The 72,089-nt window shown below is 30.4% G+C and overlaps 5 protein-coding genes across 6 annotated transcripts; all 5 read right to left on the bottom strand.

The window, feature by feature from the left end:
* Positions 1-9,036: 9,036 nt before the first annotated feature.
* LOC113870315 (bidirectional sugar transporter SWEET3-like) lies at positions 9,037-11,238 on the bottom strand. The gene is made up of 6 exons (XM_027506909.1): positions 11,202-11,238; positions 11,079-11,115; positions 10,779-10,992; positions 10,284-10,436; positions 9,358-9,477; positions 9,037-9,258 (listed from the first exon to the last, which is right to left on the bottom strand). Exons 1-6 carry the CDS (start codon positions 11,236-11,238, stop codon positions 9,037-9,039), a joined length of 783 nt encoding a protein of 260 aa, XP_027362710.1.
* An 11,246-nt stretch (positions 11,239-22,484) lies between these two features.
* LOC113870316 (putative clathrin assembly protein At1g25240) lies at positions 22,485-23,723 on the bottom strand. The gene has a single exon (XM_027506910.1). The coding sequence runs from the start codon at positions 23,721-23,723 to the stop codon at positions 22,485-22,487; it is 1,239 nt and encodes a 412-aa protein (XP_027362711.1).
* Positions 23,724-27,060: 3,337 nt separating this feature from the next.
* On the bottom strand, positions 27,061-30,047 carry LOC113869544 (pentatricopeptide repeat-containing protein At5g13770, chloroplastic). Its single transcript, XM_027505917.1, has 2 exons — positions 28,098-30,047; positions 27,061-27,247 (listed from the first exon to the last, which is right to left on the bottom strand). Exon 1 carries the CDS (start codon positions 29,970-29,972, stop codon positions 28,149-28,151), a length of 1,824 nt encoding a protein of 607 aa, XP_027361718.1. The 5' UTR covers positions 29,973-30,047; the 3' UTR covers positions 27,061-27,247; positions 28,098-28,148.
* Positions 30,048-32,960: 2,913 nt separating this feature from the next.
* LOC113868519 (tobamovirus multiplication protein 3-like) lies at positions 32,961-51,184 on the bottom strand. 2 transcript variants are annotated; one of them, XM_027504168.1, is made up of 11 exons: positions 50,823-51,184; positions 50,635-50,725; positions 50,464-50,516; positions 50,227-50,319; positions 50,021-50,092; positions 46,580-46,652; positions 46,439-46,484; positions 38,433-38,496; positions 34,384-34,437; positions 34,222-34,299; positions 32,961-33,479 (listed from the first exon to the last, which is right to left on the bottom strand). In XM_027504168.1, exons 1-11 carry the CDS (start codon positions 50,991-50,993, stop codon positions 33,387-33,389), a joined length of 888 nt encoding a protein of 295 aa, XP_027359969.1. In that variant the 5' UTR covers positions 50,994-51,184; the 3' UTR covers positions 32,961-33,386. The 2 variants fall into 2 exon arrangements, with proteins under 2 accessions (XP_027359969.1, XP_027359970.1); XM_027504169.1 differs by having other exon boundaries at positions 32,968-33,479; positions 50,669-50,725; positions 50,823-50,860.
* Positions 51,185-61,222: 10,038 nt separating this feature from the next.
* Positions 61,223-65,180, bottom strand: LOC113870317 (protein SRG1-like). The gene is made up of 4 exons (XM_027506911.1): positions 64,935-65,180; positions 63,817-64,064; positions 61,748-62,069; positions 61,223-61,489 (listed from the first exon to the last, which is right to left on the bottom strand). Exons 1-4 carry the CDS (start codon positions 65,178-65,180, stop codon positions 61,223-61,225), a joined length of 1,083 nt encoding a protein of 360 aa, XP_027362712.1.
* Positions 65,181-72,089: the final 6,909 nt, after the last annotated feature.

Below are 72,089 nucleotides of genomic sequence, written 5' to 3' on the forward strand. Positions count from 1 at the left end.
AAATTCAATGCATAATTGTAGAATAAAGTTCAAGTATATATATATATATATATATATGCGGGCATGGGACGGGGTGGGTACTTAGATACCCATACCCGCACCCATCCCCATTAAAATTTGCGGATTTTTACCCACACCCATGCCCGTACCAGTATAGCGGGTAAATACCTTACCCATTGTGGGTAAATTTTGCGGGTGCCCATCGAGTACTTTACCCATTACCATCCTTAGCCTATTCATCAAGTGGTGGACATCAACAATGCCTTTTTACATGAAAATCTTCAAGAAAATGTATATATGACTCAACTACTAGGCTTTATTTCATCTGACAAACACAAAGTATGCAAACTGCTTAAAGCTCATTATGGCTTGAAACTGGCCCCTAAGTCTTGGTTTCATAAATTTAGGATGACTTTGAGGTCCTTAGGATTTAATTCAACCAAGAGTGATACTTCTCTTTTCATGAGATTTACACCTACCTTTAAAACCTATGTGCTAGTGTATGTTGTTTCTCAAAGTAGTACTGAGGCTGAGTATAGAGGATTGGCTGCTATCACTGCTGATATTTTATGGCTGTAGAATTTGCTCAGAGAGTTGCATGTTCTAGTTGCATTGCCAAGAATTTATTGTGTTAATTTAGGTGTTGTCCACCTTGTTGCGAATCCTGTCATGCATTCTCGCACAAAGTATTTTGAGTTGATTTCCATTTTGTTCATGATAAAGTCTTGTCGCGAGAGCTTATTGTTTTCATCTACCTGCTGAATTTCAAGTTGCTGATATTCTCACTCAAGCTATTTCAAATCCTCAATTTACAATATTCAAATCCAAACTTAAAGTTTCATCAGCTTCCACCATGAGTTTGAAGGAGGTGTAAAGGAAAGTTGTCAAGCAGTTAGTTAGTTATTGTTTTGTTACAATTTGTTAATGCTGATATAGTTTATTAGTTTTATCTCTGTGATAAATACCCCTCTTATAATCTTTTAAAAATTTAATAAAAAATCATTCTAATCTCTTTTTCTTATGATCACAAACTCTAATATTCTAAATTCTCTAAACATATTCTAATATGCCTAATCCAAAACAATTAGAAATAATATAGCATTACATGCAATATCATGCATTTGAAATACATTATAACTTAAAAATGATCTTTGAATCACCTCATTACATAACTTCAAATTACATCAAGCTCATGGTTCTACAAGAAAATCATAATTGAATTATATATATATATATATATATATATATATATATATATAAAAGCCTAGGTAGCAAGGAATCAATGTAGTGTATTAATTACACATATATAGATGTGAATTCTTTATCATTAATACAGAGACATTGCAGTTTCTTACTACTAATGGATGGGAATTAATGTACAAATTTACGTATGGTACAAAGTGGTATTTTATTAATTGGCGAGTAATAAATTATTCTCAAATCTTAACTTCTTGGAAATTAGATATATTTCTGTTAACTATAAAAGGAGAATAACCGGATTTGTCATTTGTGTTATAAAATTTTAGCTTGCTGTGTGTTTTTTAAGTAAGGAGTGTGTGATTAATTCTTGGATTAGATTTTGTGGAATGATTATATCCATGCTAATTTTTAAATGCTTTGGGCCCAGAAGGGAATATTGAAATTCCAATTTATGGTTGTGTTCACCCATAATATAAAGCTAAGTGCTACTATGTCCTTATGTAAGAAAAAGGAAAAGGGAAAAGGGAAACGGCTCCTCTTTAGAAATAATTGATGTATTATGTTAAAAAAAAGTTTAAATGAAAGAGGTAATTTATAATTTTATAATCTCTTTTTAATTTATTTAAATTTGTTTTCTATTATAATCTTAAGAACTAACTGTGTGTAGCCTCTTACAAAGGTGACAGACTATATACACAAGTAAATAGCAGCGAATGATCCTCATTCAATGGCAGCAGCATACCAGATTTGGATTCAAATTAACATTATAATTGGAGCTTATTAGTATGTTGTGATTTCGTCCCTAAAAGAAAATAAATCAAATAAGTCCTTAACATTGAATTCTAAATGAATATTAAAGATTATAAATATTAAAATTAATATGAACTTTATAATTAAGGAAAAAAACTTGACTTTTATTACGTTTAAAATTAATTTCATTTAATATTTAAAACATTAAATACATATTTCCCTTATACATTCTCGTGGGATCCGTATCAATTAAACTAATTTAGAAGATTTTTTCTGGGAGATTCTTAGGTCCTCCCAAAATTTTCATAAGTAAGGAAAAACAATTCTTTTTAAAAAGTTGTATAATATTAAGATGCACTATGAACTGTTTGATTGAAAAATTATTTAATCTAATAGATAATAATATTTTGGATAAAATAGTAATATAAAAAGATAATTTTGTAATTTACTATTTAATCGTCATCTTCTCCATTTAACTCCACACCCTTGCATATGTCTTTTTATTTCTCTATTATTCTGCAAATTCAAGTAACCAAGAGACTAATGACAAATCAAAATGAGTCTTTTCATTTCTCCACTATTCTACAAGTCTAAATTATTAACCATCATTCCAAAGAATCAAGAAAATATAATCATTCCACTGTAAGGGAAGATTGGATTCATATATACACATTAGTTTTTGTATATTTTTATACATATAAAAAAATTCTTTTTTTTTTATATCTTCACTTTAATTTTTCTTCCAACTTCATAAATTTCTTGTTTTTTTTTTTTTTTTTTAATTTGAGAGGGGGTTTTTGAATAATTCTAACACAAATTTTACTTTTAAACTTTATGATATTCACTTTTTAATGGTTATTTGATTATGGGTATTTGATTTTTGTTAGAAGAAAATTTGTGTTAGAATTATTCAAATATAGTTTTATCTTAAACTTTTGATCGAAGCGTTGACAGGTATAGACAAGAACTGGTCTACGGGTTTGTAAGTTACAGCACTTCTAAGTGTAAATATATATTCCCTTCTCATTTTAAAGGTGAATGGGATAAGGATGGTGCTTGTCCAAAAACTAAGCCTAACAGAAATGAAGAGAAACAACTTGAAGGAATGAAGGAGGAGATGAGAAAGATTGAGGTTGGAGAAGTGGAAGATGCAAAGACAAAAACCAATGAATTTGGAAGGTTAAAGTTGAAAGCATTGGATGCAATCAAATTAGCATTGTTGAGACCAGGTCACCCCCTATATGAATCCTTTTCCATTTGCTAATGGACATGCAGAGCTAGTGCAGAATGATTGTGTTCATTGGTGCTTGTCAGGACCTATTGACACATGGAATGAGATATTTTTAGAGATGATGAACAAGTGGGGGATTACAGAGTAAAGACTGAGGTATTTCTCATATCTTGTAATTCATTAGTATATTTTAATGTTTACATCACAGATGATTGAGTTGAGAAATGATTGGTTTTTAATTATTCTGTTTAGCCGTACGTTTAGGTTTTTCTTTCAAAATGAACAAGGAAATATGTATATTGCTACTATTTTATTTTCTTTATATTGTGTTAACAACTTAGAACTCTGATTAATTAATAATAATGGAGAAAGTTTGATGGATACACTTTTTACTTTTTCCAAGTACAAATATTATCAATAAACTTTGATTGATGTTTTACCATCTAAAAGTAAAACATGAATCAGAATAAATAAAGCACCAACACCTAAATTTATCATATACTTTGTTTCAGTTATAATAATAAAATATTATTTTCTTTCTTCATTTTGTATATACTATTTTGACATAATAGTGTATTTAACAAATGTTCTTAAATAAATTAAAGATTTTTTTTCATAATAGAAATAATAACATCTCTTATAAGTTAATCTTAATCATAGGTTATTATTATTATAAACAGAACATTAATAATCTAGATAAATCAATATATATATGATAATATTTATTGGATAAATATTAATAAATTTTATTTATTAATTTGCATATATAAATAGTGCATGTGTAGATGTGGTTATTGAACGAACTTAAACTAAATTTTTTTTATAGTTAATATTACCTTATATTATTAATAGAAATATCTAAAATAAATAATAAAAATTCTTTGACTTGAGATTATCTTTGTAATCAACAAGTCATTTGTTATATTCTAATTCTGCACACATGTTGCTTTAGAGCACCAACTGAGTAAATATTGAATATAATTAAATACTAGAATTAATAATAATTCAACAAGGAATCTATCAACTTTAAGCAATGAGTTTGAACTCTATTAAAATTAATATTTGACCAAAGTAACTAAATAAAAGAAGAAATAAATTTTATTAAGTCATTTATAATAAGTTAACCTGTTACACTAATGACAAATCATACCTTAAAAATAGAAGGAAATAATATATTATTTTTGTACGAGTAAATTAAAGATTATTAATTTATCACCACTAGTATTGAACCCACAGGTCACATACTAACGAGTGTTCTAATCTGTATACAGAAAGAATTTATTATTTGATAATTAAGATTGTAGAATTTATTTTATCAAATAAATAATATTTTTATAGTGAAATATTATTATATTCTTTGCTAACATGAAGAATATTAATAATAAGACATCAATACATTATTGTTTGATTACATATTAAAAGTTAATTGTTGAAAGTAAACTCTATCTGTTAGTTCAATCAATCAACTTAGATAACAAGATATTGATAAAACAATAAAACACAAAACTATCTGTTGTAAGACAGTTGAGTAAAAATCGTCACGAATTGAAAAAAAAAAACGTCACTAAGAATTGATAAAACCGTCACCAAAAGTTTGATAACATATTAAAATTTAATTGTTAAAAATATATCTATCTGCCAGTTGAATTGACTTAAATAATTAGTTATTGATAAATTGAGAAAACACAAAACTAATTGTTATAAAAAAGATAGTGGAGTAAAACAGTCGCAAAGTATTGGTAAACACCTTTCAAAGAATTGATAAAACCGTCGCCAAGAATTGGTAAAATTGTCACCAAAGATTTGGTAAGAGCGTTGCAAATATATTACACGAATGAAAAATACATTAAACAAAAGGTTTGATAACATATTAAAATTTAATTGTTGAAAATATATTTAAATTGACTTAAATAATTAGTTATTGATAAAATGAGAGAACACAAAACTAACTGTTATAAAAAATATAGTGGAGTAAAACAGCCGCAAAGTATTGTTAAAAACTTTCACAAATAATTGATAAAACTGTCGCTAAGAATTGATAAAATCATCACCAAGAATTTGACAAGAGCGTTGCAAATATATTATTATATATTTTAAGCAAATATATTATACAAATGAAAAATACAAAAACAAAAGGTTTGATAACATATTAAAATTTAATTGTTGAAAATATATCTATCTTTATGTTGAATTGACTTAAATAATTAGTTATTGATAAAATGAGAAAACACAAAACTAACTGTTATAAAAAGATAGTGGAGTAAATAGTCGCAAAGTATTGTTAAAAACTTTCACGAAGAATTGATAAAACCGTCGCCAAGAATTGATAAAACCGTCACCAAGAATTTGATAAGAGTGTTTGCAAATATATTATTATATATTTTAAGCAAATATGTTACACGAATGAAAAATACAAAAACAAAAGAATTCTCATTCCCTCATATTATGCTAGTGATTGTTTCATAGTAATTAGACTTGGTGTAGATACACATAGAATCTTCAATTGAAGAAAATTTTAAATTTTAATAAATCATCAACTGTTGCATAATTTAAATTTTTTTTTCATCTCATTTAATATATTTTGGTACAAAATAAATCTTATCTTTCTTCTGTGTTGGCAGTGTTCCACTGTAATTAAAAACAAAAAAAAAATGTAAGAAAAAGAAAATAAATTTAATAAAAAAATTGAATAAAACATTACCTCAATAAAATGTTGGACACTGAGAGTGAAAAAAGCATATGTAGTATGGACAAAAAAATCTCATTCATGTTTTGTTGGCTCTACACTAGGATAGAAGATAATTAAAAAAATATTACAGTTTGTAAATAAAAAAAGTTTGAGAATTGAAGATAGAGTAAGTTATACATAAATCTTTATAATTTATTGGAAAATTGTAAGCAATATAAATTACACATTAATATTGTATAAATTTGTATAAATAAGTAAAACTTAAGAAAATTTAACATATAAAATTAATTTCATTTAATGAAAAGAATAAATATATTTGAATTAATTAAAAAATATAATTACTTAATAAAATAATTAAAACTTTCTTTGATAAATTTATACTATATAAGACTCAAGGTAACACAAGAATCTTAACGATTTAAAACATATAAAGGTAAAAACGTTACACAATAATACTACAAATTATTACATTAATATAATTAAAATATTTAAGATGATAAATTTTAATAAAATAAAAAATAAAAAAAATTAATTTTAGAAGTAAAAAAATATTATTTTATTCATTTATTTTTATTCATAGTGTATAAATATAAGGTAACTTTAATACACATAAGTTTTGACAATTTATAACACATATAAATAGTGTTGCTACACAATGATGTTATTAACTGTTGTATTAGTAAATATTTTTAATTTAATATAATTAATTGATTAATAAAATATTTAATAAAGCATTTTTAGTTAATTAATAAAATAGTTACTCAATTAATCAAAATTATGACGTAATAAATTATTTAAAATAAAACTTAAAATAACGTAAATATACATAAGTCTTATCAATTTATAATATACGATAATAAAAAAGTTACACATCATATTATAAGTTAATGTAAATACTTTATTTATTTATTGCTATGTAATTTTGAAATAAAATATAATTTATTAATCATAAAATAAAAAAATGACACACAAATTTATATCAAATTATATTCATTTTATATATAAGCAAAACAATAGTCACAATAGCACTAATAAATAAATGAGATAGGCATATGATTAAACAATATGACAATAATAAAAATATCATAGAAATTATAATAAAATTTTTAACTTTTAATATTATTTTTATCTATCTTATTTAATTAATTTTTATTACTTTATTATTATTTACGCTAATAAAAATATTTAGATTTATGAATCTAAAAATCATAAAAATACTAAAGTAAAGAGAATAAAATTAAAATAAAATAAATAGACTTAGTATATTTATATAAAAGAAACATTGCGATGATAATAATAATAATAATAAAAAAAAAACCATTGTAAAAAATATACAACCATTCATAATGTTTTATTATTATATACTGTTATTAAAATAAAATTAAAACTTAGAAATAAAAAGAGAATGTTATGTATTACTTGTACCTTTGGAACTGAACCTGAGAGAATATGGGTTTCGGAATTTTAAAATATGTCAATATAGAAAAGATAGCCTCGACTATTATTTTGAATATCTACCTGTTGCCAATTATTTTCCAGTGGTGGGACCTTTTAAGATAAGAGAAGAAAACTTTAATAAATTCTTCTCCTTTTCTTCCTCAAAACGTTAATCTTCTTACAAAAGAAGGAATAATCTCAGATGTAATGTGTCTATGTTAAAGAGTGGTCATTGAATCAATTGCAATTCAAAACTAAAAAAAAAAACAGTTTTGATTCGCTTGGGTTTCCTCTTGTGTCTCTTTGATCATCACAAATGAGATTCTTGTAATGAATCTCTATGAAGAATTATACAGCGGAAGATGCTATTATAGATATGGAAAAAAATCTGGATAGAAAGTATTTTGATTGGATGGGAATAAATGTAGAAATACTAAATCGTTCCATATCGAGTACGAAATTTTTTTTCGTTTCAGAATTTTTGATATTTTCTAATGCATATAAATATCAAAATAACCCGCGGATCATACCAATCAAATCACTTTTTTTCCATTTTAATATAAATATAAATCAAAATGTTAGTGAAAATCAAAATAACATTACTGAAAAGAAAAGAATAATAAAATATGCCTGCTCACACGAATCAAATTAATAATCGTAAAAAGAAAAAAAAGAAAAAGTTGAGAAAAAAAGTTGACTTTATTATAAAATTTTTATAGTACAAATATAAAGATCTTTACATATTGATAAACAATAATACATTATAAATTTAACATTTAAATTAAATATTATAAAAATTAATTTTTATTAATATAATAATTCATAATTAAATGAACACACTAAAATTTAATTATACTGCATTTAGTTAAATCTGTTTATTTATTTATTAATTCTATATACTTGTGCTATGCATGATTGTAATGAAATTTTTTACAGTTCCTCATCAAATGCGGATGATAAACACGCTGTGTAAATTTTCATTAAAATAAATATTAGTTAAATTACTAACACAATTAACAATTTGTTCAGTAATTTCAACAAGTGACAATTATCAATATAGAATCTGATCAAAGTTGCTATTTATCAGAAATGTCAAATAGTGGGCTTATGTGTGTGATAGTCAAACCACTTTGATTATGTCCAAATTTGCGAAAGAGAGTTTATCAACTAATATAATGGCGAGATAAGATACGCTATTGTCAACAGTAGGTCTTAGTGAGCATGGTGATGATTTGGCTAGTTTGACCAAGGTCAATGATTTGATGTCAAATCAATTGACAATAAAAAATTAACACAAATTATGAAAATACAGTAAATAATCGAGTTTAAATTTAAATATATTTATTTTCATTATACTAATTCACTTAAAATAAATTATATTTAACTCTATTTTTTTTTTTACTTGCGAGATAGAGGAGAAAAATAAAGTATGAGAACATAATTTTCATTTTACAAGAAACTTACATAAAAAGACTTGAATAACCAAAGTTCACTGAAATGATAAAATATAAAATCACTTAATTAAAATATAAAGATTTAGTTTAAAATACAAATAAAAATAAAAATAAAAAATAAACTAACCTAAATTAAATTTGCTTCTAATCTTCATAAGCTTCCATTGGAACACAAAAATTCAGGCTAAGTTCTTCTTAAACACCTTCAATAAAAAATTCAACCTTATACGTGTCTTACTGTACATGTAACAATAAAATTGTCTTTCTTCTTCTTTCTACATTATTAAGTTAATGGTTGAAAACCTATTGCACATTGGTGCATAGAGGGTTCTCCTTTGTACTTCAAATTCCGGCCTCCTCTTTTGCAAGTTCACTTCCTTTGTGTTACAATTTTCCAAGTCTCCCCTGTTTAGTTCTTCAAAAACACTCACGTTCCGATATCTAATGTTGAGCACCACCTGAAGGATGCCCAAGTAAATCCCAATCGCATTTGGTCCCTGTTCAAGTCAGAGAAATACAATATTAATATTAAAAGTAAATATGAATAAAGACTTAGAGAAAATAAAAGACTTAATGTAAGAAATTATGATACAAACCGCTACGAATATGTCACGAATGACAAGTCCATAAATGAGCCAGAGTCCACTAGCCAAGAATGAGCACATGGACAACGTTAGCGGCATGAATTCCACACTCTTCGTTTCCATACCTTTCTTCTGTAGCAATCACAAGTACATTCAACTTTTTTTTTCAGACAAATTTTTTATAAACTATGATGTCACATCTTTTAAATCTTTAATTTTTTTTAATTTGCGCCTAAGTTTTTCCTTTTGAACTTTTAAGGTTATTAATTCACGTTCTATTTCCATTATAAACTTTTCAAAAATTTAAATATTGTAAATAAAAAAATTAACAAAAGACCAGCTTTTTATAATTAAAGAGGCTTTATGAGCTAAAAGTATACAGAGAACCAAAAATTTATATTATTTAAATTAGAAATACCAAAACTATAATTAAATTGAGATTTTCATAAATGAGAATAAAGAATAGAGGAAAAGAAAGAAATGAAAAAGAAATTCTTATTTGATTAGTAAAAGGAAAAATAGTATTAGTATTATCGTATCTTCATGTGTATAAATAAAAGAGGAAAAAATATCAAACAAAACTTTAAAACTAATTTATAAGTATACTTTTGAAAAATCATAAATCACGTTTTCTTTCTTTTAAATCTACTAATATTGTTGGGAGATAAAAATGAGGGAAAAAAATGTAATCCCCTCGTTATTTTCTTTCATTTTTTTTAATCAAAATTTTAAATAAACAAGATAAAAAATTTGAAGAAAAAAGAATCTCTATTTCTCCCTTTGAAATTCCTGAAACCAATACATCTCCAATTTTGAAGTATTCTTACATAACGATCACCAAGACTATCATTACACTGTACAGCAAAACTGCCCAATTCCTCTTTTTTGGTTTTGCTTCTCTTATTTAACAGCAAGAATTTTTCAATGGAAAAACGCACCAGGGGATATCCGTACATTGCTGCCGAAGCAACCAAGCCAATGCTACCCACAAATAGCTTTCGATGACCATAATCGTGAATGCCTAAAGCTGAGATTGCAACAATTATGCAGAACACAAGCAGAACTGGAATTGTAGTCATGGCTACCTTCACCTGCAATAACATTCATTCATGCATCTAAGCAACCCTGTCATGAATCCGAAAGCTTTAGTTGTGTTCTCAAATCAAATTTTTAGTTAATATTTCATGTAATTGCGCTTTAAGTATAACGAATTGAGGAACAAATTGTTAATTACTTAAGTTAGAATAACGAGCAGCATTAAATACGGGAGAGAGAACTGAATCCTCCAAGTGATTCTATCCAGTAAAAAGTATTTGTGTTTCAGGTTTAGACCCAAAAAGGTCACAGTGACTCAAAACAATTTTAAATTAAAGCATGGAGAGAAGAACTTAACCTTAAAAAGGAAGTAAAATACAGTAATGTATACAAGTTACCTTTCCTCTGGCTGAAGCATGCCAAGAATAAACGAGAATATAAGATAAGTGAAAAAGGATCCCAACTCCATTAACTATGATGAGAGGCAAATTTTCCCAGTTGTGGCTTACAACGGGCAATCCGTACCAAGTAAAAAGGAGACAGTTCAGGAGCCCAGTGATAGAAAGAAGGCAAAAAAATTCCTGTGTACTTTCCTTTCTTTTAAAGGCAACCCTGCAATTTAAAAGCACTTCAACGCTTGATTATGATTTGTAAAGGAAAGAAGAAGATGAAAGAATAATGGGTTATGCATAACATACAATGGGGCGGCATAAAGGGCGATTGTGGCACCAATGCCTGAAAGGAAAACATTGATGGATGAGTCATGTTTTTGTTGAAGACAGTAATGAATAATGCAAATGCAATCTAGAACGAACAAGTACCAAAAGCAGCAATTGCCAGGCGAAGGGTCTCTGACATCTTTTAGGTGTCTGCTCTCGCTGCTTAGAAGAGATGAAAATTGTGTACTAGTAAGCTCTATTTAATGCCACTTTATGTAACGGATCCTGGCCCTGTTATCGTACAAATAAAGAGATCCGCTTTGATGGAGAAAAATGAATGGTAAAGAGTTGTTAGATAAGAATATTACTGAGTTTCCATTCAAAACATTACGATGAAAAAGAGGAATAATAGAAGATGCGTCTTATCAAAGCAAAAAGGAAAATGGCCTAAAAATTGCTTTTTCTGAAGTCAGTGTGTCGCTTCAAGTGTTTTGGGAAGTTCTTGGGAAGCATCCAAATCCAAATCTATTGAATTAAGAAAAGAATGATACAACTTGTATTTAGCATAAAGAAAATGTGGTCACGTTGGAGGTTATAACGCCACGTTTTAAGTTTTAAAATTTACCTCCCTTAATAATATTTTATAAAATGTAAAATTAATCAATCTAATTGTTAATTTAAAATTTTCTATCAATTAAATTAATCATATAAATTTTATATAAAATAAAATTAATAAATATTTTATCACATTATTTTATTAAATAAATATTAAATTTTAAATAATATATTTATAAATATCTAAATCACGTAAAATTTATATACATCTAGTACCAATCTTATAAAATTTAATGTCTAAGATTTGGTTTGCATGATAATAAATATAATAATACATAATTTAATATTTAAATCAATGAATTCAGAATGTCTATAAAATGTTGTTAAATAAAGTAGGTTAACAAAACTTAATCTTAAAATAAGTAAATTCATATATATATATATATATATATATATAAGAGAGAGAGTTGAGATCAAATTACTTTAAGAGTGGCTTTGATAAGAAATTTTTTGCTTGATAATTCTTTATAAATTGAATTTTATCAATACAATTGTTGAATAAAGTTATGTTCATGTTCATAAATATATAATTTTATGATCAATATTTACTTGTATTTTAAATATATATTATAAATTAAAATAAAATTATTTGATGAATTGTAAATTTTAAATTTATATAATTTTTCTTAAACTAATAGGTTAAAGTAGAACTTTTAATTCAATAGTTTAATTAACAAAATTTAATATTTATAAAAACTTATTCAGCAAAGTAACTCTTGTCAGAATTACTCTTAGAGCAACTTGATGTATCTGTCTATCTTTGTACATATATAAGGATCAAGTTATAACTCTAATTAATCCATGCTTATTTCACTTAATAATTCTTTATAAATATTAATGTTAAATAATGTAATATTAACTTGTTGATCAAACATACTATGTTTTAAATAAATTATATTGTTATAAACATGTAATTTTAAATTTAATATTTACACGTAATTTTTTAAAATATATTATATGTTAAAATAAATTTATTTAATGAAGTGTCAATTAATTTTTTATTAATATAAATTTACCTGTTATAGTTAATTATCAAGTAACATAATCCCTTGTGTTTTTTGTGAATGGGATAAATTTACATTATTTATAATTATTAGGGTCTAATTCCTTAGTTTGATACATGGAGGAATAATTTGCAACACAATGAAGGTAACATGAATTATTTTTTTTAACAATTTTATTAATCTTAACTCTTAAAGGCAATTTTAGTATCTAAAATAGCAATTTATTATTTAAAAAATAATATTTAAAATTAAATATATTTTTAACCCCTCAAATTCTTAAATTTTAATTTTAATATCTTATTTTCTAAATACAAAGTTTTAGTCCCTCTTTTCATAGAACAATCTATGTTTTGCCTTTCTTGTAAACTAATATATGGAATTATTAGATTTAGATTGAATTGTCAAACTCCAAGGTTTAAACTGCATAGATAGATGAATTTATTTTTCATATTGTAAGCCTATGTTTATCTCACACATTAAGGTTTCATATACACTTGAATATAATACATAACCATATATGTTCATTTTATGTATGGATAATTTCTTATCAATTCTTTCACTTCCATAAATGCAGACCTTTTCTAAGTAATGGTGGAGAGATCAGAGTGAAGTTGTTTAAGATGTAGTTAAGAAATTCGTTAGTTTGGTCAACTAGAGTTCATGTAAATTACATTTTTTATTAAAATATTTGCTCCTTTCTTTCCTTAATATTTCTCTAATTTCATGGAGTTTCCCAATTAAAAAGAATCACATTGTCTATCCTTGATATATAGCATTGAAGTTCTAGGTTCTAGACTAAGTTCATTAGTTAATTGTATAATAAGACATGCCTTATCTTTCTTCGCATGATCATTTTGTGATATATGATCATCAATGCGTTGTACTTGTTTTATTTTACAAATTTTAGCTTCATACTTCATCTTATCTATTTTTTTAGAACTCTATTCTTACAAAATTAAATATCCTTTGATATAGGTGTTGGAGGTTGGAGCTTATTCATGATCAAAGTTTCGAATCGTGGTCTTCTTGATGCCTGCACAATGAACAACTGCAGTGCAATATTAAATAGTCATAGAAATGAGAGGTTGGTTGGCCTATGAAGAGCTGCTGCATCATCATAGGCTTAAGACCTGAATTTTAAACTGGTTAAGAAACAAAACTGATTCTAAATTGGTTCTATTAAACCAGTTAATAAAAAACCTGAATCAAACCATTTCATAAACTTTTAAAAATATAAAGACACTGTTAATACAAAATTTCAAGTTAAGAAAACTTAAAAATATAGGATTAGAAGAGTTTTAGAGAATTTATAAAGTCTCTTCCTTTTATTTAAAAACTTCAAATATAACTAAATATCACAACTCTTCTCATTTCTTTCCTCCAAAGATAAGCTCTCAAACAAAACCTCAAGGAGGTGAGTAAAATATTAAACATTTATTTGGAAAATTATTTTTTGACAATATTAATTGTTTTTATGAGATAAGGAAATAGGAAGAGATTAAAAAATATACACAAATTAGAATTTAAAAGCGATATTTTACTTAGTTTTAATTCTTGAATGTTTTGCTTTATATAATTTAGTTTTTATCAGTTTTTTTCTTAAATTAGTTGATCCTCACAAGCATTGATATATATATATATATATATATATATATATGCATATATAATTTAGTTTTGTAATATGTTAATTTTACCTGCTTTTCAATCATAATATTAATTTTAGGGATTAAATTTCATATTTACTCAAAAAAATAAAAATTCAGTTGAGGAAGAAGAAATAAAATTTCTCCAACAAAAAAAAAAACAATTAAAGTGAGTTTTAGCATAAATCACTTTAAAACTGGTGTAAATAAATAAGTTATAAATAGATAAAAATTTGTTCATATAAATAAAAAATTATCGGTAATTGGAAAAAATTATTATGTGTATATATATATATATATATATATATTAATGTTAAGAGAAAAAATATTCGATTTATAAATTAATAAAGTTTAAAAATTAATTATACTACACTTAACGTTCAGGATTTCTAATTACATGAAGATAAAGTTTAAATATCGATTTAAAAGAAATTAATGAAAATTTATAAAGGTTCTTTACGAAAAAAAAAATTTAAAGATTAAATATTCTTTTGTGAAGAGAAAAAGTTAAATGTGAAACGAGAGCAGGTAGCATTAGGAGCCACACACTCAGAGTGCTTTTGTACACGTACTCTCATCACTTGTTCAAAGATAAATAAGAGTGCTTTTATAAATTTTTATTAAATTACGTTATTTTTTTTTATCAAACATTTATTTATAAAATGAAATCATAATTTAATTTTTAATTTAAAATTTTTCTCTTTAATTTAATTTATTAAAATAAACATTATTATATAGTTTGTGTTGTACCGGCCAAGAGACACATAGTTGATTTTCAGTTAAAATAAAAGTCACAGAAATACTAACTAACAGCTTATATTAATTTTTTAAACTCCGTTATGTTGGACCAACTGAAAACTAAACAGAACCTTATTCTTTTAGGTGCGCTCTTTACCATTAAGCATGTTCTTGCTAGGAACTTTCGCAATGGTTTACAATAATTCATTCCACGTAGGGATTTAAACATAAGACGTTGAATTTACTCCATGAAAGTTGTTAATATTCAATTTTTTCTATGGTCATACTTTTATTTAATAAAATTTAAATTTAAAATAATTAATCTAACAAATTTATATACAAGTTCATTTTTACTATAAACTTCAGTCGTCTAGATAAAATTAATTTTAAAATTAATATAAAATGAGAGATAATATTTTATAAATATGATCTATTCAAATATACTAAATAATTTTAAATGATGTAAAAATAAAAAATAAATACAATTAAAATAGATAATATTTTTTTAGGATAAAATAAAATACACTTAAAAATGATAGAAATATTTTTTGATAAAAAGTTAAAAAAGAAAAATAAAATTTATCTAATAATTTCATAATAAAAAATTAAATATCGTAAATAAATAAATAATACATTTGAATGATGTATAAAAATTAGTTTTATAAAGAGTAATCTTTATTACGATGAAGTTTGTTTTCTTTGTGCAAAATCAAGACATTTTAATTACTCCTAAATTACTAGAGCTACTAAACTCATGGGAATAAGTGCTCTCATGAATCCTCCTCCTATTCCTATGTCCTTCTTTCATATGGGTGTTAAGGCTCCATAGCCTTCATGTATATTAGAGGATTTCACTGTAAAAGGACTTGCTCAAATTGAGTTGGAAGGCGGAAGTTAACTTTATCCCAACGTCCTAATAACCAATTTAGTGATAGCCAAACTTTGTGTTAGACGAGGGCTTTAGTTATCAAGCTTTTGAGAAAATACATGGGCACAATAAAAAATTAAAGCAACATGGAAACTAATAGTTTTAATATTGTGGTTATCAATAATGAATTCTATATGTAGATGTTAGATTATCTTTGACCATTATTTGGAGATACTAATTGGAGCCAAAGTTTTTATTTTTATAGAAGTAAAGGTGTAGAAAGTTCTTGTTTGCATTAGAATTTTTGGACTAAATTTTATTTATTATGATGAAAACTTTTTACCTACTATGACTTCAATAGTGGGTACTTTTAATAAGGTTAATACTAGAACAATGAATGTTGAGAGAGGAAGATTTACTTTAATTTGTGTTGAAATTGATCCCAATCTTCTTGTTGTTGATAAAGTTTGGTCACATAATCATTGATACAATGTAAAGTGTAATGGTCTACATATTATTTGTTTCAACTACAGTTGTTATGGACATCACTCTTACTTTTATTCAACCAAGACTACTTCACAAAAAAAATGATGAAACAATTAACCCTAGTGTCAACTAGGGTAATGGAAATCATGATGCAAAATTTGCTAATCCTAATCCAGTAAATGCTAATCATAAGAATATAAATTTGGAAACAGTTTCTGAGGAATTAGGGGTCGCCCAATGAACCTGGTCATCACAACTAATAACACACATGTTCAAGAGCCTTCACATATTGAGTTCATGACTAGAAAAATGGTAAATGTCAATTCAAAAAAGAAACATCATCATACTGATGTCAATATATCTCAAAAACCTAAAATCCTAGCTATCCAAAATTCTAAACCTTCCACTCACTTGCATGCAACAACTTCTCAATAAAAGCAAAAAGGAAACAAATATGCTTTTGTAGAAGAACATGGAGTGAATTCACCTCAAAAGCTATGTTAAAGACAAATAATCTTAAGATGAAACTCCCATACTCTAATGCTAAGGTTTAGGTGTAGCTTGTACTCTTTCTCTGTCATCCCAATCTTAATGGATTACAAAAGTCTTAGTGTATTGGCCTAGAACATTTAGGTGCAAAGAGTTGTACTAACTGAAGATATATAAAGAAAATGATTCATAGACATAATCTTTTCTTATGTATTTTGGTTGAAATTCCCTACTCTTTTCATAAAGTGAGTAAGAGGTGACAACAAATTAGTTATAAAGGTAGAATATGGGTGTTGAAGGAGATAACTTATAATCTTAACCTTATTGTAGTGTTGAATATGAAAGAGGTTGAATATGCCATGTTACAAGCGAAAAGCAAATAGTGTTGATTTGAGGCATAAGTGAGTGTCCAAGACTTACAGGGAACCAAGTATGATTAACTTGTGTCTTAAGTAGTGGAAACTTTGGTAGCCCATTTTGGTAGGCACTAGAGCATACCAGGATGGATGGAAGTGTGGATTGTTGGTAGTGACCATAAAATGGAAATTGTGCACTTTTGTTTTGTCTTCTTCGGCAAATGGAAAATATGTACTTATGACACTAGTCGGATTGTAGATACAAAACTCTCAATCTCAACCTAATTTTATAATATTGAATAATTAATCAATTACTCTATAGAAAATTACCAAACAAAGACCTTGAAGTGATTGATTGATTGTCGTGAGATTATGTGATTGTTTAGATGAGATTTGTTTCATTTAAGTATAAGTATCTCCTTGTATAATTGATTATGAATGTTTGTGCTTTGTGCTTTCCTTTTTTTTGTGATGTGTCCAATATATGTATATGGATGCAGAATGAGTGGAGATGCACCAAATACCTCTATGTGAACCTTGACCTTTAGTATAAGAGTAAGAGATTGCATGAAGTTCTAATGACTCCAACCAAACCATAATTTTTACAAGTTTTATTATTTTAATAATATCTATTATGAATAAACCCTATCTTAACCCATTGGTTATACAGGGATAGGCTAGAGGGGAGGTATCTTTTCCTCTGTATTTTGCAGTTACTTACTTAGGACTTGATGATGACCCTCATCCAAATAGATTAGATGATAAAGGAAGAGATCAAATGGAGAGGAGAAGTCTAACTTGTTTATCTTCCTGTGTGTTTATGTTTCCTCCAACTGCCTTCTTTTCCATGTAATGTATAACATTTAAATAATTTGAAAAAAACTTACGAGGTTTGTAATAATTATTTATGCACTATGAACATGATGTTTTTATGACTTAGTTATGTAATATATTTATGTTGATGTGTATTATTTGGGATAATATGTTTGTAAAAATGTTTTAATTTATTCCTTACTCACCATGAAACTTTAGGATGACAATTGAAAAAGATTATATAAAGAGCACAAATTGTTTAGATTACAATCTCTTATTTTGTAGGCATAACAACATTACTTAAAATTTTAAAAAGAACTATAGCAACATAACATTCAAAATATAAACAACATAAACAAATTCCTATAAACTAGAAAACAAACTATGATTCAATCAACTGTATGTTATAGGCACATGTTCAACACAAATGAATATAAGTGTTCTTGTCAGCAAGAGGTCTTGTATTAAAGAGATGGAAGGGATTGCCAATAAGTTTGATATAGGTGGATTAACAATAGGTATGGTGCTTTGGTTCATAATTGTCGTGAATTATTTAATTATGCATGTGAGGGACAAGAGGATTACAGTGAAGTGAGGCAAGTTGTAGAAAACGAAAGAAGGAAGCTAAAAGAAAAATATGGTCACTGCTTTATAGGTGACACACATAGTATTATTTTTGAATGTCAATGAGCGACGTGTAGTTAGAAGGAAAGGTGATAGTTTAGAGAGATGTTCTTATCATATGAAAAAAAAAAAAAATCACCTCGGTGTTCTATATATTGCGTAAAAGGGCACAATTGTTCCACCTGCCATTTTGGTTTACAATAACAAGATCATTTACAATCTCAAGCAGTATGTTCATCCTCTCAACATTTTTGTGATGGAGGCAATCAAACTCTCTAAATCCAAAGGATGTTATGGTAGGGGTGTTTGTATTAAAGTAGTTCAAGTTAAATGGAAATGGATTTTGACATGTTTATTTTATTTTATTTTATTTTTAGATGGATGAGACTAATAATGATGATCATGATGATTATGCAGTTTGTAGATTTTAGATTTGGTTCAAGTTTGTTTATTAATTTAATCATGTGACTGCAACTTGTTAATGGAATCTATTATATGCTATTATTAGCATCTAAGTGTTTTTCTGTTACATTACACATAATAAAATGGATGACTGTTTCTATTGGTGACCAATAATATTACATTAATAATAGTTTAATTATGTACAAAGTAACTTGAGCATTCAGTGAATGATTGTTACTAAGAATTATGTATTGTGTATATTGAAGTGGGATAACTTATATATGTTTATGTAGATTCTCCTGAGACATGTTAATAGCTCTTCTAAAACATTATACTTAACTTGCAGAGACTATGTTCGGTTATTACTTTTTTTGTAGAGGAATTAATTTAAGACCTTATCTTTTGCCTAATATTACTGTTGGTTCAATTAAAAAACATGATTGGGTAAATTAGACTAGACAATTGACATATAGTTCATTTGGTTTGTGATTGAAATCCTACCTCTGTGAGAGAAAGTTTTGTTCAAAATGTGATTTTTATTTTAATTGCACTGTTGTTAAAAATTACTGTTAGAAACACATTGACAGTTGTATTTAAAGGCTTTATAATATTCTTATCACAGTTGTTAATATGTGGTATAACAACCTCAAGTTATTAATTGGTTCCATCTGTTATTTGCTCTAACTATTTTGCTTCTGATATGTATTAATTCATTGTTTCAAAGATAACTGGGAAACACCTCTAGCTAGAGCATTATAAGATTAAATTAATATCTTATTCTGCTTCTAATTTGTATACACATTAATATCCTGTTAAAAAATATTTTTTATAAGTCATTTCTAAGTTGTAAGATTGTATCAGTCTAAATTTTAAAAAAATAACAAAAATCGTCTTCACTCTGCAAGTAGCATATTCATTATATATCCAATAAACAAGATGTTTGGGATATTTCTTCAACAATTCCATTAATTTCATGAACATATATTATAGAGAGCCAAATACATGAAAATGACCGAGTGTGAGAGTGGTTATGAACTGCTCTTCAAGTGCAATTTAAAGAGCAATTTTTATAACTTTTTTGCAAGTTCTCAACTTAAATAACCATTATTTGACTTTTAAATCACAAATTCAAGTGCGAGCCCTTGTCATTATTGTATATACCAATAATTTAAGGTATTACATCATTGTGACCCAATCCTAAATCACTGTAAACCTATACTTTGCCTTTAGATCTCTTCTCACACCACACATTCTCTTCTCATATTACCACCAACAATACTACAAATATCATTGTCAATCAAATCCTTCATCATGAAACTATTATTCTCATTATCACATCACCTCTCACTAACTCAACCAACACCATGTGTAGATCCACCATTGGTTTCTTATCACCATGCCTAAAGTGAAATCCATAGCCACTTCTAACCCTTCATCACACCAAACAATAATCACTATACAACCATGGATGTCACTCCTAATTGAGTTGTTTTGTGAGAGCGATTATACTACACCATTTTACATTCTTTTAAAGCAGTTACAACAAAGCAAAATAGTAAAGTTGCTCTCTAAAGGTGACTTTAAAGAGCGGTTAGTATGTAACCGCTTTTCAAAAATGACTTTAAAGAGTGGTTGGTACATAACCTTTCTCTAAAGTCACTTTTGAAGAGCAATTGTTTGTCACTCTCACAAATTAAAATTTAAAACCTTAAACCCTAAACTCACGTAAGGGTGGAGCACTACTCAACTTATATTAGCTTTATGAATTTTTTTTTTTTCATCTTCTTTATGCTAACAAAATTAGTCTTTTCCACAACTGTAGGTAACTTTTTCATACATCTCTCCATTCTCTCTTTCTTTCTTTTTCTCTCTCTATTAACAATAAAATCTTATATTATTTTGATCTTTTTTTACCAGTGTTTCGTTCTTAGATATGGATAATTAATTTAGTTAACACAACATATATCCACTTTGGATAGTAGTATTTGTTAGAACATTTTGAACAGTTCTCTAAAATGATGCGAAATTACTCTCAAAATCTTTTTTATTGTAGTTTTGATACATAACTATTCTTTAACGTGCTTTAGAGAGAGATTATATACAAAACTGCTCTGCAAGTGAATATTAAAAAATGATTGTGTTGCAACTACTCTTTAAAGTTACTTTAAAGAATAGTTATATTAAAATTGGTCTCTAAATGAAGAATAAAGATTAGTTATACTATTTTGTTATGCAAGTAATTACTTTAAAAGACCTAAATGACATAGTGAATTGTTTGAAAAACTTTATTGGAGTATAAGTTCACAACTCACATTCACAATTTCTTAATAGTTATTTTCAACCATTCGTTTTTACTTTGCAATCTCAATATTTTTTTTGGTGAATGGTCAATGATAATTACACAAATCAAATAGCATAAATTTAGAGCCTTTGCCACTCTACAGGACTTTGACTTTGGTGTCAAATTGAATTAAGTAAACCATTCTAAAAAATTTAATCAAACAAGCCTTAACCTTAAGCCTTTGTCATCAAGATATGTACCCAACAAATTTATTATGAACATCTAATATAAAGTACCTATTTAATTCTTATAGATGACATGTTTATAAATTAGTTTTTATACTTAAAAAGTATGTTTTATTTCTTATTCAAGTATTTATTATATTTTGTTTCATTTCATTGTTAATAGTGTTATAAGGGACTAAAATGTAGGCATTTTTAAGTATAGAAAACTTTTAAACTAGTGTTAATAATAAGGACTAAATATATAGTTAACCAATTCTTAAAATTTTATTAAATTTTTTGAAATTTTTTACTCTTAAACTTTTAAAGTTATTTTATGCTCTATTATTTTATTACAAATCCCTCAAAAAAACTTGAGAATTTTAAATAAATTAACTAAATGAACTAAATTTATATAATTTTAAAAGTACTTTAATTTAATTAACTAAAAAAATATAGAAAACTAAATCACATACAATTAAAGCTGAAGATATTGGCGTACAGTTTTAATATATTAAAAATTAAATGTATTTTATTTAACAAAAATACGAATGATAAATCTAAATATGTAATACTTAAAAGGTATGAATATCTATTTTCAATATACCTAATATTTGCAATCCATGTGCCTTTTATATTAAAACATTTTAAAGCATGCTATTTTCAATTGGGGAGAAAAAAATAACGATGGAAAGACATACCCATTAATTTGAACCTCTAATTAATAATTACATAAGAACTATAAGAGTAAAAGGACAAAAAATCACATGTCTCAATTTTTTCCTAAAACTTAAGAAGGGAAAAGGAAGAATATTCCTTTTCCTTTTTTCAAAATGAAACATTATATATGGATTACAATAAGTCTCATGAAGTAAAAATGAAACCAATTATTCATTACAGTTGTCCTAGAAACTAATTAAATCTGGAAGAACAACATGATTATTGTAAACTGGAATATAAGGTACGAGGCTAAAAGAATCCACAAAAGGATTATTAGTAGCTATGGCCATAGGCGCGCTTGTACAAATGTAGGTACTCTCTTTAAAATCAAGTGCTAAATCATCATCAAATACCTCCCATTGCTCAGTGATTACGGTCTTCAAACCTTTTCGATCTAATTGCTTCATCTCCGAAATAGTGGCAATGGAACTACAATCTCTCACCCAAATGACATTATTATCCTCATTTGCCACAACACCATTATTCATACTATTAATATAATCATTATAATTAATACCCTTTAAGCTTTTCCTCTTTGAGACACAACCATCCATCATTCTCTGTAGGTCAAGAATGTGTTTCTCATCGATCCTCAAAATTTCGGGGCACTCAGAAACATTAAGGGCCCCAATGTCTCTACAAAACTCAAAGTACAAAGCAAGTTTAACACCTTGCGATTCAGCTTTTCTTGCAACATCAAGACCAACCTTAGCTTCCTCTTTCCCACCTATATCCAGTACCCTCAAGAACACTTGATGAACCCTTTTGCAAAATCTCCCATACACTTCCAAAACTTCGTCTATGACACAATCCATGGCCTCAAGAATGAGAACCGCATTCATGTTCTGGTTCCGAGGCTTGATTTGTAGAAGCAAATCAATCAAACATTGCAACTTCTCCAAGCTTTGCAACTCTTCCATCACTGTCTCCTCGATCTCCTTATTCCCACGCTTGTTTTGTTTTGTTGCTTCTAACCTCACAAACGCTGACTTTTGGTCCAAGTATGCAAAATAGGAACGCACAAAGGCGTTGAAAGCCCATGCCTTACGAGGGTTTATGTGTCCATCGCTGAAGTGTGACAAATCAAATGGCAACCTTCCCAATTTTTGAACGGAAGGAAGGTCGAAACAAAACACCCCGTGAATGAGCATTAACCCTTTGAGGGCCACAACCCATGAACGAGTCTTTTCCATTCTCAGGGAAAGAGTACAGAGAAGAGGTTTAGGGTACAATGGTGAGGTATGTAACCATTGGAAAACCCTTTGAACGTTCTTGTAATCCATGCATTGTTCATCATGGCTAGTGGCCTTGATGATCACGGTTTCAAGATCAGGGTTCCTGCATGGGCCACTTGGTGAAAGCTTCGCGACCCAAATGCTGCATTTGTCTTTGAGAGCTCCCGTGGCCCTTTTCCATAGCCTCATTTTCTGATCGTGATGTTGTAGATAGTTTATCTTCGAAATGCGAGAATGAAAGGTTTTCTTGTTTTATCACCTTGATCCTTTGATTAATCTGTGTAAAAACTGGTGATAGTTTGGAATTATGTTGAATCTTCACACAACTGACGATATGCAAATGTGTGTTGTATGTCTAGCCATGATGTGCTGTAGTCCTTGACTATATTATTTGTCTCATCCGTGTATTTTTGGTATTGATGTCGTGGAATTCGTCAAGGGTAGTTATGTCGCTTGCTAAAAAGATGGGTCATCCTTAAACACAATTTAACGAGACCTGATCAAGAAGTTTCTTTATGTAATATAATTGTTTATTATTAAATTATTAAGAATAAATATCATTACCATCATATGTGTCCAAAAATAAAAAATAAAATCATCAATCACGTTGAACTTACGGTAAACGGTCACGCTCTAACATTAGGAACATTGCGATTTTGATTTGACACTTTTCCCTTAAAAGGGATGATTTGGCACAAATTGATAATTTAATTTATGACCTGTAACATATACACAAACTTGGCTCATAGAATGCCAAGGTAAATTCTGTAGTATCATAAATTTTTTTAAAGGTATTATATATGAAAAATTTTAATCAATAATATTTAAATATGTCTTTAAATAATAAATTTATTTAATAATTTGAAAATATAATAATAATATTATATTAATATATTTTTTATATTTTTAATTTTATTATTATAATATTTAATTATTAAATTAATATTTTTTATTTTTTATTTACAATAAATAAAAATTAGTTAAATATGAATTATATTTTATTTAAAATTAAATTTATAAAAAATAATAGAGAAATAAAATAAAAAATTTAATATATAATAATAATAATAATAGAATTATGTAATAAATAATATAATTTTAAATAAATTATATATAATAATATTTTTTTAACTTAATACGTGTCTCTTTTTTATTGGTATAAATTTTTTAGATACATTATCTATATAAAAAAAAAAATTTACGATACCATAGCACACAACTTAAACAAAATAAATTAGTTAAGCTAGCTGTTTTTATTATGTCAATTAGGCTAGTCATTTTAGTTAGATAATTAGTTATTTTTTTTATTTATTTTTTCGTTCAGTTAACAATACTTAGTACATAAAATTCATTGCATTTTTCATTAGTTTTAGTCAGAAACAAATTAGATTAGTTTGTGTATATGTAATATTATCAATTTAATTTCAAAACAATATTTTAAATATTATATTTTTATAATTAAAAGTGAAAACTAAAACAAAAAACAAAAAACATTTTTTCAAAATAAACAAAATTTAGTTTTCTTTAAATTGATGCATTTCTTTTCGTCATTTGACTTTTTTCCTTCTCTTTGATTTTTGCGTCAAATTCCTCCGTTAATGACTTCAAATCTCACTCCAAAAAATGTTACCACATTTCTCATGTTATTTAATAAATCATCGTTAAGTGTTTGAAATTCATAAATAATTGATCACATTATTAATAGACTTAAATATTACTAAATGAATTACAATATTAATCTATTTTTAATAAAATAAGAAATCATAATTAATTGTAACCCTCAATGAATTTTATAAAAATTTCTTAACACGCCCAACTTTCAATATCGACTTATAGCCCTTTCATCCGATTGTTTGTTTTCCAACTAAAAGCAACTATTCAGAGTTGCTTCTGATGCGACACTGTTGTAAACACATTCTTCAAATCTTTTAATTTTGTAAAATCTATTTTTGGTAGAAATCAAATTATTCAGACTCAGAGACACAAAAGTTAAATTTTAGATCATATGAAAAATAACGTTAAATTTGACCCACCCCGACTAATCTCAACATTAAAAGAGAATTGGTGACTGAATACATTAAATGTATAATTCTTATATGCTAATCAGCGTTAGAAGTTTCTTCTCTTTAAAAGAATTTGCAGAAAAACCATTTTTGTCATATTTCACAAAATGAACTTTTCTAATTTGTTGATGTTGCTATTGACAACACTCTGCTTTTAAGTTGTTCAGCTGCACTAGCAATTGGTGTAATGGAAACGAATGGGAACTTGCATGCGGGTTGGTTGCACATATATCTCTAAGTTCCATCTTTTTGCTTCCAAATGCTCTTTGTTATTGGTATTGGTTATGTTGTCACACTAATTTACGTGATGCTGTAGTCGCAATCTATTCAAGCTGCACTTAATTCCATTATCATAGAGTACTTAAGGCCTTCACTTTCAAGGTTTAATGCATCGGTGAGACTAAGCCATCTGGTTATTTATCATCTTTCTCAAGTTGCAAAAGATTGAAGATTAAAATTATTTGTCATTTTTTGTTACTCCCTCTAATCTTAATTAGAAGAAAATGTAAAGAGTATTTTTTAAGAAACATAAACTTACTTTTAGATATATTAATTAAGATATTTTATATAACTTTAATTTTTTACAAAGTTAATGTTGTTAAGACACTCACTTCTTATATAAGTGGATGTATTCACAAATCAGTCATGTAATTCAAGTATTTTGAAATACAATATAAATTTATAGCATATAACTATCACCATGACCTCTCACTACCATCTCCATTGGGCTATTGCAGTCAATGCTACTAAATTCATTTTTTTTACTATCATAATTACTTTTATCACTTATGTAATCATCATCATTATTGTTATTATTGTAACCACTATCATATATTGCTATCACTTTTATTATTATCTCTTGCATACCTTAACTATGTAATATCACTGTCATTAATATCACTCACCTTTATCACTATAGTTGTTATTATTGGTATTATTACCACCACCCTTACCCCAATCATTAATAAAATTATCATCACAGTTGATTGTCACAAGCATCATTGATGTTACTATCTCATGACCACAACCTTAATTGTTTTCTCAATCACCTACCACCATCGTAATTCGTAATTATTACTATCATCAGTTTATTATTATCATTGTAATTGTTACCATCACTGTTGATGTTTTTACTACTAACCATCATCTTTATTCATAGTCCTTTTGAATAAATGAAAATTTTATTGGGCTAAACCTGAGTTATTCATCCAAGTTTCGCATTGAAAAACTTGAAAAAATGTGAGGCTAAGAAATATTATAAATAAGATTTATTTTATGTTTATACACTACAACATGTAATCTTTTTGGTAATGGCCAATTAGGTTTGTGTGTCAGGCGAATGTTTATAATTTTGACCATCCAATAATTGATTATGATTTGCAATTTTATTCATCCAAAAACTATAGGTGAGAGAGTTTGTAATTTTATCCGATAAAAAATTATAAAATAATAAAAGTATGTTAAAAGTTAATAGATGTAGGTAAAAGATGTTGAACCATGTTAAAGTTTGTGTTTTTCTCTCTCCTTTTTATGTAGGTGATTCTAGAGATAGAAAATGACCTTTCTCTCTTCTCTCCGCACTTCATTATTATCCATGTTCCTACTATCTATCACCAATATCATTGCCATTATCACACCAATCTCTTCCATCTGCAAATAAATCATAATACTGAAAACTAAAAAATATATAAATTTTAAATTCATAGTGATTTGTATGTTTTTAATTTTAAATTTTAAAATTAAAATTATAAAAAAATTCCAAAACCATAATATTAAAAACTTATTTTAGTTTTAAAAAATTTCAAAACTTAAAACTAAAATCTAAAAGAACCAAAGAAAATATATTCATAAATAAAAGATCATATCATCCATCTAAAGAAGAATGATTTCAACCTAAAATATATTCATAACATCACACTCTTTCATAGTATTTTCAACACATTTTAATCACTAGAAAGGATTTCGTCAGATAGTGTGTTATATTTTTCTTTTCAAAATTTTATTGAATTGGTTATCTCATTGAATATTAATGGGTTAAAACTAGGCTTTATATATACTTACATAGTTTGGATGATAATATTACAAGTGACAGTCACGGCAATCATTTTCTGCCAGAGTTTTATTTTGTGTTAAAATTTATTAGAAATTTCAGCAATTGAATCCAACAAAAAATAAAAAATAAAAAGAACTCTGCAATGGATGCTATGCTAGTATGCTACACTAAATGAGAAATTCCTGGACTAAATGCTATGTTCATGTTTCTTTCAGAAAGACTTTACACTATGCAATTCCATCCTTTGGTGCTGCTAATGCCCTTTCACTAGGTTATGGAAGTCACAATTAAAAGACAACATTACTTGAGAACAATTTGGAATCATACAATCAAAAGGGCATATAGCTATACCGTACAAGCCAGAGCCTCTCACCCCCAAAACCTATACAGCTAATAAATCTTTTTCCACCATCAATTGCCATAAGAAACAAGCATCAAATTACTCACCAGTTTCATATTTGAGCTTCAGATTTGGCCATTGTTTGCAATTGAAAGAACCTATGTTATATGGAAGCTCTCTTTCATCCATTTTGTCTGTAGTTGCAACCCAGCATCTTTAAAAGCATTCCAAGCAGATTGGTATAGCCTCTGATCCAATCTTGTTCCTTCTGTTTTCATGTCCTGTAGAAGTTTCACCAGTTCATCAACCTGACCAACCTTAGAGTAGACACCAACCATAATACCTGCCATGGCCCTATCAATAACCCCACCATTCATTCTATACTCATTAAACTGTTTCACACATTTTTCAAACTCTCCAGCCTTACTATAAGCACCAATGATGCTTGTGTAAGTCACCTTATCTGGTGCTACTTTGCTTCTCTCCATTTCTTTCCACACCTTCTCAAGCTGCTTCAGATTCTTTTCCCTCCCATGCATGTCTATCAAGGCATTGTAAATCCACACATTTGGTTTGCACCCGATTTCTTTCATCCTAGCCACCAACTTCATTGCACTTCTCACCCTCCCAGTTCTGCCATACATCACAATCATGCTTGAATAAGCATAAACACATTTATCAAACCCCTTTTGCTCCATCTCTGAAAACACCCTCTCAGCTTTGCTATGTTGCCCAAGACGGCAATAGGCATTTAAAACTGAAGCATAGGTGACTTGACCTGGTTCATAGCCTTGAGAAATCAGCTCCTCAAAAACCTTAACCGCAGCTGAAAACCCTCTTTTCTTGCTGAATCCATTGACAACAGCACATAGCACACAATCAGAAACCTTGACATCTCCATCCTGCATTGCATTAACAACTTCCAAAGTTTTCTCCAACAAACCCTCTTCAACATACATAAGTACAAGCTTTGTATAAACCTCAGGCTCCTTTATCACTGTTCTGCTTTTAGCTTCTCTAAGAAGTTCCTCAGCCACACCAATCTTGCGCAAACTCGCAAAAGAGCATATCAAAGAAGAGTAAATAGAATACTGAGAAATCCCTTTCTTGATCATGTCCCTAAAATACTCAAGTGCTTCAAAAGCTCTTCCACACTTCGCTAATGACCCACATAGAATCCCATATATCTGACCTAAATACCTTGTTGAACCTCTTAATTTCCTACTTTCAAATTCATGAAACAATTCAACCACTCTCTCACATTCATCAAGTTTAGAGTAAGCTTCCATAATGTGTAAATAACCTCTAGAATCCAGAAGAACACCAGTGGATTTCATTCGTTCAAAGAACAAAACATTTTTCCTAAACATATGCAGCTTATTATAGCTTCTCAAAGCAGAACTAAAAGCTAAGACAGCAACTATACTATCAGACTTAAAAGCATCAAGCAGAACCTCAGCAACCTTGAATTTCCTATGTTCAATGCAAAACTTAATCAATCTAGAGCAAGTAGCTCTATCAGGCAACACACGGTAAACCTTAAAGTCTTCAGAAACTGATAAAATGAAATCCCATTTCTTCAATCTCATCAAGTACCTGATCACATGCTTTAAGGTGGATTTCTCAGGCCTAAACTCTGGCCTTTCTTTCAACCATTGGTAGTAGTCAAATGCAAGTTCCTGAGTTTTTGGACCCTCAAATAACCCACATAAGAACTCGTTCAAGTTCTCAGTTCCTGGCTTGGAATATTCTTGAGAATCACCAAAGTTAACATCTATATGAGTGATGGGGGTGTTGGAAGACTCTTCTTCTAAGATGGGTGTGGAAGAAGCTGAGAAATTTACATGGAATAAGCGTGGGTTTGAGGGTGAGACAGAGTAAAAGGAAGGGAAGCGGCACGTGGGAATGAATACATGCACGTGGGTTCTTCTGCAACATTTAGTGCAAGCCAGAGACCATTCTGCAGAACAGGAAATGGCCATCACAGTTGTGGTTTGGAAGAGAGAACACTGTTGATTGAAGATTGTGGTTGAGTTACCATATAATAATATATGTATGGCATTATCTGAAATAGATATCTTGGCCACTCATATAATGACGTGTGGTGTGGGACAATTGCAAACCTTTTATTTTCAGATTCTCTTCAATGCCACGTTAATCTCTTCTAGCCATACCCATGTTCCATTATCTTTTCAGAGTCAAATGAAATTCGATTTTCAGAGTCTTATGGTCACATATTTATTAATTGTTAAATTCTGTTTGACAAATTCTAAACATTTGAAAAATTAATTGAAATTCTTTTTCTGTAAAGTCTTAGGATTTATATTTTTTTTACAATAAAATTAATTTTATTACTATTTAAAAAAATGAAAAATGTTAATGCTTTATTTTTTATAGATATTTTTTATAGTATTCTTAAATTTTAAAAAAATTATATTTTTTAAAATTAACAGTTATAATTTTTTAATAGTTTAAAAATTAAAAAATATTAATGTCTTTTTTAACTAAATCATTGACCTTATCATTTATTAAGTATAAAATAAATAATAACAATTATTTTAGAAAAAGTATCAAATTTTCTCAATTATAAGAGATATAAAAAATTTTATTTTTTTATATTTTTATTTAAATAAAATATTTAGTGAAATAAAATAACAATTTAATCAAATATAATTATTTGCATTAAACTTAAAGGTAGTTAATATCTTTTCAAGAATATCTTTTGAAAATGAATGTAGTAGCCAATAAATATATATCATACCTGTCGAAAGGTATCCTCAGTGTTCAATAAAGTAACCGATAATAACTACTTTTTGACGCTAAAATTATTTTCACCATAATTCAATCGTACGGTTTTTGTTGAAATTAAAGGGTAAAATGGAGAGATAACAGATTTACACAGAAATAAAGAATGAAAAGGTTTTCCTATCCTTATAGAATGTAATACATAGGTTTGACATATTATTTATATAAGGGTCTTGCATTAAGGAATTAAAAAAAACTTTTAATTAAAAATTATATAAAAATACATTAAAAATCCTGATAAGTGTGTATTGATTATATTTTTAATAATATTTATTATTAACTTCTTAATCAGTAACTTTAAACTTTAATTATTAACTAGTGAAAATAAGCTATTTTAAGAATAACTTATGTCAATGTTACTTTACTTAATATTTTTTATAAATATTAAATTTCATTAATAATATGATATTATATTATTGATCATGCACATCAAATTTTAGATAAATTAGACGGTTATAAACATGTATTTTTTTGGTGAATATTTACCCTATTATAAAAATTATATTATATTATATATTAAAATAAAATTACTTGATAAAATATCAATTACTTTTAATCCAACTATTACATTAATAAAAATTACTCATAAAATAACATATAACACTCGCTCACGTAATACACATACACTTTTCTTATAGCCTTAGGGGATACCATTTCCTAAGAGTGTAACAAGTAATGCAACTTCGTAAACACTAATACCCATTCACTTACATACATTTATAATTTGTTTGGTTTAGAAGAGAAATAAAAGAGAAATAACTTAAATAGAAACAACTGAATAAAATTTTCAATTGATTGGTATAACAAAATATGAAAGAAAATGAATAATATGATTATTTTTTTTATGAATAGACATTTGCATTCATAAAACAAATAAATTATACTCCCATGCTTTGAAAATTAGTCAATTTTGTTTTTCTCAAAATAATGGTCATCTTATAATTTTAAAATAGAATTTATTTTTTTCTCAGTTTTACCCTTAAGATAATTATTATCTCAAAATCCATGTTCTATCCTTTCTGTCTATAAATTTATTACATAAACAAATTCTAAAGGGGCTATTATAGGAAATCTCAATTTTTTTTTAATAAAAATAAGTTAATTAAATGCATTTCTTATTTCTTGTGTTACAACCTAAAATAACTATTTTTTCAGAGAGGGAAATGGTATAATATAATATTAGGTAGGTCCTACACAATTACTCTTTCATAACTCTCTCGGTTAAACTAAACATAACCCTAAAGATGATAGAAAATAAAATACATTAAATAACATTGTTATTTTCGTATTGTTAGAAGAATTTAATTTTTCATCTAACTATTGCACAGACAATTACATTAAACAAAGTTGCATCGTACTACCAGGAGTTGGTTCAAGTGTAAAATCTTGATTCCCTTTAAAAAAAGTCTTGGGTTCAAATATTATAGAAGAAAAAAGTTATAGTTAGGAGAGTTCATTCTACTATGCTATAAATGTTCTCAACTCTAACGAGATTATTGTTTGTGAAAGATACCTGCAGTGTAAAAAAAAAGTTTAGATCATAAGAAGCATCTTGTTTTACTTTAATTCTTGTTTGATATCAGCAAGATTAATGTTCTAAAATACCCATGAAGTGTGATATATGACAAAAATCACAATTATTTGCTGTCGTTATCTTCAACTCTAAAAGATTTATTCGTGTTCCCATGTCTTGAATGGTAATTGAAATCTACCATTCAGCCGAGTAGATGAGTCAAACCAAACATTCAAATACTAACTGGTTGAGAGTTCCACAACATCGGTTGAACTTGAAGATAGAACCATTGGTTTTTAAAGTTGTAGATTAATATGATTCTCGAGTCATTATTTATTAATCACGAGCTGCTAGATCCGGCAACCAGGCAGAAGCAGGGTTTCAATTCACTTTTCAAATCTGACTAAGGTATGCATTCTTCAAATGTCACGCAGCGTTTGGAATAATTCTGTTGCCTTTATTTACTTTTGATTGCATCTTAGAAATCATGGTGGTGGTATAAAAACGTGGCATTTCAAGGGAAACATCGCATTTAGGAAACCATTATACTTCACTTAGAATTTTAATCGTAGACTCTAGGTGAAGTTAAAAAGATCAAACAACATGTGTCGAGTGTGCAAAAACAAAAACCAAGTCTTCACCGAAGAAATGAAAGTAGGATGTGTAGCAGAAATTAATATAGTAAGTTGGCACGACTGAGAAATCAAAGGAACAATACATCTTACGAACTCGTAGCACCCTAAACACTATTTATACAAGATATCACTATCCGTTCTCCCAATTAGGGTTCTTCATTGTGTCGAATTGCTCGACCACGAAAGCATATGATCCTAGAGACAAAGCAAATATCAGAGATAAGTGATAACACGGCCTGACACGTTTGAGATAGCATGAAATATCATGTTTCATAAGATATAAACCTTCAGGGAGAACTTTAAAATCTATGAACAAGCTTTGCCACCAAACATATAAAAGGCTGGCTTGTCTCTACTCTAAAAAATATCCTAGTACCGTGAGAATCATCCAAGGAAAAAGTGAACCACTGATAACTCCCTTTTTCTAAGTATATTCAATCTCTTCAGCGAATTGGGTGGTATTGTGTGATACCACGCTTAGGTGGCAACTTCCTCAATATGAAAAGGACCAAAGAAGAAGGCAATATTTCCACCAACTGTAACAAAAATGTGGAAAGGGTTAGAGGAATGGTGAGAGAGACTTCAGACAAAATAGAAGCAAGCAATTTCAAGTGGAGCATTTCCATAAGCGTGGTAAAAAAAATACAATGATTGAAACCTCATAATAGCAATCCAATACCTTCCAAATAGAAATCAGAACATCAAATGGCCATATTTTATGAGAAACAAATTTTCATCTGTAGATGAAAATTGGTTCAAAAGATTTCTTATGTATGAATTGGTGGATTCTGAGACATGATGATTTGCTATCCAATTTAGCTCAATTGCCACTTATGGTGCAGGTTAAAAACAAACTTACTAAAAATCAAAGCTAAAATTGATGTCAAACATCAATTTGAATAGGCGACTTTAAATAGGTTCTAAGAGTTTGGGTCAGAAAAAAAAATTTAGGCAGAGGACAGGTCAGAGCTTTCATCACTCAGTTAAAAGCAAAAGTATCCAGATGAGCACAAAACAGACCCAAATGTAGAAATGATAACTAGAATATCGTAATAATAAGCAGCAATGAGCCAATGGCCTTTTAGGTTATAGTCTAGATATCCATTGATCACCAGGAGCCTGTGGTGTTCAAGGTTGGGCTTTCAATCATCCCACATTCCATTCCCCCAATTTCCCACCTCGATACAAATCCCCATCGTCTACCTTACCAATAATAAAAAAGAACAGTAAGAAGTATAGTAATAAAAGCACCAAAATAAAGGAACTCAAACACCTTACCAGGTAATATATGAAGTTCAGAATAGGATGATCCAAGACATCAAGATCCGCATTTTTATCAAATGCATTAAGGCACATCTGACACAACAAAATGTAATCAAACTCAATTTGGAAACCAAGCAAATGGGAATCCCTGAGATTTAAAAATAAAAAGGGCCTCACCATTATGCATCTAACAAGGAAACATAGAAAACATATGGTGGTCACATAGCCAACCTACAATGGAAACATGCAGCTTGTTAAAATATATTTAAAATTGTTAAGAGAGAAGATATCAAAAGAGCATTGATGAAATTCGTATGTGTTTGATACACATCAAAGAGCTTTATTTATAATGGAAAAGTAATGATTACCAAAAAAAATTACAGAATATACAATTACCTAATTACCATAATGACAAAGATACTGATTTTCCTAATTAACATATTTAACAATCCCCCTCAAATTAGAGCATATAAATTATATGCACCAAGCTTGTTATATATATAACTAATTTGTGGTCTTCTTAAAGATTTAGTGAAAATATTTGCAAGTTAATCATTGGAATTAACAAATCTTGTGGCAATATCTCCAAATAAAACCTTTTCTCCAGCAAAATGACTATCTATCTCAGTGTGTTAGGTTCTTTCATGAAACACTGGATTTGAGGCAATATATAAGGTAGCCTAATTATCATAGATATGTATCATCTGTGAGATCTCTCCAAACCTCAACTCTTGAAGTAGTTGTTTGACACATATAAATTCACAAATTGCTAAAATCATGGTTCGATATTCAGCTTTGCACTTGATCTCGCAACTACATGTTGCTCTTACTTTTTTAGGAAGCCAAGTTACCTCTAATAAAAACAATATATCCTAAAGTAGATCTGTTTGTCAATTGCAGAACCTATCCAATCCAGATAAAATCTTTCTCTAGTGAAATAACAATCTATCTCAATGTGTGGTTCTCTCATGATACATCAGATTTGACGCAATGTGTAAGACAGCCTAATTATCACAGATATGTATCATCTGTAAAGTCTCTCCAAACTTCAACTCTTGAAGTAGTTCTTAGAGTCATATAATTTCACCAGTGACTAAAGTCATGGCTCAATATTCAACTTCTGCACTTTGAAACTACATGTTGCTTCTTACTTTTTTAGGAAACTATGTTACCTCCAATAAAAACAATATACCCCCTGAAGTAGATCTTTTGTCAATAAAACATCCAATACAAATAAAATCTTCTCTCAGATAAAATGACAATCTATCTCAATGTGTTTGGTGCTCTTGTGAAACATCGAATTTGAGGCAATGTGAAAGGCAACCTAAATTATCATAGATATGTGTCATCTATGAGGTCTCTCCAAACTTCAACTCTTGAAGTAGTTGTTTGATTCATATAAGTTCTTAAGTGGCTAAAGTTATGGTTTGGTATGCAGCTTCTGCACACGATCTTGCAACTACATGTTGCTTCATGTTTCTCTAGGAAACCAAGTTACCTCCAATAAAAACAATATACCTTGAAGTGGATCTTTGGTCAATAGGAGAACTTATTCAATCTGCATCTTAATATTCTTCAATTTGAGTATGACCTTTGTTTTCGTATAGAAAATTAAGAACATCAGCATCTTTGTAATTATAATAATTAGATAATTGTATATTCTGTGATTATTGCATTGCCATTATAAATAAAGCTCTCCATTATGTATCAAACACAAATTCTATCAATGCTCTTTTGTTTTCTTCTAACGAGAGACAAACCCTAGTCTGTATATTATCCGATGGACCCACTGCCACTGATAAATTTTCTTTTAGAACCATGTTTCCTCTTTGGTTTCCAAACTCTCCTTTGCTTCCTTTTTTTCTAGCTCCCACCTCTACTGTTTCAACACCGCTGCCGTTGTCAAGCCTCTGCTCTCACCAAAGTTGCCTCCCTCTGACCAACAAAACCCTGACAGCCTTATTGTCATTGGAGTTACCACACACTCATGTCACTTCTTCCAACAGCACATGGTGGCGCATTCAACGGCCTTTCTTGCCAATGATCATCTCGTGGGACTCAACTCTCTCTACTCTTCCTAGATCTACCCTTCTTCCACGCTGAAAAGAGTCAACTCCAATGACAATGGGACTACTAAGGTTTTGCCAATTGAAGGATGGCAACTCCAATGATGTGCTCACAGTGAGAACAAAGGCCTAATGGCTGCGGTGATACTGAAAAAGTGGCTGCAACAGCTTGGAAAGAAAAAAATAAGAAAAGGTGGAGTTCGGAAACCAAAGAGGAAACACGATTTTGAAAACAAAACTAAAAAAAATTACCAGTGGACAGTGGTTCCACCAAATAAGACACGGACTAGTGTTTTTCTCTCATTAGGCTTTAGATATCATATTAAGAGAGAAAAAAATGAAAGAACATTGATGGAATCCATGTGTGTTTGATACACAGTAGAGCGATTTATTTATAATGACAAAGTAATGTTTACAAGATAATTACAGAATATATGGTTCCCTATATATCATAGTTACAAAGATACTGATTTCTCTAATTAACATGTTTAACAAAAATATCACAAGAATAGATTATCTTCAAAGTATCTATCTAGTATCATATTATTCTCTATTTTTCCTTGTCTTTCTATCTCCTCTTTCATTGCATAAGCCCATATTACATAGTATAAAAGTGGTACCATCCAGCATGTTTTGTTCCTGACACCATTCTGTTGCAGAGTTTTCTAACAAATTACTATGCCTGTATCCCCATTCTATAATTCTTTTACTCAAGTTTATCCATCTACCCACAAATGTTTGACTGCTTTCCCTGAACCATTTATTATTCCAAAGTGTCTGTGCTCTATCTCTTTGACAAACCCAAACTGCAGTGCTAGATGGAGCAAAATTTTTTAGTTATTCCTCAATTCTGGCATTCTATTTCCTTGTGATGCCTCAAATTTGGCAACATCTCTTCCTACTAATTATCTTGCCAGTGGTGACTTTTCTACCTACAGACAGTCAGTGGTAACTTTTTTTCTTATCTTGGATCATGTGGATGATGATTTTCCCATGCAATCAATGAACCATTGCTGTTACTGAGTAATGTTTCCAACAATGCACATCTCTCCAGCAACCAAGTTACATTTTCAACCATGTTTTGCGGAGCCCACTTTATATTTATGTCCATAAAGCTTAGTAAACTTTAACTTGAGGGAGTGTTAGAATATATTTACAATAAGTTTGAAGTATGCTGGGGTATCTGTTAATCATCTAATTGAGGAAGCAATCTTAGAAGTTGTTCTCCAATTTGTTAGATTTTGTTAATAGTTTCCTTGTTCTATCAGGGGCTAGGCTATTGGCACTATCAATTGCATATTCCCACTCCCCACTAACAATTCATAATTGTAATATTCTAAACCAAGCTTACCAAAATAATTTACTATTCAAGTTGAATTTTAATTAAATACATTAACATTTGTCTATCAACACTCCACAATGACTTGTTTATTTTTACGTTTTATTCTCAAATGATCTAACTTGTCTTTTATCGTTTCTGGTTAGCTTGCTAATGCCACATTTAAATTTTAATAAGGTACAGGTATTAAAATTTTAATAATCCCAAGTATTTTCTCTTCTAAGGGAACATGACATAGCTGCAATTATTTAACGACATTGTATTTCTAAATTTAAGTGATTTAATTATATTAAGACATTTCATACTATAAGTCATGAAGTTTGGCATTGTATTTGGATTTATTTTTTCAGGAGTGAAGAGCTTTGGTGTATAAGAAAAATTAAAATTAACTAGGATGTGAAAAGATAAACAGTAATACTTAAGATTATATTGAATATAAACTTTTAGGTGAAGGTAATTTATGAAAAATAAAATTATAAGTCCATTAATGGGGAGTGCAGATAGGCAATTGAGAGACCCAGTAGCCTCAACCCCAAAATATGGCTACTATTTTAATTATATTAATGAGCTTTGGCTTGTACTAGTAATACAACATTAGTTCTTGACCCGATTTTTAGTAGACAGGATCATTTTGTTTGTATTTTGCATAAAATTATTGCACATATCAATACTATCTTATATTGAGTATTCCTTTTCTTTATCTTCCTTTCTGTTTACCTAAGCCCTATAATTTTAACAAGCTTAACTATAGGTCAAAGTGAGGGAGGAAGGAAAAGGAATAGCAGATGGAATTTAGAATTATTCCTCATCAAATTGCATACCTCTTGCAGCTTCTTACGTCGCCCTTTGGATTCAACAGGAAAGCGTTGCAACATCAAGAATAGTCTATAAAAAAAACAGTCAGAAAGGGGATGCAGAATCAGATGGGGCAGTAAGAATGTACTAAACATAGGTATGCATGTAAGTAGGTTGACAACATTCAAATTTCAATTTAAAAGTAGAATGTAAAAAGCGCTAGGTTTAGTCCCTCCATCTGCCTATAAATTATCTATTTTTTATAGAACAGGAAATTTCATTTGAGAACAAGATAAGACAGACTGAAACAGGAGGATAAGTTATGCATTATGAGTAATGATTAGGGAGTTGGTTCTGATTTGAATCAGGTATCATCACAAAGCAGCTTGTAAAGGGAAATGCCATAATCTATTTACCATTCAGTACCTAAATTCCACAAAAACCCCTTTGTAGGCTTGTGAATTGTGATTGTGCATCAAAGCTCCCAACTAAAATAATGATCACTTTACTGCCATCCCATCTAAAACCAAATAAAGTAGCTCAAAATTTTCAAAATCCTTACTCACAGCTGGGTCCAAAATCCATATCAGGGTAATAAATAAGACCAAAACCAATTATAGAGGAAAGAAACACATTTCAACTTATTAAGCTGGTTTCGTGTTTTTTTTTTTTTTTTTTTTTTTTTTTAAGATTTACCTGTCCCAATTTCAAAAAATTTCTAGTTTAGCCAAAACAGTCGATACTGGATGCCACATTTTCAGATTTTATTCCGCTCTTGATTTTCACATACAACTTACAAAATGTATTCTGAATTCTTTCATTATATGATTGAGTAGGGGCTGGGGATAAAAACAATTTGAAGGCTTCAATTCCCGCCCTCCCCCAAAAAAATGTTCTTACTAAATCCTACACTCTTTTTCCATGTTTTCTGGTAAATCCCTTCCTCAGATTTCTCCATATTTCTTGTAAAATAGAATTGTTGAGAGAGTTTAACATCAAATTTTTTTATTTTTTTTTAAAAACAAAAGTAAAATGGAGCATATTGAAGTTACAAGTTTAGAAAGATGTGCACTAAAACTTGCTTGGAGGTGAAAATTGGAGAACATATCATATCACAACTCAGAATTTATGTATCATGGATTTATCAGACAAAGTGAAGAAGAAATGAGGAGAATTAAATCATAGGGATCAGTCTGTTGGATGAAATATAAGAATGCTTTAGGTGTTATTTGTGATCAGAAGGTGCTTCTTAAGCTAAAAGGAAAATTCTTCCACACAACCCCAAGGCACCCATGTGTTCTCATATTGAATGTTGGGCTATAAGTACCCACAAGATTATAAACCAAGTGATAGGATCAAATGAGTGAAATAGAGAGAAAGGAAGAATGACACCCATTTAGGAAAAGATAATAGAGTATTGACTAAGATGGTTTAGCGATGTGAGAAGAAGGCCAATAGAATCCCCCAACAATAATAAAGTTGATCAGATGGAGTATAGTCTGTTGGGTCCAGGCCAATTGGGCCTCCACTCAAAACATACCAGAGAAGGAGGGGTAGGATGGGAATTGTGGGCAAAGAGGTTGTTAAGGTAGATTCTAACAGAATGGGTGACGTGGATGAATGAGAGAGGAGGGGGCTGTAGGAGGGATATAGGGGTGTTGATCAGAGGAAGGGAGGTAGGATTTATCTGGGAGGTTATTTGGGAGGGCGGCTGTCATAGGGACAGTCATTGTTGCTGCATTACATAATCCAGTTTTCCTGTTGTTCTTGCTATTTCTACTTGTAATCTCAAGGATATCCCCTGACCGGTTTGTCATACATTTATAAATATATTCTGTTCCTATCAAGTTGGTATCAGAGCTCCCGATCCTGGGAGCGCCTGATGGTAACCACATGAATGGAGAATCGAATGGAGAATGTCGAGCGGAGATTGGAGGGCATGCAAGCCTCCATTCAGGAGGAATTGCGGAGGCAAATGGATGAGATGTTGACGATGATGACGGCGAGGTTCAAGACGGCTTTGCGTGTAGTACGAGAGGAGAGGGAAGGGGAAAATAGTAATCAAGGAGGTAACGGAGGCGATGAAGCCTGGCGAAAGGAGGAACGAGTAAGGAGAGTAAAGGTGCCCTATTTTGCAGGAGAGGACCCCCATGGATGGGTGTACAGAGCAGAAAGATATTTTGAGATTAATGGCATACCTGAGCCGGAAAAAGTGGATACCGCAGTAGTGTGCTTGGAGGGGAAAGCCCTCAATTGGTACCAGTGGTGGGAACCGAGAGTGCCGACCGCCACGTGGCCCATTTTCTGGCAAGCATTATTGGGTCGTTTTCGGTCGTTGTCTTCAGAGAATCCGTACGAAGCTCTAATGGGGCTAAGGCAGAGGGGAACAGTGATTGAATACCGAGAACAGTTCGAGTTGTTCTCTGCTCCACTCCGTTTTGCTGACGAGGAATTTATGATTGGGGCATTCCTCAATGGCTTGAAGGAGGAGGTCAAGGCTGAGGTGAGGTTGCGGGACTCCGGAGACTTAAGCATGATCATGGATTTTGCTCAGAAAGTGGAGGAGAAGAATATGGTATTGGGCTTTCCTTATGGTAGGGGGAGCGGGTCAATGGGTCCAAAGCCACATTGGGCCTTAAGGGTAGGGGCCCAAGAAATGACTAAATTAAATGGGACAGGGAGAGGTGAGCCCAATTCGTCGTCGGGGTTTAGGCTTTTTGCTCGCACTAATGGCAGTTGGGTTGAAGGCCCAGGGAACCGCAATAGTTCACGAGAGTCCTTCACACCTTCGAGCTCAAATCGCAGAGGCCTAGGGTTCAAACGGCTAACCGAAGAGGAGGAAAACGACAAAAGGAGGAGAGGCCTTTGTTTTCGCTGTGATGAAAGGTTTACCCCAGGCCATGTGTGCCGCAACAAGCAATTACATGTGGTTTTGATGGGAGAAGAGGAGGCGGACCAGGGCGGGGTTTCCATTAAAGACGACAATGAGGAGGAAATGAACCTCCAGCTAAATGCGAGTAGCATAGCGGGGATGACCTCCAAAAATTCATTAAAGCTGTGGGGTACTATCTCGGGTAAGAAGGTGATAGTCATGGTGGATTCCGGTGCCTCCCACAACTTTTTATCTCCGGAACTAGTGGAGGAGCTGAAAATACCCACTGAAGCTACAAGAGGGTACTTTGTGGAGGTAGGGGATGGTCAACGGTTGGGAAGTCAAGGGGTTTGTAGGAGTGTAGTACTTGAACTACCCAACCTACAAGTAGTTCAGGATTTCTTTCTCTTCGATTTGGTGGGCGTGGACGTTATTCTGGGGTACGAGTGGCTTAAAAGTTTGGGAAAATTTAGTGCGGACCTACGACAGCACTTGATTGAGGTACAGAAGGAGGGAAGGACCATTGAGATAAAGGGAGACGTGGGGCTGTCCAGAACTGTGGCTTCGTTAAAAGCAATAAGGAAGGAACTGAGGGGAGAGGCAGAGGCATATTATGTAGAATTGGGGATGCTGCATATGGGCTGTTCTGAAACTTCTACTCAGGTGTTAAACACCACATCTGAAACGATGAAGGAGTTGTTATGGGAATTCGGGGAACTATTCAAGGAGGGAACTGCTCTTCCACCGGAAAGGGAGTGCGATCACGCTATTGTCTTAAAGGAGGGAGCCACCATTCCCAACATTAGGCCTTATCGACATCCGCACCGTCACAAAGAGGAGATTGAAAAATTTGTGAAGGATATGTTAGCAGCAGGTATGATCAGGCCGAGCACCAGTCCTTATTCCAGTCCACTGATTCTCGTAAAGAAGAAAGACGGGAGTTGGCGTTTTTGTGTAGATTATCAGGCCTTGAATAGCATCACCATCCCCAACAAGTTTCCAATTCCTGTCATTGAGGAGCTGCTGGATGAATTAGGAGGGGCAACAATTTTTTCTAAGCTTGACCTAAAATCAGGCTACCACCAAATACGAGTGAGACCAGAGGACATTCCTAAAACGGCATTCCGAACACATGAGGGGCATTACGAGTATGTGGTAATGCCATTCGGGCTAACCAACGCTCCTTCAACCTTCCAAGCACTGATGAACTCGATTTTTAAACCTTACTTGCGTAAATTTGTACTAGTGTTTTTTGATGATATTTTAGTGTATAGTGCAGATCATAGTTCACACGTGGACCATTTGCAATTAGTCCTTCAGCTTTTGAAGAGACATGAACTGTGGCTCAATGGCAAGAAGTGCAGCTTTGGGGAATCACAGTTAGAATACTTGGGGCATATCATTTCATCCGTTGGGATCTCTGCTGACCCTGCAAAGGTCTCTGCTATGAGACATTGGCCACAGCCTAAAGACCTTCGAAGTCTGAGGGGGTTCTTAGGCCTAACAAGTTATTATCGCCGTTTTGTACGAAATTATGGAATTATTGCTAAGCCCTTAACACAGTTGCTCAAGAAGAACAGTTTCAAGTGGTCAGAAACAGCACAGGGGGCATTTGAGAAGCTCAAGGGAGAAATGGAGGCGCTGCCTACTTTAGCCATGCCCAACTTTGATTTACCATTCGTGATCGAAACAGACGCTTCAGGTTATGGGTTAGGGGCTGTCCTTATGGAGCAGGGTCGACCCTTGGCCTTTATTAGCCAAGTTCTTTCAGATAGAAACAAGGTGAAATCAGTGTATGAACGAGAATTAATGGCGATTGTGTTCGCTGTTCAGAAGTGGCGACAGTATTTGTTGGGTCACCGCTTTACTATTCGTATTGATCAAAAAAGTCTGAAATTTTTATTAGAACAACGCGTATTGGTGGGGGAACAGCTGAAGTGGGTCACCAAACTGATGGGGTTTGACTTTGAAATTCAGTACAAGCCGGGAATGGAGAACATGGCAGCTGATGCATTATCCCGAATAATGACTTGCAGTGCAATATCCATGGTCACCCACTCTGACCTAGTAGAGTTGGCTGAGGAGGTTATGGAGGATGAGCAGTTGAAGGGAATTATACAGAGGGTGGTAACCGATCCTAACTCACATCCACACTATGCAGTAGCACAGGGCTGTTTATGGTATAAGCAAAGGTTGGTATTACCTAAGAAGTCTGGCAGAATTCCATTGTTGGTGGAATTTCATGCATCACCTTGGGGTGGCCATTCTGGAGTTACTAGGACATATAAGAGGCTGGCCATGATTTTTTATTGGACTGGAATGAGACGAGATGTGGAGAGGTTTGTGGCTAATTGTCAGGTGTGCCAACAGAACAAACATGAGACCTTGAAACCAGCTAGGCTTCTTCAACCTCTACCAATTCCCGAGCATGTATGGGAAGACATATCCATGGATTTTATTGGAGAATTACCTCGGGCAAAAGGGGCAGACAGTATCATGGTAGTAGTAGACCGACTGAGCAAATACGCCCACTTTATTCCGTTGCTCCATCCATACTCGGCTACGGAGGTAGCAGCAGTGTTCGTCAAGGAAATCGTGCGTTTGCATGGGTTTCCCAATTCTATAGTCTCCGACCGAGATAGAATATTCATTAGCTCATTTTGGAAAGAGCTTTTTCGTCTCCCGGGCACACGGCTTAAATTCAGTTCAGCTTACCATCCTCAAACGGATGGTCAAACCGAAGTGACTAACCGTACCATTGAAGCATATTTGAGGTGTTTTGTTAATGATCATCCTTGTCAATGGGTGAAATGGCTACCATGGGGGGAGTTTTGGTTTAATTCCTCCTTTAATGCATCCATACAAATGACTCCCTTCAAGGCGTTATATGGCCGTGATCCTCCCATGGTCATTCCCTACTGCAAGGACAGTACTGCAGTGGCTGATGTGGACAAATTGCTACAGTTCCGGGATAGTATTTTGGAGGAGCTCAAGCAACATTTAATTAGAGCACACATGAGAATGAAGGAGCAGGCTGACAAAGGGCGTAGGGAGGTGGAATTCCAGACTGGGGACATGGTATACCTGAAAGCCAGACCTTACAAACTGAAAACCTTGGCCAGGAAGGTTAATGAGAAGTTGAGTCCAAGGTTTTATGGCCCATTTCTAGTGGAAGGAAGGATTGGAGTTGTTGCTTATAAGTTGCTGTTGCCGGAACCATCACGCCTGCACCCGATTTTTCATGTTTCTCAGCTCAAGAGGGCTCCCCCAACGAGCCAAGCATGTCAAGAATTACCACCATTTTTAACAGAAGAGTTAGAGCTTCAGGTTGAGCCTGAAGAAGTGCTGGACGCTAGGAGATTGTTAAATGGTAGTTGGGAGGTGTTGGTGAAATGGAGGAATCTGCTTAAGGAAGATAGCACTTGGGAAGAATATGAACTGCTGCAAGCCATCTTCCCCCAATTCAACCTTGAGGACAAGGTCCCTCTCAATGGGAGGAGTATTGTTGGGTCCAGGCCAATTGGGCCTCCACTCAAAACATACCAGAGAAGGAGGGGTAGGATGGGAATTGTGGGCAAAGAGGTTGTTAAGGTAGATTCTAACAGAATGGGTGACGTGGATGAATGAGAGAGGAGGGGGCTGTAGGAGGGATATAGGGGTGTTGATCAGAGGAAGGGAGGTAGGATTTATCTGGGAGGTTATTTGGGAGGGCGGCTGTCATAGGGACAGTCATTGTTGCTGCATTACATAATCTAGTTTTCCTGTTGTTCTTGCTATTTCTACTTGTAATCTCAGGGATATCCCCTGACCGGTTTGTCATACATTTATAAATATATTCTGTTCCTATCATAGTCTAATAATTAGAGATAGAATATGACTGAATAACTTCTTGGTGAACCCATTAACTGACCACACCTAGAGGAAAAAATACTTGAGTTTTCGTAATTGTTTTGTAGTTTTGGTTTTCCAGAGATGAGTCTTTCAAGGATATAGCCACATTTAATAAGACACCATGCATTGCAATACAAGAAGAAAAATACACAGTAATATATCACAGTGCTGATATGTCAACTGTCTGTGCTTTAGATTTGAAATCTTTATCCTCTTAGAAGGTTGATAGAAACTAGGTATCTTCTTAAGAATAATTAGGGATGAACTGAATTCCATGGATAAAACACTGCGGTTCTTTAAGGGACTGCTCCTCTCAAGCCAAAGGCCCCAACTCTCCAACAATTGACAAGATGATCTCTCTCCCTGCCTCCTTATTTATAGGGGCAATTGTGCCTTATTTCTTCTACAATCTCAACCTGCCCAACTACTAAATAATTCAGACTAACTAGCTAATATATTGCAACTAACTACTAAAGAGTCCCTAACTAACATATCATAGCTAACTACTTATGGGGGTTACCTAACATAGGGACTGCAGCAGAGATACAAAAACAAGTCAAAACTAATAGAAGTCATTATCCTGATAGTTAATATTCTTAAAACTACATCAATCAAACAACAAATCAAACCATAAACACTATGTCATAATCATGATTAGGACTATGACTATCATAGGCCACAATTGCTATCCCTTTTCTACTTTATTCTTGATGGAGGTCTTGGTTACAATTATATATCCTACAAACAAAACCACTATGCAGCTAGGGTATGAAAATTCAGGGCAGCAACAGCAGCTCCCAAATATTGAGAGGAGTAATCAAGATACAAAGGAACAGTCAACCTTGAGATTGGAAATAATTAATTTGTGAAGAAGATTTCAAACACAAGTAAACATCGGTCTAAACTAATGAGTTTGACTTAACAGATCCAACAATTACAATGAATTATTTAAATGGGATAGAGTCCTACCCACACTAAAAGCTCATAAAGTTAATTCTAGCTGCTATTGAGAATTATGACTGAAATTCCATTAAAAGTTTGGGCCCTAATCTCAATACAGATAGATACCAACCAATACAGTTGGAAAAAAACCAAGGGATGTAAATTTTATTTCAGCTAATGCAAGCAATTTCTTTTCTACTTCATTTTTCTATTCAGAAACAGAAACCCCAACTCAATGGATTGCATCTTGTAACTTTGATGATGCAAATGCAATAATTTCAGTCCAAATTACGTCAAAGGGAGATGGAAATTGATACACACAATTACCTTCCACCATAGAGAAGAAAGCCAAGGGATGCAAACAAAGAGACCCCTATTGCAACATACATATTATATGCATTAGGAAAAACTCATAAAAATCACAATCAATAAAAAAGACAAACCATTAGCATAGAGTCATAGACAAACCTGCAAAGAATATCTTAGACAGAATAAGCAGTACACTGATAGGTTTCCACCATAATATCAACCACAAAGTAATCTGATATACATTAAACCAAAAAACAAGATGGGTCAAAACAAACAAATTCAAAACTACTCATCATGGAAGTAACAGCCACCTAAAACTTTCATTCAATACATATTAAAATAAGAACTAATGACACAAAAGATAAATAAATTGAATAGTAAACGTTAACTAACAGCCAAACATCATTTTTAGGACATTCTCTGCATGATAAACCAAAGAACCTACCTGGCCTTTTCCCAGTTCAGGATAGGTAGACAATAGCCAAAGGGCATTTGTTTACCCCAACAACATTGAGTACATGTCTCCCCTGCCATGTTTCACAATCCTCAGTGGACCTCCTTCAACCACAGACAAAGGAGAGAATGGCGAAGCATTTAACAATACCCTTAGTCCCCTCAACTCCCCAGGTTACAGGACTCAGAGAACTTCCAAAAAGCCAAAATATTTGCAGAACCTCAGCATAGAGATAGGGCTGGGGCGTGAGTTGAGCCAGCTTGTGAGCCTACTTGCAGCTCGGTTCATTACTAGCTCAAGACCAAGATTTTTTGTTGTCTAATAATGAGCTTAGCTTGAACTTTTGCATGTTCTACTTAATAGATATTTACACATATGGACATTTTTTGACAGTAATAATTTCAATAATGAATTAATTATAAAGTATTTAATTTAATTTTTTTATTTGACTAAATTACTTTAACAGAATGTATGCAGAAAAAAAACTAAATTACAACTTTGAACATAACACGTTAAGCCTAAAATATTCAATTAATGTGAGGCTCAATACTGACTCATTAAGCTTAAGGTGAGTCAAGCTTGAGCCCAAATAAATGGGTAATTTTTTTATTCAGCATTTGAGCTAAGCTTAGCTCAACTCACTTCTACATAGAGCAGAAAGTGGAATAGGGAGGGAGTTGCTCGTCAATGGAAGGAGACATATCAACAAAATTAGGACAATGCCAGTAGAGAGGAAGTGAAAACATTCAGTCTTGATGATGTTTTAAGGTAAAATATGAAAATTTTGAATCTAGCTTGTTATGATTAAAGGCTTATACATTGCTCACTTAAAAACATAAATATTATTCTTTTTTCCTTCATATCTCTACAACCATAACCTTGTAATAACACTGTATTGGATATCTCACAAAAATTTCCTCCTAGACAACATGTAGTAACTAGTAACTCACACTGAAACCAAACATCATTCTATAGTTGATCACATACACAAAATTTATAAATGATAAGTGACCTTCCAGTAGCTTTGACCAAACCCCCTTTCCTATAACATTATTCTATTGCTCACTTAAAAGATGCATATATAACATTACTCTTCCTTCTGTTTTAAAATTATATAACCCCCTTTCCTAAAAGATTAAAAGGTATCATAATTTAATCCATTTTAAGTTTTGGTTAAAACATTATTAAACATTTGTTTAACATTTTTTTATTTAAAAATAAATTTACTAATTTATTTTCACCCAGAGTACAATTTTCATTTGTATTCTCTAATTTTCGAAATCTTTCCACATGACATCATTGACTTCAATCAAAAACCAAATTTTTAGAAATTTGACTAATCAAAAAGTCTTTTTTAATAACTCCATCTATGATTCTTTTGAGTCTCCCACAACCCCTTTTTATTGGACTAAGAGCTATATAATCCACTCTCCTCACTGGTACCTCCAAAGGTCTTCTCTACAAGTGACCAAACCACTATAGATGGTTTTTAGTAATCTTTTCCAACATAAGTGATACTTTAATATTCTCACATATTCTATCATTTCTTTTGTTGTCCTTTTTCATGCGATCATTCAACCACCTTATCATTTTCATTTTGGTCACTTTCACTTTTTTCTTGTGTTACCTTCAAGGCCCAGCATTCACTACTATATAGGATAGATCGTATTGTAATAAAGTAAAACTTCCCTTTCAAGCTTAATAAGTACTTTATGATCACAAATAACTCTTGATATCTTTCTCTACTTTAACCACTCAACTTGTATTCTATGAGCAATAAATATTATTGCTCCACTTTCCGCATCACAAGTGACTTTTTTTTAGTTTTATTTTCATTATGTAATGTCATGAGAAGCTTTTAAAACTCTAATAATAATGACAAATATTAATGCTCCTTGAAAAATATATTGAGCACATGCTTTTTGAAAAATTGACAAATAAAGTATTAAATTTATTAGATAGTATTTTAGTAAAGAAAATGTAAAACATATGTTTAACAATGTTTTGACAAAAAACACAAAATGGATTAAATTGTGATGCATTTTATTTTATTTTATTTTTTGGGAGGGGATTATTTAATTATAAAATAGAAGAAAAGATAGTGTAATATATGCATCTTTTAAGAAAAAGGAATGCAATTGACTCTTAAAAAAAAAAGTGAAAAAAGGCATGAACACATTGTCAGGTCCTTTTAAAGGTGCTTTATTTCACATTTGATAGAATATGAATTTTAAAAAGAAAAAGGTAAGGTGGGCATAAAGAAAGAAATGTAAAGGTATTTTCAAGTTTCCAGAAACATAAAGCATGAGATGGGATTTTAGAGTTCTCAAAAAGAAAATGTCATAAAAAGCATATTTACATATTATTATCCATTTTTATCTGATTAATCAGTTTTAACATCTTATTAACTTTCAAACTAAATTTGTTATAATAATGAAATTGGTGGCTGACTTTCTGATGAAATAATATTATCTTCAACTGCCCATTCATGGAATCACCTTCATTTTAAGAGTAAGAGAGCCAAACAACTCAATATCACACTAGATATTCAATGCATGCCACCCATATAGTATAGACTATAGAATACTCCAATTTTTCACTTGCTATTTGATTATGTTAAGAATTCAAAATTGCAGTTACAGAATAGACATATACAATGGTTGGAAGGCATTTCATATCTTTGCAGTATCTAACATATTGCAAGATACCAAAAACTCTTCAGATTACATATTGTCAAGAAGTTTGATTGTAGTGAAAAATATGCCAATTCTAGTTCCTACGTTAATAAACATAGTAGTCAATAGCACACTGTAGCAGTGTAGTGGAACAGCCCAGTGCTAGGCCACTAAAGGAAGACATTGAGTTTCAGAAACCCATTGTTACCCCTGCAACAGCATTGTCTGTGGGGTTTTGCAAAGCAAGATTATGATTACTGCCCCATTTTCAGAACATAACTATAGTTAAGCAAATATGGAAACAGGCTATAGTGATGCTACACTATCCAGGATTGATAACTATGTTAAAAAATACAGAAACAAATACGGAAACAGGTTCATACAACATCCATGGCCTAAAAGCGACAAAATATATCCACTCAACCAACAGTGGTGGGTAACCAAATGTCAAATTTGGGCAAGAATTTTCACCTGGATAGCATAAACCACAATGTTAATTGTATAGAAACTCGGTTTCAGTCCATCGGTCGATACAGCACGTGCCTGCAAAAGCATTTAACAACAAGGCAGCAATCAGCCCATCAAAACCAAGAAACGAAACACGCAGCCATGGAAGAAGAAAATCACACAAGGCAAACCAACTAAAGAGAAGTAAATGCACCACAAATCAGACTTGCCTGGTAATAAATCTCAGCCCAGAACAGGACCAAAAGTGCATATGTTGTAAAGAAAGCAAGACTTGGCAGGTCAAGTAAAATGTGTTGAACAATCTACATGCAAACACAACACATTCAGTGTCAGCGTGAGTGTGATCAACTGACCATATTATAGGCTGCAACCAGAAATAAATAAATAATTCATATTATACTAATTAAAAAGTCAAATTAAATGTTAAATTCGCTTCCTTATTATACCTCTGGCTTTAACCTCTGCACACTCCGGAAGAAGATGAAAACTAAACATCGAACTGCAAAACCAAAAAGTGTGCATAAATCACGCAACAAAACGTACCACTAACAATCAATTATTAAACAAAATATTCTAAAAATTAATTAAAAAAAAAAAAAGGTTTGAATGATACAAACCCCCATTCACCAAAAAATTGAGAAAGTGAAAGACCTTCTGCGTGGTCCAACCATACTCTGGCACTCTCAATTGTATCCGAACCAGTTGAACCTAAACTTCATTAAAAATTAATAATAACTAAAATAAACAAAAATAAAACCCTAATTTGGAATCCATCATGTTAGTAGCGCAGAGAGTGCAACGATACCAGAGCTACGGCAGCTACGATACCGTAGAGTACAGCAAGGGCGTAGAAGATACGATCCTGCCACGCCGGAGACTCGTTGATGTCGTGCCACCAGCTGAAGGCGTCAGTCAGCTCAACCGCCGCAACCGCCACCACCTCCGCCGCCGTGGCCGGCACGCCGTCGTTGCCCATTCCCGAATCGACGGTTATTTTAGCACACGCGCCACGTGGAAGTGAATGATAGAGGGAAAGGAAACCAGTAGTACACAAGCTAGTATTGCGTGATAATGAAGTGTATGTGTACGTGCGAGTCTCGATGTGTTGAGGCTGATAAAGAGGATGCTATCGAATCCAATTAATTTATTGTGAACGTGTGCGTGTATGAGTAGTGTCAGTCACAAATAGGAGGGGTATTTAAAACTAGAAAATTTTTATAAATAAAAATTAGAAGATCATTTTCATTTTTATTTTCTGTTGCTCAAAGAAGCTAAACAATCCACAACACAAACAAAATTTATAGAGATCCCAAATGTACATATGCCAAAGCCACTGGACCAAAAAAATAAAAAAAAAAAGGACATAAGGATAAAGGGGTCACATTAAAATAAAATATAAATATAAATATATAAAAGATGATACAGATTTTCTCTCATTTTTGTGCGAACTAAATACTTTAGTCAAGCAAAATTTTGTATTTTTCTTTAAGTAAATTTTTTTGCTTAAATAAAAATACAAAATCAACTCACTAGACGTCCAGTTCACAGGAGAGGATCTGGTTTCATATAAAAAAACTCTTCTAGACCTAATTTATTTATGAGTAACAATTAATCCCTAGCTGCAAGATCCCTGCAGGGACCGTCTCGAATAGGGCTTCGAATGTGGAGAAATTCTCCTTGCAGGAACGAGGATGGGGAAACCCCCATTGCTAATTTGGGGACGGGGACCAGTTCCCCCGCCCCACATGTTCCCTGAATCCCCGAGCATATATAAAAATACTTAAATAACCTTCTTAAATATCATACATATAGGATAATATAATAACTTCCTCATTTAAAATAAAATATAATGTTCTTTTAAATAATGATAATAATATAAAATTATAGTTTTTAATTATTTTTTATGTATTTTCGAGGAAATCTGCAGGAATCCGTAGGGAAGCAGGGAACGGGGATGGGGAAAAAATCTCCCCATGGCAGGGATCGGGGATGGGGACAGGGAGGAATATGGGGTGCAGGGACGGGGAGTGGAGGAGCATCTCCCAACCTCGTCCCGCGCGGGTTTAGCATATTAATGAATTTCTCTACATATATGACAAAATTTAATAAATTTAACACATTTTAATAAGTTTATAATTTTCTTAAGCACCCTAAATAATGGGTGAAATTGATATTAAATATTCAAAACTTAAAAAAAATAACCTCTTTACAGTCATTCTCAATTAAGACAATGCGGTAACTTCTCTTTATAGCTAGTTGTATCCCACAAAAGATCTTCCAAAGTTCACCTTCAAGATGGGGACATTGGGCAATTTTGCTACATAAACCAACTAAGAACTACTTGACTATCATGGAACAAGCCTCCACAAGCAGCTTCACTTTGAAACAAGGAGATAGCACCATTTACATTCAACTTCAAATGGCCAAGAGGAGGAGAAATCCAGTTGACTCTAGTTTGGTTATACTCAAGTTTTGGAAGATAATTATAATTGTCCTACTACAGGAGAACATATAATGAGAATCACCTTGACTTTTATGAACGAGAAAGTTAGGCTAGATAAAAGAATTTTGAAAAATAAAAGGTATCCTTATCTTTCCATAAATGTTACACAATAACCCAAAAAAAATTGTGCTAAGTAAAAAATTTACTAAAGTTATAAATAACAACCAATCCAGAGTACCTTTATTGAAAAAATACAACTATTGACAAAAAAAAAGAAGGTGTTTTCATAATTTTTTTAGCATAAAAATAGTCCTTATGAATATGCATAATAGTTTGAAGGCATCTCCACATCTAGGACAAATAAGAGAATCAATCAAGTCTCCTTTACACCTCTCCTCATTATTAAGAAGTTTTCTCATTGCAAACTTTCCAAAAGAAAAAGGTGACAATGAAATTTATTGACAAAATATTTGGTTAGCAAATATGCATGTTTGTACAACTGTAATTACATTATTATCTCTTTAATTAGAATAGCCCAACTATAGGATAGCATTTATAGGCATGATTGTACAACTGTAATTACATATTTATTCCCTTAATTAGGGTAGCTATTTTTCAGGGTTGAAAATTAGATTGTACAAGACTATTTATATAAGAAATCTCTAGTAAGAGAACACACAGTTTTGACCTATATTTTTCAAAGTTTGACATGATATTAGTCTTGGTTACGATTCTAGCCTAGTCTTGCCCAAATTTTCTAGTCTTGTATTTTTTTTTTCACTTCTGTCTTGGTCTAGACTTAGTCTCTTTTATTTCTTGTCCCTTTTTCAATTTTTTATTTGTTCAAATTTAGCCTCATGCCTACTGACAAAATGATGTCTTATTAGTTTGCCTTCATGGCAAGAACTACTCAACATGGGCCTTCTAGTTCTAGATATTTGTCAAAGATAAGGATCTTTGAGGTCATGTTGATGGTAGCAATTCTACTCCTCATAAAGAAAAAGAGAAGGTTGCATATACTAAGTGGGAAGTCAAAGATACTCAAGGCATGGATAATAGGCTCTGTTGTTCCCTATATTGTCCTCAAATTTAGACCATTTAACACTATAGCCAAAATATGAGCTTATTTGAAGAAAATATATAGCTAGAATAACATTGCTCTAAGGTTCCAACTTGAACATGAAATCACAATTTTTCAGTTGAATAGTCTCTCAATTTCTAAATTCTATTATCATTTCATGAATCTTTAGGCCAAATACACTGACATTGTCTATGAACATTTGTCAATTGATGGTATTACTTTCATGCAAACAGTTTATGAAACTACTGAACAAAATCAATCTCTTATGAAATTGGGATATGATTTTGAAGGTATTCGATCCAATCTTATGAATAGAGCTAGTGGATCTTTTTTGGATGCACTCCTCAATGTACTTCTTAGTGAAGAACAATGCCTCCTTACACAAAAAACCATGGAACAAAATAAATCTATATCTCTTCTAGTTGCATGCATTGTACAAGGCAAGCCTAGAGGACGAGTCATGAGTGGTGTCCAATGCTTGTGTTGCAAAGCATTTGGACATTTTGCTTCACGCTGTCCTAAAAAGTTTTACAATTACTACAAAAAAGATGGTCATATCATTAAGAATGTCTTATTAGACCACCTAAGAAAATTACAACAGCCTTTACTACTTTTATTGGTTCTTCAATTGCTCTTAGTTCTATGAATACAACAAATGTGCAACACCATGCTCCTACCCTTGCTCAAACTTTGACTCTTAAAATGGTTCAACAAATAATAGTTTCAACATTATCTGCCTTAGGTCTCTCAAGTAAAACTTCTTCTACCTCTTCTCCTTGGTATTTTGACTTTGGGACATCCAATCATACGACTAACAATGTTGAAACCCTCACAAATGTCACCAAATATTTTGGCAATTTCCAAATTCATATTGTTAATGACAATCATTTACCTATCACAATAATTGGTGATATTTCTTCATTTTTGGTCAGTTAATGGACAATGACTCCTGAGTTGAATTCTCAAAATTTGGTTGTCTTGTGTAGGATCAACAATTAGGAAAGATAATTGCAAATGAGCCTAAAGTTAAACATCTTTTTTCCATTTCTTTCTCAGTTTCTCCATGTCCTTTTCTACCTTTTGTTTCTTGTAATTTTAATGCTGTTAATTTCAAATTATGGCGTAAGCATCTTGAACATCTAAACAAAAGTGTACTTCTTGACTTGTTATCATCTAATGCTCTTGGTAATAAAGAGTCTCCACACATTAGTGCAATTCAATTTAATTGCAAGTCTTGTAAAGTTGGTAAAAGTAAAATTCTACCATTTCAAATTCATCAATCAAGTGTAAGTTAACCTTTTAATATGATTCATAACAATTTATTGGAAGTGGCACTTGTTATATCTCATGTTCATTACAAATACTTTGTCACTTTTATTGAAGACTATAGTCGTTTTACATTAGTCTATTTTTTGTGTTCTAAAGATGAAGTTTTCTCTGCTTTCAAATTTTTTCATGCCTATGTTTAAACTCAATTTTCTTCAAAAATTAAAATTCTTCTATTTGACAATAGGGGGAGTATGTATCTCGTATATTTGAAGCATTATTGCAAACAAATGGTATTTTATCCCAAAGGTCTTGTTCTTCTACACCCCAACAAAATAAGGTAACTACAAGGAAAAATCACCAGCTTCTTGATGTTGTACGCACCCTTATGTTGGAATTCTTTGTATCATCTTAGTTTTGGTGTGAAGCTCTCTCCACTGCTATATATCTTATTAACTATCTGCTCCTATCGTTAAACAATGATTCCCCTTTCACACGATTATTTGGTCACCCACCCAATTATTCAAATTTACACACCTTTGGTTTTGTTTGCTATGTCTGTCTTCCTCCACAAAAATGCATCAAACTCACAGCTAAATATGTTAAACGTGATTTTTTAGATTATTTAGTCGACCAAAAAGGTTTTCTATGCTATGATTCTTATCTACATCGGCTTCGGATCTCTAGAAATATCACATTTCAAGAAAATACATATTTTCTCCCACTAACTATGACACTCTCTCTTCATCACCCATATTTGTTTTGCCTTTTTTTTTTTTTTCTAACAATTCTATAGAACATCTCTTGATATATCAAAGACATAAGTTTGTCACTCTAAATTATGTTAGGAATAAGTGTGTATACCCAAGACCCAAAGTTATCATGTACTTCATTCCATTTATAATAATAAAATATTATTTTCTTCCTTTATCTTATATACACTTTTTTGACATAATAGTTTATTTGATTAAGGTCCTTGATTAAATTAAAAACTTGTTATCATAATAGACATTATGATAATGAGAAACATGTCTCTTATAATTTAATCTAAATCATTTTTAATCATAAGATTATTAATAGAATATTAATAATCTAGATAGATTAATATATATGTGATAATATTAATTGGATGAATATTAATAGATCTCATTTATTAATTCAATATATAGATGACACACATATGGATGTGGTCATTGAACTGACTAAAACTGAGAATTTTTTATGGTTAATATTACCTTATATTGTCAATAGAAAAGTCTCAAGAGAAAAAATATAAAATTTTCTTTGACCTAAGATTATTATAGTAATCAACAAGTCATTTATTATATTTTAATTCTGGACACCTATTGCTTTAGAGCACTAGCTGAATAGATATTAGATATAATTAAATACTTGTAAGATTAATGATAATTCAATAAGGGATCCATCAACTCTAGGTAATGAGTTTGAGCTCTATTAAAATTAAGACCTTAGCCAGGATAATTAAATGAAAGAAGAAATGAGTTTTCTTAAGTCATTCATGATAAATTAGCTTGTTAGAGTATTGGCAAATTATACTATATTCTAGAGTTAATTTAGAGCTGTAAGAATAGAAGGAAATGTTATATTATTTTTTAATAGTTCTTGAAAGTAAAATATATTATTTCATTCTATTCGAACATTGAAGAGTGTCACTAGATGCCAACCTTGATTAATAAATTAATGATTATTAATTTATTACCGACTTATTATTGAACCTACGGAGTCACATACTAACGAGTGTTCTAATCTTTGTAAAAGAAGAATTTTATTATTTGATAATTAAGATTGTAGAATTTATTTTATCAAATAAATAATATTTCTCATTGGGTGAAATATTATTATATTCTTTACTAGCACCAAGAATATTAATAGTAAGACAACAATATAATATAGTTTGTTGTTTGATAACAAATTAAAATTTAATTGTTGAAAGTACATATGTTGTCGGTTCAAGCAATTGACTTAATCTATGGGTTATTGACAAAATAAGGAAACACAAATTGTTATAAGATAGTGGAGCAAATATATTAGGATTGGTAAAAACCATTGCCAAGGGTTGGTAAAAGCAGCTACCAAGGGTTGGTAAAAGTGTTGCAAATATATTACTATATATTTTAAGTAAAGTGCTACACGTTAAGGCCGTAAGAAAAACAAAAAGGGATCAATAGAGTTTCATTCCTATCTTTCTTATATTTTGTTGCGGTTTCATAGTCAAAGAGTTGACGTAAAAAGATTAGTCTCGATATGAATACACGTGAAGTCTTCACATTATTGAAGAAATTTTACGACTCGAGAGATCGTCAATAGATGCACATTTTAAAGTTTTTCATTTGATCTGCTATAAAAAAAAATCTTACTTTTCCACTGCTGGTATTACAAACACCAATTTTACACATCATATTACCCATTGAACCTTTAAGGCCCCCTCCAAATCACTTTCTACCTCTTGATTCAATGCTTCACCAAGAACCAACACCTTTACGACATAGTTCTCACATTTGTAAACCCCTAGCTAAGTATGCTTCATCCTTCATAACCACTTTAGCATTTGTCCCTATTCCTTCTTTCTATAAACAAGCAATGGAGCATGCATGTTGGCAGGAAGCCATTGAAAGAAAACTTCTAGCGCTAGAAGAAAATCAAACATGAGACGTTGTTTCATGTCCCTTATCTGTTAAACCTCTTGGCAGCAAGTTTGTATTCACTATAAAGCTTCACTCAAATGAATCTATAGATCGTTACAAGGCTAGATTGGTTCTTCTTGAAAATAAGCAAAATTTTGACCATGACTATGATGAAACCTTTATACCTATCACCAAGATGACTATTGTGCATACTATTCTCGCCATTGTTGCATTTGAATCTTGGCAACTACCCTAGATAGATGTCAAAAATGCATTCCTCCATGGTGACTTTGAGGAGGAAGTTTGTATCAAACTTCCTACAGGTACGCTTATCTCATCACCTAATGTTTGCAAATTGAAGCATTTGTTACATGGATTGAAATAGGCTCCAAGAGTATGGTTTGAGAAATTTTGAACAACTTTACTTAATTTTTCCTTCACACAAAGTCAGTATGATCCCTCTTTTTGTACACAAAGGACTTCTCAAGGAATTGTGATACTCCTTGTTTATGTGGATAACATTGTGGTGACTAATTCTAATCAAGAGCCTATCTGTAAAATCAAGAAATTGTTGCATTCAACTTTCCACATGTAAGATCTTGGTCAACTTACTTACTTCTTGGGCGTAGAAGTACATCATCAAAAAATGGCCTCTTTATAACTCAATGCAAATATATTTAAGATCTAATCCTATTCTCTAGTCTCACTAATGCATCTTTTATTAACACTCCCATGGAAATTAATGTCAAATACTGACGCGATGAAGGTGACTTCATACAAGATTCAACTTTATAATGACAAGTGATTAGTAATTTAATTTACCTAATAATCACACAACCCGATATCTCTTTTGCTGTCCACATTGTAAGCAAATTCATGCAATCTCTTAGGCATTTCCATCTTTTAGCAATACATTATTGACACCTCCAATTGGAGCTTATCCTTCCCTACTGATTCATCACTACAACTACAAGCCTATAGTGATGTTGATTAGGCTAGTTGTCCAGACACAAGAAAGTCTACTATGAGCTAGTGAATGTTTATAGGTGATGCTCCAATCTCATGGAAATGCAAGAAACAAGACTATATCTCTAAGTCATCCAATGAAGTGGAATATTGCACCATGTCTACAACATGCTCTGAGATCATTTGATTGTATGGTGTTCTTTTTTAGCTTGGTTTCTTAAAAATACAACCAACACCATGACATACTGATAATACAAGTGCCATACAAATTGCAACAAATTCAGTTTACTATGAATGAGTGAAGCACATAGAGATTGATTGTCATTCCATTCGAGAGTCTATGATTGTAGAGTTATCACTTTACCTTATGTCTCCACATCCTTTCAAATCGTTGACATGTTCACTAAATTCTTGGCATGTCAGCGACATAATTTCCTAGTTAACAAATTAATGTTTGTAAAACACGTCTATAATTTGCGTGTTTCTAGTAATGTTTATTGAGAAAAAAAACTTGTTAAAAGTCGTAATGTAGACTTTATGAAAGATTAAACCATTCAAGACATTGATAAGATGAAGAAGACTACACCTAAGAAAGATAGTAATCTTTTTGATGTTGATCCAGTTTAGATGCCTATATGTGATTTAGATATTGCGAGAATAATGTTTATAATGGTGAGTAACATGATTATGTTGATAATTAACAACTTGAAGATGATTTAAATATTCATGTTCATGATGCTAAAAAGAAACATAAGATGGCACAAGATGAGAATCTTGGTGATACTCTTGAACCACCTTAATCACAACTTAGGAGACCTAGCAGGTAAATGAAACAATCTACCAAGTACTCTTCTGATGAATATGTAACCTTAACTAATGGTGGATAACTTGAATGTATTGGTGAGGCTTGAAGAGTGAAGAAAAGCAACAGTGAGTAGATGCAATGCGAGATAAAATGATATGCTTGCATGATGATCACACTTGTGACTTGGTGAAATTGCTTATGAGAAAGATATTAAAAAGTAAGTGGTTCTTTAGGGTGAAACATGGAGTAATTTCACATCTATGGAATAATCTAGATTAGTGGTGAAAGACTTTAAACCAATAAAATATTGATTTTATTGAGATTTTCTCAATTATGGTGAAGATATTGTTCATTAGAGCTATTTTGAGTTTGACTATTCCTCGTGATTTAGAGGTAGAGTAAACTATAAGAAAATAGTATAATAAATTTGAAACTTGTGAGATTGCCGGGTTGGTGGTCATCTCATGTAGTTGTGAAGGGAAGATATTTTGGGTACTAGGCTCGCATTATATGTGGAGAAAAGGTCCAAAATAAGCAAGTAAACTTTGTCTCACTTATAAAAGTGGAAATGAGTATTTAGAGTTATAAGAGATGTTATACTCACGTTCTCCACCCTATGATGGAGGCTCAATAGCCAAAGAGAAATATGTCATTAGAGTGAGAGAGCAGTCACCTTTGTGAGAAAAAAAATATATAGTCATCTTGCAAAAACTTCTAGTAGTCTCAGTAAATTTGTGTTTACAAAGTTCGTTCATAATTAGATTGAGCTAAAAATTTGATAGCAATTTTACAATGTATGGTTATTAATTTTGAACAAATGGGTCTATGAAATGAAGTTTGTGGTGCAATTAATAATATTCTCACAGTTGCTATATTTTATGGATATTTTCATCTTCTTGGTTCTTAATTTTGTAAGCTTTAATGTCGAGGTTGATTAACTAGTTGTAAGAACAGTTTGTGCACTTATTTGTGACTTATTGTATCTTTTATTTATTTATTTATTTATTTATCATAGTGAAGCTATTTCTTCGGCTGGATGACGGGTGATTTTTACTTCTCATGTTAAAAGAATTTTTCACGTTAAATAACTTTGTTTTTACTTTCTATTTTGTTGTTTTTAGTGGTTGTAATATTTATTGTTATTTCTTGTAAATTGTTGCAAGTTGAGAGATTTAATTCAGCTGTGTTATTCATTATTACATTTGTATTGATGTCTCCATCACCCATACCCGTATTTGTGCAACATAGATTGTAGCAAGAGAAGATTTGAAGTCTTATTTGGAGGTTTCACTGTCCTAAAAAGATTTGGCTCTTTGTGTGGTAGATTATGTTGGGGAGGTTGTTAACAAATGAGAAAGAATAAATGGGAAATTAGAAGCCTGTATTGTTGTTGTTCAGACCAAATTAAGACTGTGGATCATGTATTAAGGGAGGGCCCGGTCGATCAAGTTGTTTGGTACAAATTTGTTATAGAAAGCAAGAGAGAAAACTTTTACTCTCTCCATTGTAGCTCGACCTTGAGTTAATATTATTTAATCCATGAGTTATTATGATAGGGAGGCATAATTTACATGGTAGACTAAAAATAATGAAATAATAAGTATGATTGGTTGGTATCCTTTGCTAAAGGTTGGGTGTGCTTGATTACTGATGATGCTAATAAGTACACTGGTGTTGCAGGATGTAGCAACATAACAGAAAAAAAATGAAAAAGAACAGTGGATAATAAGTTTCTTCAAAAATCTTGAACTAACCTCTGCTTACCAAGTTGAGTTATAAGGTGTCTTTGAGGGATTAATTATTACTTGAAGACTAGGAATCAAACACATCAAATTGCAATTAGATTCTTTGGTGGTAACTAAAAGAAAAAGAGAAATGACATTATTTTATTTTTGATAAATAATTGCAGATTGTATTTGTAAAGAAAGAAATTATTACGTCTTCAAGGTTACTTAATTGTTATATTTCCGACCATTACAAGGATATTCAATTCTTAGAGTTAGCCTTTGATGTTCTCATTTTGGATCCTCAAAACATTGTTTATATATGATTTCCCACGATGTTCAGGTGACAGGTATCCCTTGTAGAAATCTGCTACACCAAGGGTTTTGAACAATGCTGGTCTTTCTGGAGTAATAAGAGATGGTGTTGGGCCTATGTTTCTACTCCATTCTGGGCCACAAAATGTAGCTATTGATATCCTGTCTTTCTGAGAGTTTACCACTGCTCGATGCTCAGTACTCTTATATATCCCATTGGTCATTACCTATCAAACCATATACCTAAAGCATGATTATCTCGATACAGATGATGAACTATCAAGTTATTTTTTTTTATAAATAACAAAATATTAAATTATAACAAAAAATAGTTTAAAATATGTACACATATCACTAAAGCAATGCATTATTCTACTATTTGTGTATAAAAATAATAATAAAACCATAAATGACAATCAAAATATAAGCTAATTAACATAATGAAGTTATAACATGTGAAAGTAATTTCCAAGACATCAACTCACCTCCAAAACATCTCCAAGACTAATGATGAAAGCATTAGGGAGGGGTTTAACAGAAAGCCATGTTCCATCCTTTTTGATTTGGAGGCCTTCCACTTGATTGGCTTGGAGAAGAAGAGTGAGTGCAGATGCATCAGTGTGAGGCTTCAGGCCTAACACATTTTCTGGCTGAGGACATGGTGGATAGTAATTCATCCTTATTGCTTGCCCTCCTTCCCCTAATGACTCTAATTCCTTTTCTTCTATGCCAAGAGCTTTTCCTATCAGAACGTAAATCTTGTTTGCAACCTCTTTCATCTCCTTGCAATATGCCTCTAAATTTTCCCTGCAGTGCCCAACACTAACTTATCATGCACTGTCATTTTCAGATGATTCACGAAACAAGATTTTATAACTCCATGCGTTCATTGGGTGGGAGAGGGTTTTCGATTTTTTCAAATCACTTTAATAGTTTGAAAACGGTTTGATTCTGTTTTGAACCCTTTTAGTTTTATCTTTAGATATAATTGCAATAATATTTTGGAACGATTCTTCGGTAGGCAAGTGACAAGCATAGTACCATTATACAACAGACTGTCCACTATTTTTTAAGATACAAATAATTTGACAAAATATATTTTACTCTATATTTTTTTTTCTAATTTATCCCTTTATAATATTTTCTATCAATAAACCTTTTTATGGAGGCTAATCGTAATAAAAAATATACTATTATCGGAGAGTTATGACACAGCAAAAAGTATAGAAAAAATTTAATATCATAATAAATATATTAGAAAATAAATTAAATATATATATAAAAAAGTAGACGTAAATATAATTTAACCTCTAATATAATAGTTAATGTTGAGGAATGGACGAATGGTGCGTGAAGTTTAAGTTTAAGTGGAGACAAACTCTTTAGTACTCTTAGGAAGAAACACAATTTTCAATATTTTGAAATCCATCAATGATCTTCCTATCCAAAATGGTGTTCAAGATTCATGGTGGCGGAAATATGGATAAGAATGGCATTTCCTCCATTAGATCAGCATTGCTTTTTGACAAAGCATGGTTCATGTAGGCAACAAAATATTTCATCAGATAGCACAAGATATTTCATAGGATTCCAACAAAGTTGAATCTTACTAAAAATGAAAATGTGTCATCATTGATCATCTCTTAATGATGTGTTCTCTTTGCAATGACCAATAGGGGTCAACATTAATTGCATTTGTTCTTCTCATGCAAATTCTCATCGCAAATATGGCGATCTATTAATGCTTATTCTTGGTTGCATTTTGTAGCTCATCTCACTCAACACCTTGGTTTGGTTAAAGGAAGTTAAAGAAGGCTTGGATATTAATTTAGTTAATTTGTCATTATTTGGTCTGGCTTAAAAAAAACCAATGGGATGGTCTCTTTGGATGAAAATTATATATATATATATATATATATATATATATATATATATTAAAAGTTAAAAATATAAAAAATTATAAGATAGTATTCTATGATATCATATTATATATTATCAATTGACATTATATAATGTCATTACGTTTTAATATATTAAAAGTATCATTACTAAATAATATAAAATAAAATGTATTTCATTATAAAAGATAAAAATATAATATTATTTTAAATATATTTAGTAAGAAATATATTTTATGAGTATGTAAGTATCTGTGAGGCAAGTAGTATATTATCTGTGCCCATCTATTTTATGAATATAGAGGCATTCATTATAGGTACATCTGCAAATGTTTATGGGTATGGGTATTTTTTTCACCCTATCAATTTAGGCTACAATTTCTAAATAAAAGTAGTTTTTGTTCATAAATTTTTATAATAATTAACATTTAAAAATTAAGAAAATGTTAACTGTAGCTCTTAAGATTAAATTTAACAACTAGTAATAGTAATATTTATTAAAAGTATTGTTATATTTCTATCTTCAATGTAATAAATTTTTTAAAAATTATTATTGTAAATGTTTAAATTTGATATTAAAATTGAGTGTTAACAAACCTCTTAAATCAACTAATTGAAATAAAAAAGAGAGGAGAAAAAGAATATAAAAAGAGCACCTGAATGGCAGTGGTAGATTAGGGAATAGATGGGGCTTTCTTAAGTGAGATGGAAGAGTTAAAATGTAGAACATATCCACCCAATCTGAAGGCTCATCTTTGGGAACATCAATCATTTGACCAAATCCCTCCATATCTCCTGGTTTCTGCCAAAGCTTCTTTTTCTCTTCCATTGAAAGATTGAAGAGTTCTTGAGCACCAACCTTTACATCTTCCACCAATGCAATGCTAACTCCATGATTAATCAACTGTTATGCAAAAGCACAATTTCAGAGTTGCGTTACTCGATCTCTCTTTTGGTGCAATTATGCTCACAAACCTAGCATTCTTCTTTGACTTTTTTAGAATTCATTGCCTTGTTATCTTCCTTTTATGGTAACTTTCTTTCGTTTGTAGCCAATGAACTCGTGAAATCAAATTAATAGATGCATGGTTCTGAGTACAAGTGTCCTTGTATGTATAATACTAATGTTTTTCCTTCTGATAATAAAATATTTTAATTTAATGACTTCATTTTATCCTTTATTAACATTTATTTATACATTTCTTGACTTTTCATGGTCCAACCAGGTTTTAAATTTAAATTTTTTATTTTTTATTTATTTTCTCCAATTTTTTAAAATGAAAAGCTTAAAATTTCATTTATTTATTTTTTCTAAGAAAATTACATTTATTTTTAATAAATAAGAAAAATATTTATTATATATTAATCTGAAATTAAAAATACGTACCCATATAATGTTTTTTATTTTTATTTACTTCTTTATAAATTCTATTATCTTTTAATATATCATTTATAATATTTAAATTCTTCATTTGGTTTTTCCATGTTATAAAATATTCGATGTCAGGAAATTGACAGAACAAAAAAATAAAAAAATGAATGTTTGCAAACACAAAAATTTAAAAAACATATACATAAAATTAATTAATTAAAAATTCAAAAAAAAAATTCTTGTAACAAAATTGATAAGGACTTTCATACTAAATAAATATGCATAACTATATTATAACTAAAAAATTTAAATTAAACTTATTAATAGGAGATATAAGAAAAAAGAGAAAAAAAATACATGTCATTAAATAGAAAAGAAAGTGGATAGTAGATAGTAATTAACCTGAAAGAAACCCCACTCTTTGCATGCAAGGTCTAGCTTTTCCAGTTCAGAACCCTTCACATCCTCACACAATAACTCATTCAGGTCGATAACAGGGAGCAGAGGCAACGAGTTAGATGAAATTGGAGGGTTAATAGCAATATCTGAACGAACATATCTCTCTGGAACTTTGGTTAGTGCCTCCTTTGCTACTTCTTTCACAGAAGAAACAACAAAAGAGGCTCCCTCTGCTGTTTCTGGTTCCATATCTGATCGATACACTCTACAAATTCAAAGGCTTAGATAAATACTTTCCTTTTCTATCTCTCTCTCTCAACTATTCAAGACATGAGAATGATGACAAATATGTGTGACATATATATGCATACGTTTGGACGTTGACACAGATTTTTTTAAGGCAGGTTGTGGAATTTTAAATGATTTTCTTAAAGGGACAGTTGAGCCTGCGCTATATATTCGTTGACCACCAATATAATATAACATTTATCTTATATATATAACTTGCGTGTATGGATTCTTAATTAAGAACATTTTTAATTTCTTTTAAAAATTTAAATATTTTATAGGAATTGGTTTTTTTTTCTCATCACACTAAATGCTTTTAAATTACATGTTTATTTTTTATAATTTAATTTTTAATTCAAATTATCTCTTTATTTGTAATATAATATTTATTATTGATAATTGTATATATTTTTTAAATTTATATCTATAATATATCTTTATTTTTAATTTAATAACATTTATATACAAGGTATGAAAAAATTACTGCTAATAATGAAACCGTGTATCGCACTCCAAATAGAAGTTTGACGAAGACAAATGTTATTATTAAGTCCTTTGCAAATGGCTTAGCTGGGGTGGCGTATTTCGCGGTTCAGCCAAAAATGTTATCTGGCATTTTCTTCCTTAATTGCAACTTTCCATTTCCAAGTATGTTTTTAATGCATGGTTTAAAATTTGTGTGGTAGCCAGCTAAAATATAATGGTTTTATTGATTTACAATCAATGTTTTAAATCTGCATTCTTTGGTTTAGTGGATATATAAATTTATAATTTAACGGTTTAATTATGAAAATACTTAAAAGTTATTTGCAATACTATATAATACACTAAAAATAAATTAATAAAATGAAAAAAATTTAAACCTCACGGAATATTATATTAGATTTAAATAATTAGCATGTAAGACAAATAATAACAGACTAAAACAAAAAAAATAGCTTTTTGCGATTCCCATATAGTTTTTTTTTCTTGCAGTTAGTAAAATAATGAAGAATTTATGGCACAGAAAAAAGAAATCACATGATAGATGTTAGCAACATGAAACTTTAAAGAAAAAACACCATTGTTTGTATTTCATTACTATTTACTACAAAAAAAATAGTTATCTTTCACTAGTTTCTTATATTTTTTCAAAATTTCTTCCATCTCTCGTAACTTATTTTAATCTAAAATATTGTACAAATCACAATTAAACTAAATTTTTTTATTCACTTCAAAGTAACAATGTCAAAATCAAACTAAGAGAGAAATCACGTTCAGCCACAACTTTATTTACTAATATTTACTGACATTCAATGAAAGAAAAAACAAAGCTTCCACACTGTAATATCTAAGCTTTGTATTAACAAAAGCATAGAGCTTGGTGCAATGATGATAGGGTAGAAACTAATAGAAGTGAATGAAAAAGTGAGAATTGAAAGTACTTGAGGAAAAAATGAAAATGAGCAAAAGAACAAAAGCTTAGTTGGCATAACAGAATGGGAAAAAAAGAGAAAAAGAATGAGATTAATGCAAGTAAATCACTAATAGTAGCTCAAGGGTTCAAGCACACAACTTGGTGCAACAGTGACAATGAAGCTTTAATTTTTTCAATGCATTTTTTTAAGATACATGAAATAGATCTAGACTCTTGTCTTTCCAAATTTTCATACCTAAAATCTTCTTATTTGTATCCAAATCTTTCGTCTCAAACACACTCCTTAACATTACTTCTAGATCATTAATATGGGGCTCACTCTTGACTACAATTAACAATAAAGGAATCATCTTATAACATCTCACTGTAGACACAATTATCAAATTTGTTATAAATAGAATTATGAGAAATCATAAATAAACATTAAACTTTATTTCAAGCCATACAAAGATTTTTTCGACAAACATACATAATTCTCATTTTTAGCTTTAAGGAAATCACATATAAATTTTTTCATTTAGAATTTCATGCAAGAAAGTGATTTTCACATCAAGTTACTCCAATTCCAATTTTATTTTGTTTTTGGTGAAAAACTCTTCACCAGAAATCTTGCTTGAACCTCTATTACCTTTTTCTGACCAAACATAGAATATTTATCAAAGGTAGTATCTTTGCTAATAATATAGAGAAATACACTTGTTGTTTCTTTACTTTCATAAAGGTAGAAGTCACCTTCTATAAAATTCAATTAATTTAATAGCATATATATATAAAAGTCTTTAGAATTTTAATGTTGTGAAAGTTTCAATTAAATTCATTTAATTTAATAGTAATTCACTTTTTAAATAAAGTTAATTTACTATATGTTAATTCAATCATTTAAGACATTATTACACTTACACACACTGAAATTCTTTGCCAATTTTTTCTTATCTTGCTTTTTGTTTTTTTTCACTTGTTTCCAATAATACTTCTCTTATTGCATGATTTTCAGTAAATTTCTGTCCTTTCCTTTTATACGATAATTTGTAACTTTTATCTTAAGAAAACTCAATTTTTTTTAGATTGAAGAACATTTTGAGTAATTATTACTAAATTATGATTTTCATTTAGAAACTGCTAATTAGTTATATTCTTTATTTTTTTTACTCTATATTAAACTTTAACTCACAAATGTGAATTTTTGAACTTTTATGAGAATTTTTATCCTAATTTAATTGATGATACCCCTTTTTTTATTATTTTGTATGACTATCGCTTTAGGATTTATGTTCTATAACTTGACTTGTAATTGATTTGAGACTATTATTTTGGTTGTACATTTTTAATATGATTGAGACATATTAAGATTATTATTTTTTTTGCCTTCAACATATTTCACTACTAGAAAACCTGCAAATATAGACGGATTTACACACAATTTTTTTTTATTATTACAGACAAATTTTAGCATTACAAACAAATTTACAGATGATTCTAATCTGTCTAATAATATGCGCGTCGATAAATAATTACAGATGAAAAAATCTATATGTAAATTACAGACAAAAAATCTATCTGTAAATTATAGACAAAAAAATTTGTCTGTAATTCATTTATGAAATTTTAAAAAAAATTATTTCATTTTTTTATCAACATAATTATTCCTCGTTGTTCCTAATTATCACAATTTATAAATATAATAAAAACTACAAAATTATATATTTAAATCAGAAATTATTTATAAAATGTAAAATTAAAATGTCATTACAAATGAAGAAGTAAACATCTAAAAAAATAATATCAAAAATAAAATAACATTTTATATTACAAATAATCGATGTGATCATCTTCCGAAAAAGTATCACCATCAATAGAAGCGGAGTTAGAGGAGGAATGACGCATGAAACTGAACATTGGTGGTGTTGGAGCTGGTGAAGGAGGAGGAGAAAGAGGTGTAGAGGTGCTTGCTTTCATGAGCTCAAAGTATGCCTGCATCTGCTGCATTTACATATGTTGTTGTTGCATCTATTGCTACACCTCCCTCTGCATCCTCAATGCCACTTTCTTATCTATCTTCTTTTCTATTTTCTTCGCCCACTTATTCTTCCATACACTTTCCTTAGTCTTCCTCATCTCCTCATTTTGCTGGTGTAGAGGGGGAAGTGGGAGCGGTGGGTAAAGGAGTGTTGCCACAATTAGGATGTTGAACAACACCTTTCTTATCTTTACGTGCCATATCTAAATCAAATATAATACATGTTTAGAGACCAAATACAAAAATACACAATATTGTATCAATCTTTTATTTTACATTACAGAAATTTCTAATGTAAATTTTGGCAGAATCTCCTCTAATATATGAATATTTTCTTATATTTCTTTACACTTAATCAAATAAATTTTTAATGTAAATTTTCGCAAAATCTCTCTTAATATATGAATATTTCCTTACATTTGTTTACACGTACTTAATACAAAAATCTAAATTTTCTTTACACATAATCTATATATGTAACAATCTATTAATTAATGCATAAAAAACATACTTATTACAATCTTAAATTGTTTTAGAGCACATCTCCTTATAACTCTACAACATGCATATTCTACAAACTCCGCAAACACAAACAATCCCACAACACACAATAATCAGGTTCGAAGAAGAACCTCTACGCCCTTTTCCCCAGTCATACAATCTCCAAACCTACAACTCTATCTTAGAAATTTTAAGTCTTTAAAATACATCAAAAAATAAAAAAAAAACTAAACTAATTAAAAGTTACAGTTTCGTACAGGAATACAATGATGCAAATTATCTTTCAAATGAATGATCTAATCATTCGCAAAGGCCAAAAAACTGAAGCTCCTAGATAGAGACAGAGAGAGAGAGGCGAGAAAGAGAGGAAATTATGCAAAAAGAGGAAGAAGAAGGAGGAGGCGCAGATTTATGTGTTTTGCACATTACAGGCGGAAAAATTTGTCTGTAAATGGTTTAATAAAATGGTGCATTTGACGAATTTATCCATCTATAAATTCATCAAATACAGTTACAGACAGAAAAATCTATCTGTAAATTTCCAGATGAAAAGTTAGTCAAAAATGATAATATTTACAGACAGAAAAATTCATCTGTAACTCTCACTCCAAATTTCCCTCCCATTTTCAAATTATAGACGAAAAAATCTGTCTGTAATTCATGTCTATAATACTTCATGCCAAATGACGAGCCAACTACAGATGACCATTACAAAATCTGTCTGTAATACAGACAGATTTATAAACGGATTTTTCAAAAAATTTAAAAAAAATAAAAATCTAAAAATTCATCTGTAAATCTATCTGTATTTCTGTAATGACTGTTTGTAAATAACACTTTTCTAGTAGTGTTTGAGATATACCTAGTTGTCCACTTTGAGTTTTATTAATTTTCTTTTAGTCCCTTGCATTAAATTATATAAAATATTTTTTTATGACTTTGAGTTTATGAATGGAGTAATTGAGTTGAAATGTGTAAGAAGTAGTTAGCTTTATTATATATATTTTCCTTTACTTACTCTCTTATATGAAAAAATTAAAGAAAATATGAAAATAACAAAACGAAAAAAGAAAAGAAAAATAGTTACAAATGAACAAAAGAAATGAGGAATAAAGAAATTGATTAGAAATTGAAAAGGATACTCCAAAACTTTCATTTAAATTCAGGAGTCATTTGTTGATTTCTTTTCTGATTTAACCCTTTTTGTTTATCTTTTCCTTTCATTTATTTTACCTTTGACTATTAAAATTTTTTTGGTCGCATTACAACTTGAACAATAACTCATGATTCTTACTTGGATTTAATTTACTTAGCGAAGAGTCAGTTTATGATCAAGCTTATGGTAATACATTCTTTTTAGAAGATTTGAGTAATATCTCCTTTTTCTCCCTAAACATTTAAAGAGAAAGGAAAGTAGACTACTTTAGTTCAATGTTTGAGTGAAAAGTTGGAGAATATACGATTTTAATTGAAAAACCTTTTGATTATCTATACTCAATGATATTACTCTTTTTGTTCTTTTGATCTTGTGTGTCTTGAGTTCCTTGTTGAAATGATAAGTTTAAAGTTATTTTCTTTCTCTTAACTAGGACTTTGCTTGAGTATAAGCAAATCTTAAGTATGACAAAAACTTGTTTGTGTATAAGTTTACTCGTCGAAAACTAATAAATGATTATAAAATAAATTTCTAGATTATCGTCCACAAGGATTGTTCTCAAATATTAAGAATATCTTAATTTAATTGTTTGAATTAGAAGGACGCGTAATAAAACAAAATAAAGAAGGGTTCAGATATAAAAATAATTAAAAGGAAATAAAACAAAACAACCTATGATAATAAATTATTCAAGATAAATTTTAGGATATATGGTTTCACCTTTATACTTCTATATACTTACTTTTAGATTAATTCTAATTCTGATTTTTTATAATTATCAAGTACTCATATTAAATCTATTAACACTTAATGATTATGTAATATTAATAATCTTTTTTCTGAATTATTACTTTTGCTAGTCATGTAAGATAAAAGGAAAAAAAAATATAAAGAGCCTATGAACTTGTTAATTTAATAATAATTGAAAGAGAAAAACTAAGTTTGATTCACTTAATTATTAATTCTAAACATACAAATATAACATAATAAGATAAATACCAATCAATAAAGAAAACTAAAATTATTATCAAACATAAAGATCATATAGAGTCATGTAAAGGATCTACCAATGCTTTAACTTTAGATTTAGCTAAGACGTAATATAATAGAAAACTAAAATAATAATAAAATAATCTATAATCATTCTGAGAAACAAACACAAATTAAAGTAGTCTTTAAATGAGAAGAGATGAAAAAAAAAATTCTTGAACTCAATACACATTTCCAAAACTCCAAAAGTCATCAACAACAGGTTAAAACCAAGATACCCAAATTATAGTCCTCAAAATTCTTTAAATAGGATTTTAAAATTTTAAGAATTCTCTTAATTCAATTCTTCTAAAAAAAAGTATAGTTGTATACACTAATATATACAATCATGTTAATTGCTAAAGTATATGCGTGCTTATTACGATTTAAGTTTAAAATGTATCCAAAATTTAACTATGACATTTGCGTGTTAAAATGTAAAATTAATATAAAAATAATGTAAAATTTTAATAAAATAATGATAAAATATATAAATATAAACTGTAAAATATATCAAAATATTAAGTTGATATAATATCAATTCAAGTATATTTGGCATAAATTTTTAGTAATAATTTATTAAGTCATTTATTATATTATTTGCTGTGGAGAAACAAGTATTCTAAATGATATTTAATCTTATTATATGATCATATTTATTGCATTTGAATTTTTTTTATTTTTTAATAATATATTAAAGTGGTTGTGTGTTTCCTTCAAATACATTATACTTTTCTCTATCATTTATCT

Source organism: Abrus precatorius, unplaced genomic scaffold, assembly GCF_003935025.1.
Source record: "Abrus precatorius isolate BTA unplaced genomic scaffold, Abrus_2018 Scaffold6, whole genome shotgun sequence".
NCBI classification, from domain to species: Eukaryota; Viridiplantae; Streptophyta; class Magnoliopsida; order Fabales; family Fabaceae; genus Abrus; species Abrus precatorius.

Excerpts from the sequence above, each read along its gene's own strand:
- LOC113869544 (XM_027505917.1), bottom strand. The coding sequence starts at position 29,972 with ATGGCCATTTCCTGTTCTGCAGAATGGTCTCTGGCTTGCACTAAATGT.
- LOC113870315 (XM_027506909.1), bottom strand. The coding sequence starts at position 11,238 with ATGTCAGAGACCCTTCGCCTGGCAATTGCTGCTTTTG. Across the intron at positions 11,116-11,201 it reads CCTGGCAATTGCTGCTTTTG|GCATTGGTGCCACAATCGCC; the intron begins GTACTTGTTCGT and ends TTTTCCTTTCAG. Across the intron at positions 9,478-10,283 it reads CAATGTACGGATATCCCCTG|AAGAAAGGTATGGAAACGAA; the intron begins GTGCGTTTTTCC and ends TGATTGCTACAG.
- LOC113870317 (XM_027506911.1), bottom strand. The coding sequence starts at position 65,180 with ATGGAACCAGAAACAGCAGAGGGAGCCTCTTTTGTTGTTTCTTCTGTG. Across the intron at positions 62,070-63,816 it reads AATCTACCACTGCCATTCAG|GGAAAATTTAGAGGCATATT; the intron begins GTGCTCTTTTTA and ends TGGGCACTGCAG. Across the intron at positions 61,490-61,747 it reads GTCTTGGAGATGTTTTGGAG|GTAATGACCAATGGGATATA; the intron begins GTGAGTTGATGT and ends ATGGTTTGATAG.
- LOC113870316 (XM_027506910.1), bottom strand. The coding sequence starts at position 23,723 with ATGAGGCTATGGAAAAGGGCCACGGGAGCTCTCAAAGACAAATGCAGC.
- LOC113868519 (XM_027504168.1), bottom strand. The coding sequence starts at position 50,993 with ATGGGCAACGACGGCGTGCCGGCCACGGCGGCGGAGGTGGTGGCGGTT. Across the intron at positions 50,517-50,634 it reads CAATTTTTTGGTGAATGGGG|TTCGATGTTTAGTTTTCATC; the intron begins GTTTGTATCATT and ends TTGGTTTTGCAG. Across the intron at positions 33,480-34,221 it reads TGAACTTCATATATTACCTG|TTGGTGGAAATATTGCCTTC; the intron begins GTAAGGTGTTTG and ends TTTTTGTTACAG.